The sequence below is a fragment of the Scyliorhinus canicula genome, chromosome 3 (genome assembly GCF_902713615.1).
Source record: "Scyliorhinus canicula chromosome 3, sScyCan1.1, whole genome shotgun sequence".
In the NCBI taxonomy this organism is placed as follows: Eukaryota; Metazoa; Chordata; class Chondrichthyes; order Carcharhiniformes; family Scyliorhinidae; genus Scyliorhinus; species Scyliorhinus canicula.
The window spans coordinates 262,732,450-262,804,538 of NC_052148.1; the positions used below are offsets into that span (position 1 = coordinate 262,732,450).

General features: G+C 45.1%; 1 protein-coding gene across 2 annotated transcripts; it reads right to left on the reverse strand.

Annotated features, from left to right (window-relative positions):
* Positions 1-16,511: 16,511 nt before the first annotated feature.
* On the reverse strand, positions 16,512-50,702 carry ppm1k (protein phosphatase, Mg2+/Mn2+ dependent, 1K). 2 transcript variants are annotated; one of them, XM_038792715.1, is made up of 7 exons: positions 50,529-50,702; positions 47,269-47,814; positions 41,836-41,936; positions 25,972-26,137; positions 25,681-25,825; positions 23,255-23,389; positions 16,512-21,020 (listed from the first exon to the last, which is right to left on the reverse strand). In XM_038792715.1, the coding sequence occupies exons 2-7, from the start codon at positions 47,706-47,708 to the stop codon at positions 20,889-20,891; spliced, it is 1,119 nt and encodes a 372-aa protein (XP_038648643.1). In that variant the 5' UTR covers positions 47,709-47,814; positions 50,529-50,702; the 3' UTR covers positions 16,512-20,888. The 2 variants fall into 2 exon arrangements, with proteins under 2 accessions (XP_038648643.1, XP_038648644.1); XM_038792716.1 differs by lacking the exon at positions 50,529-50,702 and adding an exon at positions 49,574-49,645.
* Between the last annotated feature and the right edge of the window lie 21,387 nt (positions 50,703-72,089).

A 72,089-nucleotide genomic window follows, 5' to 3' on the forward strand; every position in this document is an offset into this window, starting at 1 on the left:
CCCCGTCGAATGGGCAAGTCACCCTGGACCTGACACCCTGGCAGTACCCAAACTAGCATCTGGGCACCTTGGCGCTGCTAGCCTAGTGCCCTGGCTGTGCCCCTGACACCCTGTCAGCGCCACCCAGGTACCCAGGCAATGCCAGACTGGCACTGTCCCGAGTCCCAGCGTGAGTGCCAGGATAGCACCCTGACCTGTCCCCCACACACCTGGGCGTCCCTAATGGCCTGCGTGACCCCACCCAAGGTGTTGTCACACCTGGCCCACGTTTGTGGAAACCAGTGCTAAATGGCAGTCTGCCAGGGTCCCGCAGGCTCATCCGCTGATTCCCGGGGCGCTAGGTGGAAGCGGTGACCAGGTATTTAAATGAACCTAATGGTTCTCCGATTTTGTAAAATTGATCTTATAACCGGAGAAGGCACTAAATCTATCCGCCACGCTAATGAGAGCGGGAACCAAGACTTCCCGTTTTGACACTAAACAGCAGCACATTGTCCACATAAAGCGTGATCTTGTGCTGTTTATCCCCACATACCAGCCGTGATATTAGGGGGTCCTGCCTCATAGCGTCTGCCAATGGCTCTCTGGCCATGGCAAATATCAAAGGGTAGGGGGCAGCCCTGCCTGGTGCCTCTCTGCATCCCAAAATTCTCGGACCTAAAACCATTCGTGACCACTGCCACCACAGGCCTGTGGTGCAACGTCTGAATCCATTTAACATAGTCCTCACCCAGGCCGTACCAGCCTCCCCGAACAGGCGCCGGAATGTGGCGACTAGGGACTTTTCACAGTAACTTCATTTGAAGCCTACTTGTGACAATAAGCGATTTTCATTTCATTCAGGTTAAATCCCCACTGTTTTGTTGTGCTCTTGACGTAGCATAAGATGCTTCCTTGATGTGCACTCTGACAAAGGAAGGTTCAGACTTGGAGATAGCTTTAACACATTTATTAAACTGTTAACAATTCTCCTACTTGGATTCGACTCTCCTGTTAATCCTGCTATAGCTACTCAGACTGACGAACCAGTCTGCTAAAATCCACGTGGTGGGTGTGATGTGTTTCAAATCAACCCTGTGTACTCACTGAGTGTCTCCGCTGGAAAGAGGAAGATCATGTGTGCTGTGTCCTTTTATATGGGTTGGTGTAATGCCCTCCTGTGGTAGTGTTACCTCTGAGTGTATCGTGAATGCCCATTGGTCGTGTCCTATCTTACTGGCCTATTGGTTGAATGTCTGTGTGTCATGTCTCTGGTGCTCCCCCTAGTGTCTATCTAGTCTACGTGTATTTACATTAACCCCTTGTGTATTTACAGTGATGCATTTCACCACACCCACAGCATGTACACCATGCAATTTCTTGTCAGGGGCCCTCCTCAGCATCAGTCAAACAGACCTTCAATCGACGCTGGCTCTCCATCTCTAAGTAGGGAGACGTCAAACCGCCACGCCCGGGAAAGGGGGACCCTCAAGCAAACATTCCAGGAAAATAAAACATATTTGTTTAAAATTCGCTTACAGGCCTCTGTGTGGCCAGGCTAACATTAATTGCTTGTTTCTAGTTGCCCTTGAACCGTTGTAGCATGTGGTTTGATACAACTGAAAGACGTGCTAAGCTATTTTGGAATTACGAGTGAAGAGTCAACAACATTGCCCTGGGACTAGAGTCATGTATCGGCTTCAGCTAGGTAAGGACTGCCCATTCCGCCTACAAGCGGAATTCAGGGAGTTAGGAGTTAAACTAAAAAGTAGGACCTCAAAGGTAGTAATCTCAGGATTGCTACCAGTGCCACGAGCTAGTCAGAGTACGAATGTCAGGATAGATAGGATGAATGCGTGGCTCGAGAGATGGTGCAAGAGGGAGGGATTCAAATTCCTGGGGCATTGGGACCGGTTCTGGGGGAGGTGGGACCAGTACAAACCGGACGGTCTGCACCTGGGCAGGACTGGAACCGATGTCCTGGGGGGGTGTTTTCTAGAGCTGTTGGGGAGGGTTTAAACTAATGTGACAGGGGGATGGGAACCGATGCAGGAAGCTGGAAGGTAGTAAAACAGGGACAGAAGCAAAAGGAAGTAAGGGGAAAAGTGCAAGGCAGAGAAGACATAGTCAAAAATCTAAAAGGGCGACAGTACAAGGTACAGTGACTGAGGGGAGCTCGGTGAATAGGCCCAGTAATAACAAAAGGAATAAAACTGGAGATGTTAAGATTCAAAACAGAGGTAAAAAAACCAACATAAGTGTACTTTACCTGAATGCTCGTAGTATTCGGAATAAAGTAAATGAGTTGATGGCACAAATCATCGTAAATGACTATGATTTAGTGGCCATTACTGAAACATGGTTAAAGGATGGTCACGACTGGGAGTTAAATATCCGAGGGTATCAAACTACTCGGAAGGACAGAGTGGATGGTAAGGGAGGTGGTGTTGCTCTGTTATTTAAGGATGACATCCGGGCAATAGTAAGGGATGACATCGGTGCTATGGAGGATAAGGTTGAATCCATTTGGGTGGAAATCAGGAATAGTAAGGCGAAAAAGTCACTGATAGGAGTAGTCTATCGGCCACCAAATAGTAACGATATGGTGGGGCAGGCAATAAACAAAGAAATAACTGATGCATGTAGAAATGGTACAGCAGTTATCATGGGGGATTTTAATCTACATGTTGATTGGTTTAACCAGGTCGGTCAAGGCAACCTTGAGGAGGAGTTTATAGAATGTATCCGCGATAGTTTCCTAGAACAGTATGTAATGGAACCTACGAGGGAACAAGCGGTCCTAGATCTTGTCCTGTGTAATGAGACAGGATTGATTCATGATCTCATAGTTAGGGATCCTATCGGAAGGAGCGATCACAATATGGTGGAATTTAAAATACAGATGGAGGGTGAGAAAGTAAAATCAAATACTAGTGTTTTGTGTTTAAACAAAGGAGATTACAAGGGGATGAGAGAAGAACTAACTAAGGTAGACTGGGAGCTAAGACTTTATGGTGGAACAGTTGAGGAACAGTGGAGAACCTTCCAAGCGATTTTTCACAGTGCTCAGCAAAGGTTTATACCAACAAAAAGGAAGGACGGAAGAAAGAGGGAAAATCGACCGTGGATATCTAAGGAAATAAGGGAGAGTATCAAATTGAAGGAAAAAGCATATAAAGTGGCAAAGAGTGCTGGGAGATTAGAGGACTGGGAAATCTTTAGGGGGCAACAGAAAGCTACTAAAAAAGCTATAAAGAAGAGTAAGATAGAGTATGAGAGTAAATTTGCTCAGAATATAAAAACAGACAGTAAAAGTTTTTACAAATATATAAGACAAAAAAGAGTGGCTAAGGTAAATATTGGTCCTTTAGAGGATGAGAAGGGAGTTTTAATAATGGGAAATGAGGAAATGGCTGAGGAACTGAACAGGTTTTTTGGGTCGGTCTTCACAGTGGAAGACACAAATAACATGCCAGCGACTGATAGAAATGAGGCTATGACAGGTGAGGACCTTGAGAGGATTGTTATCACTAAGGAGGGAGTGATGGGCAAGCTAATGGGGCTAAAGGTAGACAAGTCTCCTGGCCCTGATGGAATGCATCCCAGAGTGCTAAAAGAGATGGCTAGGGAAATTGCAGATGCACTAGTGATAATTTACCGAAATTCACTAGACTCTGGGGTGGTCCCGGTGGATTGGAAATTAGCAAACGTGACGCCACTGTTTAAAAAAGGAGGTAGGCAGAAAGCAGGTAATTATAGGCCAGTGAGCTTAACTTCGGTAGTAGGGAAGATGCTGGAATCTATCATCAAGGAAGAAATTGCGAGGCATCTGGATAGAAATTGTCCCATTGGGCAGACGCAGCATGGGTTCATAAAGGGCAGGTCATGCCTAACTAATTTAGTGGAATTTTTTGAGGACATTACCAGTGCAGTAGATAACGGGGAGCCGATGGATGTGGTATATCTGGATTTCCAGAAAGCCTTTGACAAGGTGCCACACAAAAGGTTGCTGCATAAGATAAAGATGCATGGCATTAAGGGTAAAGTAGTAGCATGGATAGAGGATTGGTTAATTAATAGAAAGCAAAGAGTTGGGATAAATGGGTGTTTCTCTGGTTGGCAATCAGTAGCTAGTGGTGTCCCTCAGGGATCCGTGTTGGGCCCACAATTGTTCACAATTTACATAGATGATTTGGAGTTGGGGACCAAGGGCAATGTGTCCAAGTTTGCGGATGACACTAAGATGAGTGGTAAAGCGAAAAGTGCAGAGGATACTGGAAGTCTGCAGAGGGATTTGGATAGGTTAAGTGAATGGGCTAGGGTCTGGCAGATGGAATACAATGTTGACAAATGTGAGGTTATCCATTTTGGTAGGAATAATAGCAAACGGGATTATTATTTAAACGATAAAATATTAAAGCATGCCGCTGTTCAGAGAGACTTGGGTGTGCTACTGCATGAGTCACAAAAGGTTGGTTTACAAGTGCAACAGGTGATTAAGAAGGCAAATGGAATTTTGTCCTTCATTGCTAGAGGGATGGAGTTTAAGACTAGGGAGATTATGTTGCAATTGTATAAGGTGTTAGTGCGGCCACACCTGGAGTATTGTGTTCAGTTTTGGTCTCCTTACTTGAGAAAGGACGTACTGGAACTGGAGGGTGTGCAGAGGAGATTCACTAGGTTAATCCCAGAGCTGAAGGGGTTGGATTATGAGGAGAGGTTGAGTAGACTGGGACTGTACTCGTTGGAATTTAGAAGGATGAGGGGGGATCTTATAGAAACATTTAAAATTATGAAGGGAATAGATAGGATAGATGCGGGCAGGTTGTTTCCACTGGCGGGTGAAAGCAGAACTAGGGGGCATAACCTCAAAATAAGGGGAAGTAGATTTAGGACTGAGTTTAGGAGGAACTTCTTCACCCAAAGGGTTATGAATCTATGGAATTCCTTGCCCAGTGAAGCAGTTGAAGCTCCTTCATTACATGTTTTTAAGGTAAAGATAGATAGTTTTTTGAAGAATAAAGGGATTAAGGGTTATGGTGTTCGGGCCGAAAAGTGGAGCTGAGTCCACAAAAGATCAGCCATGATCTAATTGAATGGCGGAGCAGGCTCGAGGGGCCAGATGGCCTACTCCTGCTCCTAGTTCTTATGTTCTTATGTTCTTATTCACTAAAAGGTGTAAGATAACGCAGTTGGGTTTTTACAACAATCAAATTGTTTGGAGGCTCATAAAAAAACTAGTTTCTTTTCTTCATTCCAGATTTATTTAATGAAGTGAATTCATTTGAATCAAAGTGTCACAGATCTTTAGTCAAGGCCTCTGGATAATTAGTCCGGTAATGTCTCCAGTTGGTTATCATACTCCTTATCTGTTCACTTTGGCAGCAGAGGATAAATATTTGAATAAGGACAAGAGAACCTTTTAAACCATTCACAGATGGCTGCTCTTCTAACAAGTACTTCTCTATCTTACATTATTCCTCATTACTGCATTAGGGGTTGTACATGTATATTTAATTTGCCTCTACATAACATTTACAGGGGTGGCACGGTGGGGCAGTGGGTTAGCCCTGCTGCCTCACGGCGCCGAGGTCCCAGGTTCGATCCCAGCCCCGGGTCACTGTCCGTGTGGAGTTTACGCATTCTCCCTGTGTCTGCATGGGTCTCACGCCACCCAAAGACGTGCAGGGTAGGTGGACTGGCCATGCTAAGTTGTCCCTTAATCGGAAAAAAAAATCTATCTCACATTGAGGAACATGTGGCATTAACCTTTTGAAATTCCTTGTCAAATGGTCGATAAAATCGCTTTTGTTTATTCATCAGATTTTCTGTCATGCATAAGTCACTTACAAATTGCTCACAGTTATTTACCTCAATTAATCATTAGAAGGACAATGTGCTATTCAGCCCTAACATGGTGCAGCTAAGCTACGTGTTGTGTGCAGGAAAGAAAGAGTTGGATTATACAGCGGCCTTTTTGACTGCAGATTCATTCCAATTGCACTTCAGAACCAGTGAAGTACTTTTAAAGCGTATCTTAGAATCTCTGCAGTGCCGAAGGAGGCCATTTGGCCCATCTAGTCTGCACTGACACTCTAAAAGAGCACCCTCCCTAGGCCCACACAACCTGCCCTTTTCCCCGTAACCCCACCCAAACATTGGACACTAAGAGGCAATTTAGCACGGCCAAGTCACCTAACCCGCACATCTTTGGGCTGTGAGAGGAAACTGGAGCACCCGGAGGAAATCCACGCGGACACGGGGAGAACGTGCAAACTCCACACAGTCAGTCACCCGAGGCCGGAGTCCCTAGCAGTGTGAGGCAGCAGTGCTAACCACTGTGCCACCGTGTCAGAAACACGGCAGCCAAATTGTGCACAGTAAGCTCCCACAAACAGCAATATGAAAATGGCCTGTATTCTGCAACGACAGCGACACAGAGGTGTTCGCCATTATTGAGGGTTGTAACGCCCCCGCAACGTCCACTTGCGGGCTGCCCCAATGGGGTCTGGAGGAGGTGCAGGCTGATGGTCTCACCGAGCCGCCCTGTAAAGCGGCAGGGGGCGATAATTTAACCATTTGGACTGATTGACGATCAGTTACTCTGATTTTTACACCGATTTCTTTTGGGCTGGTGTCAGCAGATTCACAGAATTGTTACAGCACAGAAGGAGACCTTCCCCCCCCCCCCCCCCCCCCCCCCCCCGGCTGTGTCTGTGCCGGCTCTTCACAGAAGCAGATTACCTAGTGCTGTTCCCTGGCCTTCTCCCCGTAACCCTGCACATCCTTCCTTTACAGAAAACAATCCAATTCCCCTGTGAATGCCTCGATAGACCTTGCCTCCACCACACTCTCAGACAGTGCATTCCAGATCCTAACCACTCGCTGCGTGGAAATGTTTATCCTCATGTCTCCATTCTTCTTTTGCCTTTGCCTCAAATCTGTCCCCTCTTGTTCTCGATCCTTCTGCCAAAGGGAACAACTTTTCCCTATCTGTCTACTCAGGACCTGCTCGGGAGCGTTCCCAAATTTGTTAACACCATTGAATCGAATACAACACATTGGTTTGGTCCTTACCTGCCGTCTTCATTTGATTACCCCTTTTCAAAAAGTAAATGCAAGGTTTGAGCCATCCTTCCACACAAAATAGAAATGGCAAATGGTACGAGAGAAGGATCTTTTCAAATAAAACCAGAGGGAGGTTCAGCAATGGTTGGATGTGGAAGATAAGAAGAACATGAGGAGATATGAGGACACAAAGTGAGTGAGGCAGACTGCCTCGAGGACCCCAGGTGAGCAAGTTGACAATGGGCGAGTGCGAGGGGATGAGAGGTGGGGGAGACTGAGGGGAGGGGGGGGGGGAATGGAGGGGGAGAGTGTGCTTGGGAGGGGGGGGGGGAACAGTGCGTGATGGGGTTGTGGGAGGGAAATATTATGAGAAGGTTGTCGGGGGGAAGATATTGTGAGAGGGTTGTGGGGGAGTGAGAGTATGTGAGGGAGTTGGGGTGATGGAGAGTTTGAGAGGGGGTTGTGGAGAAGGGAGAGTATGTGAGGGGGGTTGTGAGGAGGAAGGGTTTGTGAGGGGAGAGTTTGTGAGGGGGTTGAGGGAAGGGGAGAGGGATTGTGGGGAGGGAGCGTTTGTGAGGGTAGAGATTGTGAGGGGAAGGTTTCTGAGGGGAGAGATTGTGCGGGGGTTGTCGGAGGGAGCTATTGTGAGGGGGCTGACAGAGTGGGAGAGATTGTGAGGGGTTGCGGGAAGGGGAGAGTTTATGAGGGAGTTGTGGGGAGGGGGAGTTTGCAAGTGGGTTGAGGGGGAGGGAGAGTTTGTGAGGGGTTTGCGGGTGGGAGGAGAGTTTGTAATAGGATTGCAGGCTGGGGAGAGTTTGTGAGGGGGTCGTGGGGAGGGAGTGAGGGAGTGTTTGTGAGGGGTTTACGGAGAGAGGGAGAGTTTGTGAGGGGGGAGTGGGCAGCGGGAGAGTTTGTGAGGGGGGAACAGGCAGGGGGAGAGTTTGTGAGGGGGGAATGTGCAGAGGGAGAGTTTGTGAGGTGGGAATGGGCAGGGGGAGAGTTTGTGAGGTGGGAATGGGCAGGGGGAGATTTTGTGAGGGGGGAATGTGCAGAGGGAGAGTTTGTGAGGGGGGAATGGGCAGCGAGAGAGTTTGTGAGGCAGGAATGGGCAGGGGGAGAGTTTGTGAGGGGGAATGGGCAAGGGGAGAGTTTGTGATGGAGGAATGGGCAGGGGGAGAGTTTATGAGGGGGGAATGGGCAGAGGGAGAGTTTGTGAGGGGGGAATGGGCAGCGAGAGAGTTTGTGAGGGGGAATGGGCAGGGGGAGAGTTTGTGAGGCGCGAATGGGCAGGGGGAGAGTTTGTGAGGGGGGAATGGGCAGGGGGAGAGTTTGTGAGGGGGGAATTGGCAGGGGGAGTGTACAGTGTGCATTGTTTGAAATCCATGATCAGAATCACATCTTCAGTTGAAAGATAAAACCCATTTTGTAGAGTTAGAACCTGATTAAAACATGGCATTGACTGTGCACTTCTGACACTTTATTAGCTGCCTAAAGCCAAGGGCAGTTTCTTTAACAACGTGAAGCTGCACTATCAATCTGTCAGCCCAAAATGCAGAATGAACGCGGGGCAAGAGGAGGAAGCAAAGCAAAAGGTCTGTTTGTCGTTTTGTTTTAAAAAGCTTTAACAGTTTTATAGTTTCCACATTAACGTCATGAGGGGCGAGTGAGGTTCTGCCTGGTCCCTGTTTATGGATGGCAGTACTGAACGATGCTCACCTGTGGCCTCCGAGGTGAGGGAGTTAGATGGGTCATGTCTTGGGTCAACCTCAGGAATGCATATTGGTGTGAGACTAGCTGCTCACTCTAATATGCTGATTTGCCAAAAAGTGATCCCGCCCAAATTGCCTGCCAATTTGAAAAGGACCCATTAATCCCTACTCTTTGTTTCCTCTCTGCCAACCAGTTTTCTATCCACCCCAATACATTTTCCCCAATCCCACTTGCTTTAATTTTGCACAATAATTTCTTATGTGAGACTTTGTCAAACGCTTTCTGAAAATCCAAATATATCACATCGACTGGCTCCCCCTTGTCGACTGTACTGGTTACCTCTTCAAAGAATTCCAACAGATTTGTCAAGCATGATTTTCCCTTCATAAATCCATGCTGACTCTGACTGATCCTGCTTTCTAAATGTTCCGCTATAAAGTCTTTGATAATGGATTATAGCATTTTCCCCACTACCGATGTTAGGCTTACTGGTCTATCATTCCCTGCTTTCTCTCTATCTCCCATTTTGAATATCAGAGTGACGTGAACTGCCCTCCAATCTGCAGGGACAGTTCCAGAGTCTATAGAATCCCGGAAGATGACCACCAATGCATCCACTATTTCCAGGACCACCTCCTTAAGCACTCTGGGACGCAGATTCTCAGGCCCTGGGGATTTATCCGCCTTCAATCCCATCAGTTTTCCCAGCACCATTTCTCTACTAAGGATCTCCCTCAGCTCTTCCCTCTCACTAAACCTTTCATTCTCCAACATTTCTGGGATCTGATTTGTGTCCTCATTTGTGAAGACAGAACCAAAGTATGTATTTATGTACATAATAAAAGGTTACATGTGTTAAAGTTACAAACCTGGTGACTGTAATTTATTGGGCTCCACCAAGGACCGTGGATATTTTAAGCCATATCTAAATTCCCTGTGCTGCAACTGTGAGTCCCTGAGCCTGACTCTGTGAGCCGAGTGATGCTCTGTATTAGGCTTGAGAAGGAAAGCTGAAGGGGTTTAGCTGATGCCAACGGTGACATGGTGTCACAGCAGTTAGCACTGCTGCCTCAGAGCGCAAGGGACCCGGGTTCAATTCTGGCCTTGGGTGACTGTCTGTGAGGAGTTTGCACGTTCTCCCCGTATCTGTGTGGGTTTCCTCCGGGTGCTCCAGTTTCCTCCCACAGTCCAAAGATGTGCAGGTTAGGTGGATTGGCCATGCTAAATTGCCCTTAGTGTCCAAAAGGTTAGGTGGGCTTACTGGATTACGGGGATAAGGTGGAGGCGTGGGCCTAAGAAGGGTGCTCTTTCCAAGGGTCGTGCAGACTCGATGGACTGAATGGCCACCTTCACGAGACAGCATGGTGGCGCAGTGGTGAGCACTGCTGCCTCACAGCGGCAGGGACCCGGGTTCAATCCCGGCCTTGGGTGACTGTCTGTGCGGAGTCTGCACGTTCTCCCTGTGTGTGCGTGGGTTTCCTCCGGGTGCTCCGGTTTCCTCCCACAGTCCAAAGATGTGCAGGTTAGGTGGAATGGCCATGATAAATTGCCCTTAGTGTCCATAAATGTTAGTTTGGGCTACGGGGATTGGGTTGGGGCATGGGACTAGGTATGGTACGCTTTCCATAGGTCGGTGCAGATTCGATGGGCCGAATGGCTTCCTTCTGCACTGTAGAAATTCTATTCTCTGATTACACTTACACCCAAACCTCAGGCACTCACCCACCCCGGTTAAATCTCCTCCCACCACTGTTACAACCTGTTAAAATCTGGTGGTTATGCATTGTGGAGAATTTCAGCCATATAACTGGAAAAAAGAACCTCAGCCTGAATTTCTCAGTCGGCTACAAGACAGACCATCAGATTACAGTGATTGGAGGCTTTATTAACCATTGCTCGAAAGGTCACCTTGTCTGACAGCGAAAGTGCTTTGAAGCTGCACTGCACACAACTTGTAACAGATTGAGAGCGAAGACATTCATCAGCCTAACACAATACAGATTGCCTTCATGGACGTAATGTGCAATGTAATTTTTCTACCGAACCATCAATTCAGTGGCAAAGTCCCAGGGCCCTCTCGCCTGTTACAGAACGGTGATCCATCACTTTAAATACTTTCTCAGTTACCATGGTGCTGTGAAGATGTGGGATTGCTGCCTTCCTTTTCCACACAGTCTGTGTGTGCCCAATCAGATCTGTGGAGTCAAAAAACCCAATCAAGACGGCATTCCAAATTCATTCCTCATCATTGAGTTATGCAAGATTTAATTGCCATGGGCAGCGGACCATGCATCTCCCTCACTCTCTCTGCTAGTCCAACACTCCCCTTTATAGAATCAGAATCATAGAATCCTGACAGTGCAAAAGGAGGCCATTTGGCCCTTCGAGAATGGACCAGCCCTTGTGAGGAGCACCCTACCTAGGCCCACGCCCCCACCCTATCCCTGTAACCCCACCTAACCTTTTGGACATTAAGGGGCAATTTAGCATGGCAAATCCACCTAATCTGTGTCATGATATGCAAACATGCAACCCGAGCCTCCATTCCCCAGTCTCCATCTTGTTCCAAACCTCCATTATCTAGTCTACACCTTCTCCCATGCCCCCATCCCTCAGTCTCTGTCTCCTCTGAGCCCCGAAAGCCCTGTCTCCATCTCTGCAAAGCCCTCACTCCCCTGACTCCTGGGGGCTGCAGGAGAAAGCGATTCCTGGGAGCTTTATGCCATTTGGACATATTCAATAATCTGTCAGACTGTTTTTCCAGCTGTTTCTTGTGCAACGCACTCCCTTGATCAAAAGATTGGCTGCTAATAATTTTCTGCTTGTGAACTAGTCGCTCGAGCAACATAAATTTCCCAGCACTGCACATTTAGATAAAAGTGAAAGAGAAATTTTGAAATGAATAAGTTTGTATTGTGTATCAGACAATTCCAATCCCACTGGAGATTTGAAAAAATTGTGCTACAAGTCTGGGTTTGCACCACGTCTGGTACTTATGGACTGTTGGATACACTGTTATTATCTTTATAACGATATCATATTGCTTTGGATAACTATAAAATTTATAATTTATGATAAAATGTTCAGAGATTGATATTTTGTTCTTGTTAGTCGATTTCCCATGGCGTTGTACACAAGGATTCAAGGCCGTTGTCAGGTCTCCCTTGATAATGAAACATTACATTTTCTGCCTTCATTTTAAAATTGTGCATCTTTCCTAAAATTTGTACATACTTCCATTCTGAAAAGAGATGAGGTTCTCCCAGCACCTGTCCATAAAAATAAAAATCACCAAATCACATCAACTCGTCAAACATTTGAGATTCTCTTTTTCAGATGAGATACCAAAAGCAAAGTCCAGTCTCTCCACTCAGGTGCTTGTAATAATCTTTATTAATAATAATCTTTATTATTGTCACAAGCAGGCTTACATTTTAACGCTCCAATGAAGTATGGGCTGGAGCAGGTTCGCGATTTTGCCAGGAAGGAGATACAGAGCTTCCCGGTGGAGCCGGCCTCCACATTGCTGGAGGAGGTGCTGACGACAAGGGGACTGGAGAAGGGGGTAGTATCGTCGGTTCATCGGCTATTTTGGAAGAGGAGAAGGCACCACTGGAAGGGATCAAAGCAAAGTGGGAGGAAGAGTTGGGAGAGGATATGGAGGAGGGGTTCTGGTGTGAGGTGCTCCAGAGAGTGAACGCCTCCACCTCGTGCACAAGGTTGGGGCTGATACAGCTGAAGGTGGTATACAGAGCACACCTCACGAGGGCGAGCATGAGCCAATTCTTTGAGGGAGTAGAAGATGTGTGTGAACGTTGTGTGTGTGTGTGTGTGGGGTGGGGGGAGGGGGGACACACAATTGTTTTGGTCCTGTCCAAAGCCAGAGGATTACTGGAAGGAGGTGTTTAGGGTAATCTCTAAAGTGGTGCACGTGAAACTGGACCCGGGCCCCCGGGAGGCCATATTCGGGGTGTCAGACCAGCCAGGGTTGGAAACGGGTGCGGAGGCAGATATTATAGCCTTCGCCTCGTTGATCACCCGAAGGCGGATCCTGCTGGGATGGAGATCAACCTCGCCACCCTGTGCCCTGGCGTGGTGGGGGACCTGTTGGAATTCTTGACGCTCGAGAAGGTTAAGTTTGAACTGAGGGGAAGTATGGAGGGGTTCTACAATTCATGGGCATTATTCATTCTGTACTTTCAAGAATTGGATAACATCGAACATTGGAGGGGGGTGGTTGGGAGGATTGGAGGGAGGGGGACTGTGTGTGTTAATGGTGACTATGGGTGATTCCTGATTCCTTTTTGTCATTTGTTTATGTAAATATGTGGGCTGGTGTTTGGGGGTTTGGTGGGAGGATGGGATCGTTGTTATTGATATGGGGATTGACATTACATTCGTTACTGATTATTGTTTTGTTGGTGGGTGTATATTTGGGAGAAAATGTGAAAAAGGAAAATAAAAATATTTAAATAAAACATTGCAATGAAGTTACTGTGAAAAGCCCCTGGTCGCCACGCTCCTGTGCATGTTTGGGTACACTGAGGGAGAATTCAGAATGTCCAATTCACCTAACAAGCACGTCTTTCGGGACATGTGGGAGGAAATCGGAGCACCCGGAGGAAACCTACGCTGACACAGGGAGAACATGCAGACTCCGCACAGTGACCCAAGCGGGAATTGAACCTGGGACCCTGAAGCAACAGTGCTAACCACTGTGCTTGTAATAATAATTATCTTTATTGTTACAAGTAGGCTAACATTAACACTGTATTGAAGTTACTGTGAAAATCCCCGAGTCGCCACATTCTAGCCTGTTCGGGTACATTATGTACATAGAGGGTGAATTCAGAATGTCCAATTCATCTAACAGCACATCTTTCGGGAGGAAACCCATACAAACACAGGGAGAACGTGCAGACTCCACACAGCGACCCAAGCTGGAATCGAACCTGAGACCCTGGAGCTGTGAAGCAACAGTGCTAACCACTGTACTACCATGCCACCCACAGGCAAGGTCTCATGGCTGAGCTGCAGAAGGATTTAGGTGTTCCCGTGAATTAGTCACAAAGAATTAGTATGCAGGTACAGCATGTAACCCAGAAGGCTAATAGAATGCTATCCTTTATTGGAAGGGGAATTGAACTTAAAAGCTAGGATGCATGCTCCAGTTACACAGGGTTTTGTTGAGACCACATCTTGAACACTGTGATGTTTTTGACAAGGTGCCTCATGGCAGACTGGTACGAAAGGTGAAGTCACACGGGATCAGAGGTGAGGTTGTAAGATGGACACAGAGCTGGCTCGGTCACAGAAGGCACAGGGTAACACTATAAGGGTGTTTTTCTGAATGCAAGGTTGCGACTAGTGGTGTTCTACAGGGATCGGTGTTTGTGGTGTACATAAACGATTTAGAGGAAAATGTAGCCGGTCTGATTAGTAAGTTCGCAGATGACACCAAGGTTGGACATAGGTAGGTTGGAGACTTGGGCAGAGAAATGACAAATGGAGTTTAATCCGGGCAAATATGAGGTAAAGCATTTTGGTAGGTCTAACATAGAGGGGAAATATACCGTAAATGGTAAAACTCTTAGGAATATAGAAAGTCAGAGAGATCTGGGCGTGCAGGTCCACAGATCTTTGAAGGTGGCAACACAAGGTAGTCAAGAAAGCATACGGAATGCTTGTCTTCATTGGACGGGGCATCGAGTATAAAAACTGGCTAGTTATGCTACAGTTGTATAGAACCATGGCAAGGCCGCAATTGGAATATTGCTCACAATTCTGGTCGCCACACCACCAGAAGGAAATGGAGGCTTTGGAGAGGGTGCAGAGGAGGTTTACCAGGATGTTGCCTGGTCTGGAGGGTGTTAGCTATGTGGAGAGGCTGAATAGACTCGGACTGTTTTCATTAGTAAGATGGAGGTTGAGGGGTGACCTGATAGAGGTCTAAAGATTATGAGGGGCATGGATAGAGTGGATGGGCAGGCACCCTTTCCCAGGGTGGAGGGGTCAGTGATCAGAGGGCATAGGTTTGAGGTCCATGGGACAAAGTTTAGAGGAGATGTGTGAGGCAGGTTTTTTTTTTTTTTTTTACACAGAGGGTGGTGAGTGCCTGGAATGCGTTGCCAGAGGAGTTTGTGAAAGCAGATACATTAACGGTGTTCAAAAGGCATCTTTACAAACACATGGATAGGATGGGTATAGAGGGATATGGCACAAGGAAGTGCCGAGGGTTTTGGCAAAGGTTGGGATCATGACCGGTACAGGCTTGGAGGGCCGAAGGGCCTGTTCTTTTGCTGTATTGTTCTTTGTTCTTGTATCCCAGGACGTAAATGTTGGAAGCAATTTTTAAATTAGGAAGCGCTGAGGAGAATTTTGTTCTCTGAGGGTTGGACTACTTTGGAACTTGCTGCCTTAGGAGGTGACGGATGCAGAGTTACTGAATATTTTATGGTGTCTTAAAACAGTAGGTAGATTCTGGTTAGGTAAGGGAATCAAATATTATTTAGGGGTAGATGGGAATGTGGAGCTCAACACAAACAGATCACCATGATCTTATTGAATAGTGGAGCAGGCTCAAGGGGCCGAATGGCCTACTTTAGCTCCTGTTTGTATGTTGATATTATTTTTGAAGAGAAGGCAAATTCTTTCTGGAATCCCTGGACAATATTTCTCTCTCAACTCCCATCCTGAAAAGAGGTTTGTCATTTTTGCATTGCTCTTTGAGGGAACTTGCTGCGAGCAAATTGAGTTGTGTTTCCTACATTATAATAGTGACCGCTTTGGGACAACGTGATGTCACAAAAGGCCCTACTGAATGCAAGTACATTTTCATCTTAAAGGCGTTTGTAGGACCTTTCTGGATGCAAAATGGTCGTCACATTCGACTACGTACAAACAGTGACACTTAGAAAAATAAGTCTTTACATTTGGGAGATCCCAAGGAGCCGTAGATCCTAATTAAAAATGCAAATTTATGAATAATTCAATCAAGGGAAGAATTAAAACTTTTAAAAATTAGTAGAGTTGTAGAACAGGTGGACTATTAAAATGCCATGGAAGGAGATGTCCATGATAGATACGAGGTACACGCAATTGTATTGTCTTCCTCCCCCTCTAAAGGCCCAAACTCTCATTTTAAGATTATGCCTGCTTTGTCTCGATTTGCCTCACCACGGGAGAGTTTCTCTGTATCTGCTCTACTGATTCCTTTTAACATTTTAAATACTTTCTGAAGGCCATGGGTTCACCAGCTGTTCTGCAACTTTGTACAAAGCTTAAAAAGAAAAACACACTGGTAAATAGGATTCCTGTTATCTAATATTTCCATTGTTCTGTTCATTAATGAGCACTGAACTGATTTTATTTTACCAATTTGGCGACCAGCTTTTAATTTGGTCAATGCTTTGAGAGATATTGTGCTAAGGTTTAATCAGGGGGAGGGTGAAGATGAGTGGGCAGCATGGTAGCATAGTGGTTAGCACTATGGCTGCATAGCGCAGGGGCCCAGGTTCGATTCCCGGCTTGGGTCACTGTCTGTGTGGAGTCTGCACATTCTCCTTGTGTCTGCGTGGGTTTCACAGTAACTTCATTGCACTGTTAATGTAAGCCTACTTTTGACAATAAAGATTATTATAAAAGTAGAAGGTTCCTCCCAAGCAGATATAAGGGCACTTAGTGAGCATTAAAACGCTGAACTTGCCATTGACTCTCATCCCATGAAATTAAAAAAAAACACTGATACAAGATTATATGTAAATAATTTTATTTCAGTATACTGAAAGGTTACATACAGCTTACATTTTTCAGTTACTGCACAACAGCAGTTCACACGCTGCTTTCATCATGCGTTACCCAAAACATTTACAATTCAAACTTGAAAAGGACGCAACGCAGCCAGCATCATACAAGTAACAGCTTCCAATCTGTAAATCCAAGAAAGGACATTAGAAAAGAGGGGAATTCTAATACAGTTTGATCGGGAAATCTTTCACAAAGCTCAGACTTTGAAAACAAATTAGAATAAAGCTGTATTACAAATATAGGCAATGCTATCACATATTATTGATTAATATACAGCCATTGCAATTACAAAGTAATTTGGCAAATTCTAGCAAAGTAACTGTAGTGTGCACTAGAATTAAACTGGGCAGGTGGGGGGGGGGGGGGGGGGGGGGAGATGGATTAAAAAAACACATCATACTTGAAAATGAAGACAACTACAAATGCAGCAATGCTCCACTTTTAATGACCATTAAAAGACGATTCTGATTTATTTTAAGCAAAAACAGCTCGAATCCTATATACAGTTGCTTTCACATTCCATTAAGCTTACTTGCTGCTCTACATGACACAAATTACTGACCAAATGATTCGATCCAAACCTGAAGGTATTCATGTCAATAAAAATGGGACAATTCACAGTAAGGGTGATCTTTCCCGCACTGAAGTAGCAGGAAAGTTTGAAAGGATTAAGCAGCTTGCTAGGTCACATCTGAGGATTGGTAAGAGTCAACAATGATGGTGTGGAGTCACATACAGGCAAATCGAGTAAAGTGAGCAGGTTTCCTTCCTTAACCAAAATGGCGTTAGTGAACCGACAGTGTCAAGGTTGGGAACGGACACACTGGGATTTGAACCGGAATTCTCTGGATTACCAGTCCAATACAAACAACATAGCTGCAAGGTTCATACTGCAACCACCACCTTCATGATATGCTGCTCTTAGTTTAGACAATACTAGGGTCACCCAACTAATCGCTCTAGATTTCCACGAAAGCCAACGGCAATCATTTTGTGCGCTGCATAATAGCTGATGAGAAATTTATCACCAGCGAACGGTGATTGAGGTGAATCATTCAAGTTACTGGTTTCATTAAATCCAGCACTACTTCACATTTGCACACCTCTACAATCAAGTAATATCACAGCACAGTTAGGTACTGACTGCAAAAAGCACATAAATTTACATCCACAAACACTGCAGACAGCCAGTCTGTTACTGCAACAGAACATTGTGCACATTATACTGAATATGGATGCAGTCTGTTTTATATTTCATATTTTTAGGTTTCATTGTCCAGACTGGCTAATTGCAGAGCTTCATGCATATAACATCGAATATTTAAATATTGAAAACATCCATGTGCTAAACAGTGCAGTGACTACCCAACAAAAGCAAATAATCTTCTCTTCACAAGAATAGGTTTCTTTGCAAGTAGATGTCCAAGTGAAAAGATTCACTATAAGTTGAATTCAAAGCTGTAGCTCACCATCTGTAGTCCTTTAGGTGACTACAATGCCTGCCTTCCAGTATTGCCTCCAAAATGTAACTGAACTCTGCTTTTAACTGCTGGGGTTATACTGGTTTATAAAAAGACATGGTTAAAATACAAGTGCAAACTCTGTATAAACAAAGCCAATTCAACCATAATATAGTACATATTTAATTAACAGGACAAATATAGATCTAATGTACATTTACTGATTTAATGCTATATACAACACTGAATTAATGCTATAATGCTATTTACAGCATTGAAATAATGCTATTTACAACACAAATATTTACATATTATACATATTATAATACAAGACCTGGGAGAAGCACCCACATGCAGAGTTAGGTCATAAAATCTCTGGACAATATCAACCTATTTTGAAAATGGTGTTCACAAAACTCAGGGTAAATTAGGTTTACAGCCTCATCTACAGTACCGAGCACTTCCGAAAATCTCTGTATTGTATGTAATGTTCGTTTCATCAACATCCATTCCAAGGATCCAATTTCTAATTATCTGCACATACTAAGTACAAATCAGTCTTTACACCAAAGAAATCAGGTAAATCCCGCTGGTTTAAAATCACAGTTAAAATAGCTACTGCACTGCATTGTGTGCTGGCGTATATAGAACTTGAGGTACTAAATCTTTCTTATAGTTCTGCAAATTTCTACCATTTGCTACTGTAACAGATACCATAGGTGAGCTCAATACAGGCATGTTTAAAAATACGTAGAATTATATATTTTTTTAAAAAACCACATTATTTTCTAATATTTAGTTTCTTGATAAATAGTGTATAAATGAAACAAAATGGATGAAACCAGCAGAAAATCCCTTCCTACCTCTGGCGTTTCAGCTTTCACACCGTGACTAACAGCATTTTAATTTAGCCTATTTACAAGTAAAAGCACCAAACATCATACCAGCTGAGGATATAAAGATGGCTGAAGGTTATCATGAGTGAAGAAATTAAACCCAATGGGGTAATCCACAAAGTTCTTGCTTTACATTTAATATAAGCCAGTGTGTACCATGCAGAGTTGCTTCAAAAACATAAGCAAATCCTGTCTATACGTTGTAAGGGATTTACAGGTTATAGAATGCCACTGTTAAAATATGGGTCTCAATTCAATCTTTTATACTTTGGGATGGTTTGCAAGATGAAGGAAGGAGAGACACATATTGCCATGACTTGCACTGCCAATTTACATTATCCTTTGGAATTACAGTAAATCTTCTAAGGGAGTTCCTTCCCATTCATACTGTATACAAATGCACAGAAAGTGGACTGCCAGTTTATTCCACAATGCCCACATGGTGCCATAAAGTTTGATCATTCATTTTCCTTCCCCCCCTCACCCATCCCTTGACCCCTAAAAGAATCTGCTTATCTAGTTCATAACTGATCTTAGCTGGAATTGTAATTTTTATAGCGTCAACAAAAAAGGGGAAAGGTTTTAACCCAAATCACATTGGACTCCAAAAGGTTCTGATCCTCCACTTATTGTTGGAAAGTTCCAACAATTAAGATCACACGTCTGTGCTTGTTCCTTACACCATAAAGACACTACGGCTTGATCATCTGGGTAAATTCAACAGCGCGAGACAATAACAAAGGAAAGATATTTATCCTATCATACACGTCCTATCATTTACAAAAACTTGCATTTAAATGGCACCCTTAACGTAGAAAAAGAAACCGACCCCAAGACATAAATGGTTTAGGGCCACATTCAGGAGAAAAACAGACTAATTTTGATGCCCTCCTGATCTGGGATCATTGGTATCCCATTACTTTTCATGGAAAGTCAAATCGTAGATCCAAATGTACTACACATTACACTCAAGGTGAGTGCTGAAAAAAGTAGGGCTAGAAAGGCACACCATTATATATATTCTAGCCAGATACCACTTCGCCATCTGTAAGTGACCTGGGGAGGCACAGAAATTGGTGGCAAAAGTTACAACTACTGTGACAGCCCTATGTCTGTTAAGTATTAGCAGTTAAACTTTCAGCTACAAACACCAAGTTTAGTTTACAATAGGGAACAAAAGAAAAAAATCTTAACTCAAGCTCTAGTGACAATGCATTAAAGCTCAAATTCCAAGACTGGATAGAAATATAGTTCTCCTTGTGCTTTGGCAGCCATGCTTGAAGCAAAGGAAATGAGAATAGTCAGGGAAAAGTGAGAAAGATTAAGTGCTTGCAAACCTTTTGCTTGGCTGAACACTAGCAATAAAGCAGCTCAAGACTGGATGGGGTAAAACTTTCCTTCAATGTATTTAAATTATTCAGAGCAGAGGAAAAGGTTCTTTCAAGGATATACTGGATACGCAGTATTAGTTTATCGGGATATGGCACAAATATACAATGGTTTAACTCCAATTCCCAGTATTGGGTATAACATCCAGTACTTGTACTCCAACAAATCTACTACTTGATGCAATGCCAGAACTAAAAACACATTAGTATGGACACAGATCGTCTTTTGCCCTGTTGGACTAAGCTGAATATAACCAGATACTGTGACTTACAACAGAAAAACATTTGATAGTTTCGACAAAATAACGGTTTTCATAAAGCTACACAGACATCTAAAGAGAATAATCAATACCTCTGCAAAGACTGATTATTTATGTCCAGTTATAAAATCCGTTGCTAAAATGACAGAGCAATGTTTTAATTCTATGTCTGGCTAGCTGCCTTTATTCACATTCCAGTCTTAACAGGTTGAGCATTCACCAAACGGAAATACTAAGTATGTGGTCACCGAAAGGGGCCTTAAAATGGATACTTTTTGAAAACTGGATAGGGTGCATCATACAGACGATAGTCTTTCCACTTCATGCCCATCTTCCACTTGAGACAAAGCTACGGCTGAATGAAAAGCTGGTGCCAGTGTGCTTGTGTTTTCCCCATGCACCAAATGGCACCACAATAATAGTACTGTTATCTTCTGCGCCATAATGCAGTACCTGCAACAAAGGAGATTAGTATCAGTACACTGCCAAAGTAAAATGCTTCTCTGGGTAAAACTACTTTATTTTTAAAAAGAGCTAACTTGGTAAGTCATCTGGCTACCGTTTAAAAAAAATTTTTTTTTTTTTTTTAAATTTATTTAAAGAGTACCCAATTCAATTTTTCCAATTAAAGGGGCAATTTAGCGTGGCCAATGCAGCTACTCTGCACATCTTTGGGTTGTCGGGCGAAACCCACGCAAACATGGGGAGACTCCACACGGACTGTGACCCAGAGCCGGGATCGAACCTGGGACCTCGGCGCTGTGAGGCAGCAGTGCTAACCACTGCACCACCGTGCTGCCCGGTCATTTGGCTATCATGACTTTCTTTTCAAGGTACCCATCCTTGTTTTTTTTTCCAACACAGAGGTAAAGTGAACAGGAGAAGGCCGTCCCGTCACTTGAGACTGTTTTTATTTCTGTGAGATCAGGGGCTGGTTTAGCATATTGGGCTAAATTGCTGGCTTTTAAAGCAGACCAGGGCAGGCCAGCAGCACGGCTCAATTCCCATACCAGCCTCCCCGAACAGGCGCCGGAATGTCGAGACTAGGGGCTTTTCACAGTAATTTAATTGAAGCCTACACGTAACAATAAGCGATTTTCATTTCATTATGCTGGATCTGCACCTCAACTCCATTGATTCCCATCTTCCCGAAGCTTTCAAATTTCCACAGAATCAAATCTCCACCATATCGCCTCCGACCCCATCCCTTTTGAATTTAGATTCCTCCTAACCACCCACCATATAAACTTTGCTTCTCTTATCTTTGGCACTCCCTCAACCTTGCCTGTTCTCAGCTTCGCTGCTCCTCCAGTCTTAATCTCTGGCAGGGTCATCTGTGGCCACTGTCTAATCTCTTTTACCATCCACACTGCTTTATCGTCCTATCTTTCACCAACTGTTGATGGGGAAAGAAAACTCCTCCAGCAACCTTACTCACAAATTCTTAATTCCCACATCTGGCCCTCCAACTCTACTTTCATTTCACTCAAGTCTGTTCTTTCTCCCGGCCTTCTAGATAAAACTATCAGCTCCGCTACTCTGTCTTGTTCAGCCTCCCTTTTCCCAACCTCAAATTTGGGGGGGGGGGGGGGGGGGTCGGGTCAAATCTTGAACAAAATAACAAAATAAAACAAAATAGGAACACAACAGATCAATTGCCAAATTTGGCTTGACCAAGTCAAGCATTATTACACCACTCTCCTTAGCTAAAATTATACGGTATGTGTCAATAATCCTTGAGCATCAGGCTAGCCCCAGCACATTTTTGCTGCAATAAACTGCCTCTGTATTTCTCAACTTTATCAAATACCAACTGCTTTTCCACCAAGGTAAAGGCCGTCTGCACAGCTGTCTCCACAGTGGTCCCACTTCCTCTTAACCTCAATTTTTCACATCCACAGCCCAGAAAGGTTGCAGCAACTCCCCCACCTGCAACACCGTGCCTAGAACAATGTCCTGCTCTCTCTCTTCTTTTCCCACCAAACTCCTAATTTCTTTTGGTGCATAATTAACTTAAATGCTTGGGTCCTTTAGATCAGCTTGTGCAGCCAAAAAAAGCAGGGCAACTTAAAGGGACCCGTGTGCTGCATGCATGGGAAGATTCACGTTGCTGCATGGTCTACAGGCACACCACTATTCCCTTCAAAACTACCATTATTACCACTGTTGAGCCAAGTTGCAGCCCCATGTTGAACAATGACTAGAGTTTGAATGAAAAGTGGTAGATTTTACTGCCACTCTGCTTCTTTCCTTGACCTGGTGACCCTTGAAGATGATTTTGTTTTTAAAATCAGCATTTTCTGACTGTTTTATGCTCAAGTTTATCTTCACGTGCTCAGGTACAAATTTTCAACTACAGATCTTCAAAGGGAAAAGATATACAGTATACTTAAAACCAGATGGTTCGAGGCAAAATGAATGGAGTATTTAATTTTAATTAATATTACAGTAATTAATTTAATTAAAATTTAGACTAATACTTCAAAGATTTTACAAAAAGCTGACTATGGACTCAGATACCATATATTATTGCCTTGAATGAAACTGAGGCGTTTACATTAGCACATGAAGTATAAAAGCAAACACATCAGTCATTAAAACAATTTTGCTTTCAAGACAAGCAGCTACACGAGTGAACATTCTAGTACATGGGTAAATGTACAGGATTGAATCAAGCTCCATTTTACCTGCTCAGCAATAACTTGTGCAGCCTCTACTGGATCATGGCATTGGCTGATGTGATCACAAATCTCTTGACTGTTCATGATAAAGTTAATCCCATCTGTTGTTAAAACTAAGAAAGCGTCATCTCCATGTTGCAGCTGCAAAAACAGAACTCAGGTATGAGCTGATATTACAGGTAAAAGGAAACAATTACAAAAAGAGAACCCCCATTGTACATTAATACAATGGAATTAATGAAATGCCCCCGCCACTCCCCAAAAATTTCAACCCTTTTTCTTGAACCCCTTCCTAGGGATACAATTAAATGGGCACCGGTAAACCTCTTGGGTGGGGTTCTCCATTGGCTGACGCAAAATGTGATTGGGCAGAGAATAGGTTATGTCGCCAAAATTGCGGCAGGTGCTGATTTGACGCCAAATCGCAATTCTCTGTCACCTTGGCAGCGGCGCCAATGCGTTCCGGAACGCATGTACAGTAAACACCGTTTCCATATCATCAGTGGGCCTGACCTGGTATTCTCCAGAGCCCTCGCAATTCTCCCCCTCCGATGGGCTGAGTTCCTGACAGCGCGGTTCACTTGTGCTTTCAAAAATCGTGAAGTCAGCGCTGTAGCTGCTGAGGGACATAAAGAGGAGGTAGGACATGGAGAGGAGCGAGTGCAGACTGCCTGGTTGGACACTGACCAGGCTGACTGGGGTGGTGGGGACCCTGCCAGGGCCGGGAGAACAGGCAGAGGCAACCCCCCAATGGGTCTGGGGCGGTGCCCAGGCACGGACCTCCATTATCACGGCCTGCAAGGCAGCAATATTGCTGCGCACCCCACTGACCAATAACCCTTGCCCCTGGTTCTGCAGAGTGACACCGACCGTATGGGCGCCCACCCCTGGCTGCCACCCGTCAGTGGCCCACCCACAGTAGCCCCAATGGGGGCCGTGGTGCATATCCCTGATGGGGGCAGTGCCAGCCAACGGTATCCCTGGCATCAAGGCCGGAGGCTCCCACGGTGCCAGCCACCGCCAGGGGGCAGGGACAGAGCCCGCAATGCCAACCGGGGCACCCATTTAGCCTGGTTGGGCACAGGGGTACGCAACATGCTAACATGTCGGCCTTTCATCCCCTGCAGACAATGGATATTGGATTTAAACCAGCAATGGCGGCCTTCCTGCTAGTCGCTGCAGCCCTGGGGATGCCCTGTGGCTCTGCAAGCAGGCAACTTAAGAAGAGGAGGAAGCTGCAGCAGCGGAGTGGGTAGCAGAGGGGCAGGTGGCAGCCGACTCAAGTTGGAGAGCCGGCTGCCCAACAGGCCGAGGAGGAGGTTCAAAGAAAGCGGCGACTGAGGCCTCGTGAGCACCGGCAGCGCTGGTCATTCGAGGACCTGCTGGACCGGGCATGCTGAAGACTGCGGCTGAGCAGAGAGACATAGCGACATATATCTGCCAGGTGATGACACACCTGGCACCCCGGGAGTATGGGGGAGGACACCTGCTCCCAGTGGCCATCAAGGTGACGGTTGCCCTCAACGTTTACGGGGTCCTACCAGGTGCCGAGTGGGGACCTGTCCGGGATCTCACAGACCTCTGTGCACAGGTGTATCCGCGCCGTCATGGAGGCCCTATATGCCCAAATGCCTCAATACATCCATTTCAATGTGGACCGAGCCCACCGGGATGCCTGGGCAGCGGGGTTCGCCGCCATCGACGGCATCCCCTGGGTCCAGGGAGTGATCGACGAGATGCATGTCCCCCTATGGGCACCTGCGGACAATAGGCCACTCTACACAAACCAAAATGGGTACCATTCAATGAACGTGCAGCTGATATGTGACCATCAGCTACGCATCATTCACACTTGTGCCCGATACCCAGGCAGTGTGCATGATGCCTTCATCCTGGCACAATCAACGATTCCTGACATGTTCGAGATGCCCCCGGGGCAGGTGGGGGTAGGATCTTTCGAGGGGGCGGACGGTCGGAGGGTAAGCCGATCTCAGGGACTAGCTGCCTTCCAGACGGGTCTCGAGTTTCTGATCAGGTGGGCAGCGGGTAGAACAGAGCAGCATCACGCCACTTATAGATTGGGGATCCAATCTGTATGTCCTCGTATAATACTCCTTAGTGCCTTTGTTCACTGAATAATCACAGCACCCAAAAAACATTTTTCAAAGTGCAGTCCAAATGCAGTCATCCAATTTTGATAACAGTATCCCAACAGTAAAACAGGTATTCTAGTTTATCTATAAGCAGGACTGGCTATACAATAGTTAGTGAAATACTTAAGAAAATTCAGATTGGTTTAGTATTCTGAAAAATACAGTATTTTAGATGATCAAATAATATGACAATTTTAAATCTTAAACTTGGATCTGAAAATAAGATCCGGAATTCCAAGAGTGATGTACAGAGTAGAACTCTGCAGCATGCAGGCTCACCTTAATCCGCCTGGTCTCTGGCTCAGCAATGACTCCCACAGACCTTAAAGCTAGATCTCCTATACTACGTGTCATAGCCAATCTCCCATTTACATGTGGTTGGCCCAGACTGTTCCAGGCAACAAATCCACCACATTTCTTAATCCTGTCAAATACAAACAAAGCAGAAGGTAATAAATTATCTAGATATGGATGCTATTTGCTTACATATAAATCACAATGATTTATAGTGACCAAATGGATTTACAGCATTAAGTGAGAAGACTATTTGTATCAAATTTTCAATGTTACCTTTCCCTCTCATCTTTCCTCTCTGGAGTGTGGTCCTCAGTCAGTCGCTTATGTTTTCCCTTGCGACAAAGAATTGCTCGGCTGTCACCCACACTTGCTACCACAAGCTCAATGCTATCACGCAATAGAGCCACAGTGGCAGTTGTCCCCGATGCAAGGAAGGAGACTAAAATTATCAGAAAACAGAACTTAATTACAGCCCTTGAAAGCATGCTGTAGAACTTTTTGAAAGCATCAACTTCAGTACTTTCAAATGTGCTTAAAGTTATTGTTAAAATATATCAGATCAGTTAATACGCAAGATATTACAGCATGCAGACATTAAAAGCAATTAGGCTAAACAATGAAGATTACACTTTGCTAACAGGGCTCAATGTTTAACTCACATTATACAAAGCAGAATGGCAACAACAGCAAATATGTTAGTCTTAGTTTAAAAACAAAGGAAACTTCAATAGACTATAGATTGTTGTTTGTGAACGGTGTTAAGTTTGAGAATACTAATAATATTTGGAGCAAGTACAGTTTCCCATTAGCATCAGGCCCTGCTGTAACAATTATGTAGAAACAATTACAAAGGAATTTGGTAACTAGAAAGCAAAGTTTAAGAACAAATACCATAAAGTGCTCAATTAAAATTAAGTATACTATATAGCAGGTATTTTAAAATTGCTGCTTTGAGATTTTAGAAGGCATTCGATTGCAAAAATTTGGTATCAAAATACACATTTTTGCGAGATTCAGATCAGAAAATGTTGAACTTGGACAAGTTCCCAATCATGGCGTGCTCGACTCCCAAAGCTCCACGTCAAGTACATAACTGAACATTAACAGCAGTGACAAGAGAGAATAATGCATGTTATAAACTAGAGGCCGAGGAAGGTTTTCTGTAAAGGCAAGATATTTCATTGCTATTTTCCGAAGATCTATAAAGGTGGGTTTATTGGCGGAGATTAAGGGTAGGGACAAGAAGAAAAGCTTGCTTATACAGAAAACTGTTCTTTATGCACTTTCCTTCACTTTAATTATTGAAAGGTATAAGAGCAATCCAACGAGAAAGAAAGACATGGGAGGTGAGAATTTCAATAACCATAATTCAGCTTCCAGTCTGGACTCGTATTTCATTTGACTTTAGTCACATATCTATTATTTGACATCTGTTCAGGGATTTTAAGATATTTAAACATTTATGCTTAAAGCTAGGACTGGGGAAAAAAGCCATCTGTATGAACAACTTGCATTTGTGTGGCGCCATAGCACCTTTAATATAGGAACCATCCTCTGGCCCCCAGTGCTTAAACAGCAAATTAATCTGGTGGAGCAGCTTCTCATGAAAAGATGTGAAACGATAATATTGGCATCTCGTGTCAGCAGCTAATTTTCTGTATGTTAGAAATTATTTTAACTTTAGCTGGCCAAATACATTTTCAGCAAGTTTAAATATTTCATCTGTTTACAAAATCTTTTTACAAAAACTTCTTCAGAAAAAACATGATATACATTAAAGATAAATCAACTGCAAAAGCTGGTGTAATTTTCGTTATATCAAAGTTACCCAGAACGCCACTGAGGTTAATGTGACTTTATCCTTCTAAGAACATTCAGCTTATATATTATTATATTATAACTTCAAGACTGGGTATAGAACAAAATAACACGCTAGGAAACATAAAATTTAATGGAGTGAAGGGCAGCAGAGAAACATTAGCAATTTCCATTTAAAGAAGCCTCTCAAAAGAAAGCTCAGCACAATTTTTTATATAAAATGATGGTTCCTCATACATGAGGTGTAGGTACATCCACAGCGTTGTTGGGGGGGGGGATTTGCAGGTGATGGTATTCCCATGCACTTGTTGCTCTTGTCCTTCTGGTACAGATCACGGGGTTTGAAGGTGCTGCCGAACGAGCCTTGGCGAGTTGCTCCACTGCATCTTGTAAATTGTACAAATTGCTGCCATTATGTGTCAGTGGTGGAAGGAGTGAATATTTTAAATGGCGGATGGGGTGCCAATTAGATGGGCTTCTGGATGGCGTCGAACTTAGAGCGTTGGGGAGTGTTGTGAAATATTCCACATAATTCAGAGAGCAAAAATCAGACATTATAAACAAGCAGGTAAGTTAGCGGGGAAAACTAAATGAGAAGAGGAAGGGATGTGCGTGAAAGAACAAGTGAGAAAAAACATAAAGGTGGCAGATAGAGGGCAATTTACAGCCTGCGTTTGCTACTAGAGAGAATTGGTAAACTTAATTCTTGCCGGCGTTTCCTGATTTTCAACTCACCTCACTGGTGACGTCACTAGGTTCACGCCCAATCATTTTAATATTGACGGATACATTTGAATGTAATTACCCTGTCCCCCCCCTCACTGAACCTTCCCAACATGGCATCACGTCTGGAGATTTACAACAGCTATTTGAAGACATGAATCGAAGGGACCCCCTCGGGGGTGCAAAAGTAAGTATAGCATTTGGGGAGAGGGGAAAAAGAGAGACATGCTCTGGCAGTGCTGGGGGGGGGGTCCCATTATGTGTGGTATTGGGGGGTGCAGGGAAGAGCGCCAAGGCCATTGAGGGGCAAATTTGCAGGCACGTAGGCGCGGGTGGGAGGAGAGCAGGCAATTTGGGGGGGGGGGGGGGGGGGAGAGAGAGAGAGAGAGAGAGAGAACTTCCGGCAATATGTCCATGCTCGGAGGGGGAGCCACTGATGATTGTGGGCATGGTGGAGAATGCTGGCAACACCTCCGTGTTGATGGGAATAAAGAGTTGATTTTCGGTCCCTTTAAAGATGACACCCTGACCTCTGTGGAGCCGGTCACACCAGTTCCATCAGACACCACCCCAGTGACAGCATTGTCCACACCCACTGAATGTTTCTCAGAGAGGCTCAGGATCTGGACTTAATTCTTGGTTGTGCAGCTGGAGAGCTACACGCCCCGCGTGTTTCAGTCAGAGCCTGACACTGAAAGAAATATGCGAAGGTTCCACCCATGTTGTCTTTTGAGGGAGTCTTTATTATGTTTGCTATTGTGATGCAGCATCCCACTGGATATGAAATTAAATGAAAAATCGCTTATTGTCACGAGTAGGCTTCAATTAAGTTACTGTGAAAAGCCCCTAGTCGCCACTTCCGGCGCCTGTCCGGGGAGGCTGGTACGGGAATGATGGTACGGGAACGGATATGATGACTGTTCTGCTGCACAATTCTGGTTGTTTCCATTTCTTATTTAACGTATTCAGTTTTTAACTAAAAATAATTTAGTTGTTTGAAAAGAAAAATACCTGCTCAATATAGTATACAAGAAAATACTTTAAAAAACATTCCATAACTAGTCATTGTTTTACCTCCTTTTAAATAATTCCTGCAGATTCTGATAGAAAACTAAATGATTTACTAGCTGCAAGGGTTAAAAAGCAATTCCTGTATCCTTCTAGCTATGCAGGCAAAAAATGTAAATTCTAAAACAAACTATTTGAAAAGAATAACATTAATAAACAAATTTTCCTCACATTACTAATTAATGTACACACTACATTACTAATTTCTTCAACAGGACTGAACACTCACTGGAGCAGATTTTATTGCATGTCATCGCTACTAATGGGGCAAAGAGGATGTGAGGGACCTTCCAATAGTCCAGGCTAGGAACCGCTGGACTCCTTCACCTGGGAGTAAAAGGGAGCAGTTCTCCTTCCACTGAAGCCCAACAAAGTGTCCAGGGCCTCCTGTTCTAGAGCTGCTGGTGCTGCGCAACAGACCAGGTACAAACTCTGCTATAGATAACACGTACACAGAGGCAAATAGGAAATTTATGCAGGGATGTCTAAACAATATCTGCAACACTGGAAATATAATAACTGGAGCTGCATGTAAATATCTTGGATGGTAGGTTGTAACATTTTATAAACTGCAAAATTCACTTATCCACACCTTGCATTGATGTATATCTGCACAATCCTCTTCTGCATGGCTTCAGAAATTACAACAAAAAATATTGTGCCAATTTCAAAATCTGATTTCCAACTCCCCAATCATTACATTGAGGCATAAAATGCCTTTATTTATATGAATTTACCTGCAGCTCTTAAGATATTACCCAGTGTTACAGGGCAACAATAGATCATGGTAGAAATAAAAGGCAATGTTCAAAAATAAATGCAAAGTGTTTTTGCAGCATTTGAAGACTTCCAAAATATGATTTATTTTTAAGATAATGTTTTTCAAAGAAAATATATACTACAATTAGTGTGGTCTAACATTAAGTACAGAGTGCCATAAAATATTTTGTATGATTTTAGTATGGATTTTGCATTAGCTTTTTAAAAATACACAGGCTATACCAGAAAATTGAAATGGGAAATGCACCACTGTCTCAATGATCATATTATTTTGAAACATATACAGCAAAAGGTAATAATCGCTTTCATTTTAGTGCATTTTTAGAGTTGAGCATAATGCTCAAGTATAAAAGGAGCCGGGACTAAATGTATTTACAAGGTTGAGATAGATAGTGAAATCAGGGAACTAAACACTTATGGAATAAAATGAAAAAGAATGCTTGTAGCACCAAAGGGAAAAGCACCAGTATTTAAGATTTTAATGATTTTATGCAACATTCTCATTCGACTCAAGTCAGTAAATTACATGAATGTAAGCCAATCGGAACCTTGATAGAAATCTGGGGCAATTGGATATAAAGTTAATGTGACCACCAATTTTTTCAACAGTATGCTGTGGCTTTTTTCACTGCAGGTGCATCACACAACCATATGCGAGAGTCAATAACTAGATCATTACCGTTCTTAGGGGGAAAATCTGTATCAAACACACTGGATCAAATCTTGCTGGATTGGAGCTTCTCAGCATGTACCATAGGACTTTGCCCTGCATCAACATCTCTATGCTGTGCTTTATTTTGCTTGAAGTACAAGTTTATAAAAGTGTGTCTGGGGCAATGGAGAATCTGGAACATTAGTGAGCATATAGCCAACAGTGTATCTTCTTAATCAATGAGATCGAAAGATTGAGAAAAAACAGAAACAATGAGGTGGGGGAATTAGAGTGAAATTAGGTGCAGAAAAAAAATAGAAAAAGAAATATCTGATTAAGGAAAAAAAAAAAAAGAGGAGAAAAGTAAGAAAAAACATTGATATAAAATTGAGATTTTTAAAGTCTCTGCAAAGAATTTACAAAAGACAGAAATCAAAAATAGGAGAAATATTAAAATTAAAAATATTTTATTACATGCAGGAATGAGATTGGAAAGCTGATGTTTGTTCCCTTTCTGGACCAGATAGGTCGATTGGCGTTGCATCAACAATTATCTAGCGGTTTAAAAAAAGTACTAAAATGCTCTTTATCACCAGCATCAACTTTCTACAGCAAGGTTAATGGCAAGTAATGCACAAATCCAACATGTTCTTCAAAAACAAGCAGGGAGACCAAGGACAACATGCTATTTATGCAAATCAAAGGGTAAACTGACTAGCAAGTTCTGAAGATTCCACTACTCATGTCATAGAAAGAGATCATTTTTTAGACTTTAATGGACTCAAGGGGTATGGGAAGAGAGCAGGAATATGGCATTGAGATGGCAGATGGTGGTGCATGCTTGAAGGGCCAAATGGCCTACTCCTGCTCCGAGCTTCGATCCCTTGAATTTATTGGCTGATTTTGTGCATAAATTATGGCCTGGGTCGTTAACAAGCTGTTATTTTTCCAGCAAAATTCAGCCCATAAAATCTTACCAAAAATGTTACTTAAATTATCTCTTTTTTAAAATAAAGGTTTGTCTGTTAACTGGTTTGGTTGGTAGCCAATCTCTTTTCCATTATTTGATGAAAACTTATCAGGACATGCAGATAGATCTCTCCTTGATAATTAGTAAAATTAAACATCCAACAAAATGAGGCTCAATTCTTCACATCAGGCTACAAATATACAAGTGATTCTTTTAATTCCACGTTTCAAAATCTATACGGGACCTCAATGCCCCAGCTGATGTTTGACATCCTTCTGGCCCACAAGATTCTCTATTGGTCAATTTGGGCCACAATAATACTTGGTATTTCTAGCTATGAAGTCATGTTAGAAGGTTCAAGCTACAAGAGGCAAACAGAAAAGGGGTATACAGAAGCCTCCACGACCAAGATACCAAAAGGTTGTCAAGGATCCCAACAGGGATTGATTGAGTGGACACGATGTCATGCAGTGAAATCCATTTCTTGTCAAGAGCATATTTAGCTTTGTCTGTTCCCTATAGTTTGCTGAGCTTATTGACTGGGGGAATTTGTTTTGCTGCATTTAAATATGACACTGCGTTTGGGCAAAAGGGTCAGCCATAAGTCCTGCTCCTTCTGTTCAAGCAACAGATCAATAATCAGGCAGGTCCTGTGGTTCAGTTGGTAGCACCCCTTCCTACGAGTCAGAAGGTTCCGGATTCAATCCAAGACTCAATGACCACGGAAGGGTCGATCATGACCACGGAAGGGTCGATCACGACACAGTTCAAACAGATTGATAATCTGTCTGCTAATCCTTCTAACACTTCCTCATTAGTTCCCTCAGAGGGAAACAAAGCGTGTGCAAAGATAACAAAGAAAACGGACCAGTAAAAACATTAATCTATATTCTCAAAGCTCTGTTCAGAAACGATCAAGATAATTCAGGGAAGCAATCATGCTTGAAGCAGAGATTTGTTAATGAAATTGTGCGATGAGAGAAAGCTAATTATTTAAAAGCTGGTTACTTACAGTGGCTGTAGGATATTAATGATAGTTTAATCTACAATAACCCTTCTGGAAGTGGTGAATATGGAAAAAGGTCCAGCTATAGCAGATCATATGCTTTGTAAATAGCAACAGAAAAATGTCAGGTGCATTCAAGCTGAGAAAACACATGCCAGACTTATATCCAGGATTTTACTTCGATCACACAGCCTTCCTTATGAATACCCCAATAAGATGTTATAAAGCATGTTAGCAGCACAGATGAAGCACACCGCATACTCTGGACTGATCAAAAAATAAGGAACAGCTTTTGATTTAAAAAAAGTCCAATGGGGTTTTATTCTTGATAAATGGTCAATTATGAATTCAGTGAAGTTGATCTGAAAAATGTTATCAATTGCAAGAAATGCTCATCTTCATGCAGCAGATCATTGGTTTTAAAATCCTAATTTTATCAAGATTTTCCCCTTACTATCACTGGAGTATAACATTTAAAAATGCACAACAACCAGTTCATTGCGTGTTTCATTAACTTGGATGTGCACAAATTGAATGTCAGAATTAATAAACCTTATCGGATAGTAAAAAATCTGGTCAGTATAGCAATGTCAACCAGATGTTTGCTGACTGAAGCAGATAACCAAGAATGGGTACACCCCTGCTGCTGTGCGACCTAAAATAGGCCTTTTGTTAAGAATTGTACGTACCAAGATCAAACCAGTTATATTCAGTTTTCTCTATTGCTCTTGATCCTCAAATAATTCCTTTATAGAAATATATAATAGGATCCCTACAGTGCAGAAAGGAGAAGGCCATTTGGCTCATCGGGTTTGCATCAGCCCTCTGAACGGCACCCCACATGGCCCAATCTCCCATCCTATCCTCATAACTTCACTAGGGCAATTCATCACAGCCAATCCACCTAACCTGCACATCTTTGGACTGTGAGAGGACACCCGAGCACCTGGAGGAAACTCACGCAGACATGTGGAGAATGTGCAAACTCCTCACAGACAGTCACCCGAGGTGGGAGTCAAATCCGGGTCTCTGGCACTGTGAGACAGCAATGCTAACACTGTGCCACCATGCCACATATATGCGATATGCACTGTGGAAACCCAGCCTCTGAGTGGGAACTGTTTGGGTGACTTTCAGTTGGAACTTTAAATCGAGACCCCAAATCAGAAAAATTCCCCATTTAGTATTACGAACCTGGATCAGACCCCAACAGTGGCCAGGATATTGAGCAGAAACCCTAATATTTTATTTAGATTTTAAAGACTTGAGGAAAGGCTCTGAGTAATTTCACAAAAAAAATAGGGATATGGTATATTAAAACAAACTTTATTACCAACACAGTATTCAGCACCTTCGAATCACACTCTTCTGAACTGTTTGGGAATAAACTCCTAATCTATCTACCGACACATCGCTTAACACGGAGATGCTGGTCACATCTCTCACTAACACTCAATTAACATTGCTTTTCTGCAAAAATTCTTACATCATTTTACCAAGCTAAAAATCTAATTAACTCCTAGGGAATCTCCTTAATCCAGACAACATTCAATTAGTCCAAGCTTTTTACGATGCTTTAATTGCTCCCCTGCCTCCTAAAATCTTTCAACCCAGGATTCTTTAAAAATACTAACACCCCTTACTGTACCAAATACCTATAATACAAATTCCTACATTTAACACGTTAGCAACAGAATAGAAAACTGACTTATAACTAAAGCATCTCTTTATAGCCCTAGAATGTTAATTGGAGATCACCAGTTTCCATCACTGTGAAAACCTCCTTTCCTGAACTATTAATAATATGTCCAATAAAAATGACTTACGATTCAAGAATTGAACAAAATAACGATTACAAAATCAAGTGTAAATCATATAATGAAGAAACTTCATTGCTGGTATCTAGGGCATGTTTCTTCTAGTATTATGCTGGACATTTGCTTTTCAGAAAACCTCCTCCAGAATGAAGCTTGAACACTCAACAACAGAGCTGCTCAGTTTATAAGCAACTTGGGTAATTTCTTGCTTAATCTAGAGACCATGCTTTCAGTAAATTTCTAAAGTGGAGCTTTTTTTCCCCAATATCATGCCAATGAAAAGAGTGTTTCTGCAATGAATCATACCTAGAATCAGAGAAGTTACAGTACAGAAGGAGGTCATTTGGCCCATCGAGTCTGCACCGGCTCTTGGAAAGAACACCCTACTCAGGCCCACATCTCCACCCAATCGCCGTAACCCCCACCCAAAACTAAGGGCAATTTGGACACTAAGGGCAATTTAGCATGGCCAATCCATCTAACCTGCACATCTTTGAACTGTGGGAGGAAACCGGAGCACCCGGAGGAAACCCATGCACACACAGGTAGAACGTGCAGACTCTGCACAGACAGTGACCCAAGCTGGGAATCGAACCTGGGTCCCTGGAGCTGTGAAGCAATTGTGCTAACCACTGTGCTACCGTGCTGCCCTAGGTACTTGCAGAAACTGGGATTTGACATCCTTATACTGTAGTTAGGTCAGCTTTTGTGACAATAAGTCATTTGGATTCTACACTGCTGAATTGAGATTAGGCTACAAACATTTTGGTGGCAGTGACAACATAAGAAAGTAGGCAATTCAACCTTGTGCCCATTCTGCTATTTAATAATTCAATTTACCTGCTTTCATGCTGTGCCCTACAACAGCCTCGTCGAACAGAAACCTCAGTTTGAACTTATCTACTGACCCAGCCTGAACAGTTTTTATTTATGGGAGAGTGGTTGGGCATGGGAACTCCAGATTTTTATTACCCTTTGTTAGAAGAAGTGCTTCCTGATATCACATCACAACTGCATGAAACAGTGGTTTTCACTCTAACTCTACAAGCATAGAAAATTAAACTGGTGAAGCCACTGGCTAAAGTGACTTGGAGGCATTCCATCATGTACTGGCTGGTGCCCTATCTGATAAAGGAAAAACTTGCTAAATTTACTACATTGATAACATTGAAGATGGGTAGAATCACAATATTTGCAACAATAAAGGATTCTAGAAATTGCAAAAATACACAGAATTGAGGAAATGCCCTATGTTTTATTTTTAAGCTACAGATCTGGCATATGGTTGTGTTTCACTAGATGCAGTTTCTAAAAGGTATCCGTCCTCCCATTTGGTTCTCTGGAATAGCCAGTTGTAAGCGTGTAACAACATATTTCATACCAACCATGAAAAGGCAGAATAAAATAAACTGCATATATTCAATAGAAAAATACAGTGAATGGAGCCACAATGTTTAAGATATTGTCTAATAAAAGCCTATATATTTATGAATGCAAACATTTTTATTCAATACAACAATACTTAATAGTGAAGTCAGATTTGGATATGAATGTCATAACTGACATGTATTACACACCAGACTTGAAATTAGTCATGCTGCAAGATTAAATGCCCATTCAGCTGTTAAATGTTACAGTTTTACTCAAAGCGGTGTTAACTACAATCAGTGTTTGTTTTGGGATTACTTCAAAAGGTTTTGCAACTCATTGCCTTCATTATCTAAGTTTATTTTGCGCTTACGTTTTTGTACTGCTGGGTGTTTCAAAAATTTGATAGCACACGGTCAACTTAAACTGTAATGTAGCTGAACGTTTAAACTCTAAACTTGCATTTATCACTCAAGGAAAATATTTAATAAAGTGGAGGTAGATAATGTACCATGCAGGCTGCTATGTATCACAGTTATTATTATGGCAAATTGGCTGGTCTGAGGCAGAAAATAAAGGAAAAAAGGATAAGCTTAAACTTGTTTTTCTTATAAAAAGCAGCCTCAAACTTGTCTAACATTGAAAAATATTCATCTAATTTTACATTGTAAATTCTATATCAGCATTTTGTGATCTGCCATGAGTTAAAATCACTGGGGAGAATAGATAGAATTGCAGATGTGGCAATTGCTACAGTATAATGCTCAGATACTTGAAAAGTTATAAAGAACTCACAATGAAGCTACATAGAATTGATAAATCCAAGTACAGTTCAAAGCATTATACTGATCAATGGGAATATTACTGTTTTAAATGATAGCTGGATTGATTAGAATATACAAACAGCCTTTTGAATAGAGGTACTGTGTACTGACAAGCATTTATTATACCCAACCAATGGACTGAACTGGTCAAGTTGTACTATTTAAATTATTTACGAGACTTTTGATGCTTGCACCTTTTTTGTTCTTGTAGCAAGCATATGCAAAGTTTCACCAATCTTTCGGTCCCATATCAAGTAGCTTTTTCTTTAATTGAGGCAGCAGAGCAAGTTTTGGCATGTACTTGATTACAAGGCTGTGATGTCTTGTCCATCATACAAATGCCTTGACAGACACAGACACACACTTCAGCCTCCCTAAGAATTGCCTCATCCACTCCAGCCTAGCTGGGGGGAATGTCTTATTGACCCCAGATGAATCTCCGACCAGGTTCCTATCCCTGTCCCTTACTTTCCCAATCTCCCTGGCCACCTCCCGCTTTCTAAGCTGCTGCGCAAGCATTCTACTGGCCTTCTCCCCATATTCATAGATCACACCCCTCACCTTCCTCAGCTGCTCCACCCCTTTAGTTAACAAGCCGAACTCCGCCTGTAGCCGCCATCGTTCCCTCAGAACATTGAACATACATTGCAGAAGGAGGCCATTTGGCCCATCGAGTCTGCACCAATCCACATTAAGCCCTCACTTCCACCCTATCCCCGTAACCCAATAACCCCTCCTAATATTTTTGGACACTAAGGGCAATTTAGCATGCCAATGCACCTAACCTGCACGTCTTTGGACTGTGGGAGGAAACCGGAACACCCGGAGGAAACCCACGCAGACACGGGGAGAACGTGCAGACTCCTCACAGACAGTGACCCAGTGGGGAATTGAACCTGGGACCCTGGCGCTGTGAAGCCACAGTGCTATCCACTTATGCTACCGTGCTGCCCAGAAGCCCTGCCTCTGGGGTCTTTGCATACCTCCTGTCAACCTGTAGTATTTCCTTTATCAGACGGTCTGTCTCTGCTCTGTCTGCCTTCTCCCTGTGGGCCCATATCGAGATCAGCTCCCCTCTAACCACCACCTTCAGCGCCTCCCAGACCACTGCAGCTGAAACTTCCCCCATGTTGTTGACTTCCAGATAACTCTGGATACATTTCATCAGCCGCCCACATACCTCCTCAATCGGCTAAAAGTCCCACGTCCAGCCTCCAGTGCGGGCGCTGGCTACCCGCCTTGTTCACCTGTAGGCCAACCCAATGCGGGGCATGATCCTAGCCCTGGGTTAATGACTGTGTTGAAGTGTCGTTCCCCCCCCCCCCCCCCCCCCCCCCCATGACCAGCTTAGTCGTGACCCCCTCTAGTCTTAGAGTCCAGCCCCGAGTGGAAAACCTGTCCGACCCATCCCTTCCTTAGTCTGACCTGGTCAGTTACTCTAAGGTGCATCTCCTGCAACATTGCCACGTCCACCTTCAGTCCCCTCAAATGCGCAAACACGCTTGCCCTCTTAACCGGCCCATTTGCATGGTCTGATCTCAACTAGTGAATGGACCACATTTAATCAAACTACTTTTTTGCCTCACTATTTGTAAAATCCCTGAACAATACCCGCACCCCCCAACACGCTCCCAAAGTCTGCCAAAAGGTGATGTTAGTGATGTAGAAATACATATTGACATTGAGGTATGACTTGCAGCAGCCTGGTCACACAAGGGTCGCTGACTGAAAACTGATACCTCGAGCTCTTTCACAATATTCTGCAAGGCTTCCCTGCATTCGCCAGATCAACCACAAAATATTCAATTCATTATTTTTTTTAAGAATGAAGAATTATCACAGAACCATTCTGAACTCAATGCTCAATATGCATGCCTGACTTCCTTCCTTCTGAATACTGAGCTCACTGAATGAAAAATTGGAATAAGAGTAGGCCATTCAACACTTTGAGCCTGTTCTACCATTCAATACAGTCGTGGCAGATCCAAATCTTCACTACATCAATGCACTTAGTTCCAAACCCTCACTGGCCAAACAAAAATTGATTAACTTCCAAGTTCTGAACGTTTTCAATTGACTGAGTCTCAAACATATTAGCCCAGCTCTAACTCTCAGGTTATGTCCCTTGTTCTGGATTGCCCCCAGAGGAAATGGTTAGTCTCTAACTACGTGACAAGCCTCCTTTCATCATAAGCTTTGCAAATGCATCACCCTTTAATCTTCTATGCTCAGTGGAGATTTGGAAGGTGAAAGTATAGATCATCTTGGACTCTTTTTTGCTAAATTTAGAGTACCCAATTCATGTTTTCCAATTAAAGGGGCAATTTAGCAAGGCCAATCAACCTACCTTGCGGATCTTTGGGTTGTGGGGGCGAAACCCACGCAAACACGGGGAGAATGTGCAAACTCCACACGGACAGTGACCCAGAGCTGGGATCGAACCTGGGACCTCGGCGCCATGAGGCAGCAGTGCTAACCACTGAGTCACCGTGCTGCCACCCTTCATCTTGGACTCTTGATAAACCCGACCCTATAGCCTCAAACATTCACACTATGATGTTAAAAGATGTTGTCTTTCATACATAATTCGGCTTCCAACTCTATTCCTCCACCACACTCCTAAACATTTATACTTGACGATAAACTCCTAAAACTATGGTTCTAATTTTGGCAAGATAAAATTTTGGAAAAATAATATGTTAAAGAAAGTAGCAAAATGTCATTAAGCGAGAAATGTTTCAAAGTAGTTTTCCTTCAACTTCACTCATTTTCTCTCCCCAAACCTTTATTCCTTTTCTCCTGAATTTCTCCCTGCTCCAATACTTCTTTTTTTTTAAATGAAAAAAGTTATTTCCACTTCCCATTTTTTCTGCACCTCTCCCATTTGTTTAAGAAAACTAAATGGGGAGAGAGAGAGACAACAACAAAGTCAATTGCTTTGATTTGGGCTTAAAACCCAGACAGAAATCTCCCCCCCACTCTCAACTCGAAGCTGCATACGAGTAAGGAGATCTTTGTTAATGAAACATGTCCACAACTAAAATATTTGCTGGCAAGAAAAGCTGACTCTCTATGGGATATTAAAGAAATATGAACTCCTTGACTTCGTGAAATTAAAGAAATATCGTCTGGTTGACATCCAGAAACCTCCGACATTCCATTTACAGTCGCATAATCGACATTCTTTCTAACTCAGCAACCCACAAATGATTTCCATGGAAGTAAATGACACCATTAATGTAAAGTGCTCGACTCCTGAAAGATTTGCCAGCAACTCAAAACACATGGAATCTTAAAAAGTGTTCCTCTTTTAGCTGAATCACACATGGCTGCCAAATGCCTTTCACTGCTGACAATTCTGTCCTCCTCTTCCAGTCAGACTCTGCAATATTATTCATACCGGAGATAATTTCGAACTAGAGTGGAAGGGCGGTCCTGCTGAAAGAATGAGAGGTTGTTCTAGATGGCGTAGAATGATTTTGATGCAAAGGGTCTCTCTGTGCTGCCTCAATAAAGTACTTTACATCCAGTACTCAAATGCTCCAATTTTGCTAGTGTAACATTTTCTTCCCTATGTTGGTCCACTCATTGCTTCGAAGGAGTCTCGAAAGACATGCTGGTTAGGTGAATTGGACATTCTGAATTTTCCCTCAGTGCATTCGAACAAGCGCCGGAGTGTGGTGACTAGGAGATTTTCACAGTAACTTTATTGCAGTGTTAATGTAAGCCTACTTGTGACAATAATAAAGATTATTATTATTATAGACGGCCAATTTCATCCCAGGTTAAGCAGTTCGTATAGTCATTCCCGTGAAAATTGAACTGAGGGTGACATGAGATTTTGGTCTGAGCTGTCAAACCTTGCTGTCAGTGGTAGAATGAGTGTTTAGTGAATTTTACCACCCAGCCCCACTAATTAACTCACACTGCATTTTAAACCAATGTTAAATCCATGACATGATAAATGTAACTTCACTGCAGAATGTAAACGGTTTATTTGGCCTTTTTGGTTTTAATATTTCTCATGATCACTGGGATCCATTTTCCTTCTTCAAAGATTTTACAACATACCAGAAAATCCTAAATTAGTATTTCGACAAGAGGATTTATTTTCAACTACATGGAGCAAGGAGTGATTGATGAATTGTGTAAACACTACATTTGTAATTTTCCAAGTTATATTAAAGTGCAGTGCTGAGCAGCAATTCACAATTTTAGAGTGTGTACTGAAGAAGTTAAAAATGTATGATGTCCTTTGGTCATCAGTACATCCAAGAAAAATCAAGTGTAATGCAGCATGAGCTCATAAGCTCTCAAGTAATCTAACAAGTTTAGGAGAATCCATCCATTAGTGATCAAAAAAAAAGTTTTTGAATAAAGTGATTATTATGATCTATCATTAATGTGATTTAAACATATCAGCACGTTTCATCAAATAAACTGATACGAATGTATTTTATTATTTGTTTAAAACTGATCTTACAATTTACAAAGAATAAAAGCACATCCTGTTACTCTGAATGTGAACAGGAGATATGGTCTCATTCATTTTTTCCAAATGAAACCTACTATAATTTTCCTCGAGGCTGCAGGGCTTTGCATTAACATTAAATAAACACAGATTTGAAGGAAAAAAGTGTCATGCATTTCACTAGTTCAACTTTAAATGTGCATTATTCTAAATTTATGGAAGTAACTTAGCGTGTAGCAATAAAAAGGCTGCATTTAATTACGGCAGGAACTGGCATTTAAGGACTTTCTGCTACTGCAGGAAACCAAAACATTAACATCCGAAAATGTGCTGAGTTGAAAGCAATGAAGTTTGAATAAAACATTTAATGACATTTAAATCCAGCAGCATAACTATTCAGTTTTGTTGGAAAGAATATATTAAAGCTATTCACAATTCAGTTACAGAATCATTTTTCCATACCAACATTAATTTGGCAATCATCTATAAAATCAATGTACAATATTAACCCTGAAGTTTAAAGTTTAACCCGATCAACTGCATAATTTTAATTACCTGGCAGCGCATACATGTTTACTAACATCCACACTCGAACTGGTTACTTTAATACTACAGGCAGGTTTTAAATAGAGGTACCTACCATTTTCACTTAAATGAACATTTCTTGCAAATTCCTTATCTGTTTCATAAAAGGCTTTCGTCAATACCACTTCCAGATCCTCTTCATGGGAAAGGCATTGTCTAGATGGGAAGTAAAAATGAAATTACATGTAAATGATACTTCCACATATGGGGAGGCGGTGGCAGAGTGGTATGGTCACTGGACTAGGGGCTTTTCACAGTAACTTCATACTTGTGACAATAAAAGGTTATTATTATTAGTAATCCAGAGAACTCTGGAGTCTCAGGTTCAAATCCTGCCACTGCAAATGGTGAAATTTGAATTCAATAAAAGTCTGGAATTAAAAGTCCAGTGATGACCATGAAACCATTGTCGATTGTCCTTTTAAGGAAATAAATCTGCCATCCTCCCTGGTCAGGCCGAAATGTGACTCCAGACCCACAGCAATGTGGTTGACTCTTCACTGCCCCTCAAAGGCAATTAGGGCTGGGCAATAAATACTGGCACAGCCTGCGACGCTAACATCCCATGAATGAATTTAAAAAAAACTATCAATCTGAATACTAATTATTAATCAAAGATTATAATCATTACTTCAATGAGACAATTAAATACTATTAAAGTATGACATTTGTGGTTCGTGAAATAAAGTTGAATAATAACAATTAAATCAAAATATAGCAAATGTGGCATTTATTATAATTTTGTTCTTCATTAAGTAGAGACTTTTACAGCTCAGAACATCCAAAAGCACTTATAACCAAAGAAGTTTAAAACTAGTGTAACATTGGGCATGACAGCAACCAGTTTGTGACATAGTGGTTAGCACTGCTGCCTCACAGCATTCAGGACCAGAGTTCAATTCCGGCCTTGGGTAACTGTGTGGAGTTTGTAGGTTCTCCCAGTGTCTGTATGGGTTTCCTCCGGGTGCTCCGGTTTCCTCCCACAGTCCAAAGATGTGCAGGTTAGGTGGATTGGCCATGCTAAATTGCCCCTTAATGTCCAAGGATGTGCAGTATAGGTGGGCTTGTGGGGTTACAGGGCTAGGGCAGGGGAGTGGGCCTGCGTAGGGTGCTCTTTTGGAGGGTCAGTGCAGGCTTAATTGTGTGCTCAGGATGCTGGTGCTGGAGTGATACTCGAGCACAGACCTGGCCCAGAGACAAGCCGGACAATTCTATTTCGAATCACTGCTGGTGGATATCGAGTGGGACAGATTTGGTACATAACACACAATTACATGCATCTATCAATTTGGTTCATTACACACTCTTGCCTTGAAGTCAGACTGTTGTGGGTTCAAGCCCTACTCCAAGACTAGTGCACATAAACTAGACTGATCCAGTATGTTACATCGTTAGTCATCAGTCTAGAATTTGCGTAGGTTCTTTGGGGGTGAAGACAGGTGTGTCAGGTGCTCGGGGAGTCCAGCGAACCATGCCCATATGTTCTGGGCATGCCCGGCACTGGAGGAGTTCTGGAAGGGGGTGGCGAGGACGGTGTCGAGGGTGGTGGGATCCAGGGTCAAGCCAGGATGGGGACTCGCGATTTTTGGGGTTGGGGTGGAGCCGGGAGTGCAGGAGGCGAAAGAGGCCGGTGTGCTGGCCTTTGCGTCCCTAGTAGCCCGGCGAAGGATCTTGCTATAATGGAAGGATGCGAGGCCCCCAAGCGTGGAGACCTGGATCAATGACATGGCGGGTTTCATTAAGCTAGAGAAGGTCAAATTCGCCCAGAGAGGGTCGGTACAAGGGTTCTTTAGGCGGTGGCAACCTTTTCTCGACTTTCTGGCTCAACGATAGGGTACAGGGACAGTAGCAGCAGCAGCCCGGGGGGGGGGGGGGGGGGGGGGGGGGGGGGGGGGGGGGGGGGGGGGCGGGGGCGGGGGACAATGACTATGTTTGTTTATTTAATTTTAATATATTTTTAAGTTCTTTTGTTGTTCATTGGGGTTGGGGGGGGGGGTGGGGGGATGTGATACATGCGTCGATACGGTCTGGGGGTGTCACAGTTATTATGGGTTATTTTGTTGCATTTCATTGTTTGTCGTTATGTTTTATATTTTCTGTAAAAAATTCCAATAAAAATTATATTAAAAAAAAAGTCTAGAGTTTGCAACTGTAATGATGCTGAAATTGAGTGTTTGGTGTCATTACTCTGAAACCAATAGCAACTTCTGGTGCTTGCAGATAGGCAGCTAAATGCAAATTTGCTCTCATATCCATAATATGTGTTGTTAAAATTCTCACAAATGGAAAACACCTCGAAATCGCTGACTTGCCGTAAACTGCCACTTTTAACACTTGGTCTCGCTGCACACAACCTTGAGGAAGCTACAACCTGCAGGCTGAGATGTAACTGAATTTTTAATCAGCATACTAAGCTATAATTACGGCTGAACAAACATCTGTTGGTTCCCAAATAATATATTTTAAGCCGTGTAGGATGTCAAATTGTTCTCCTGGCAACAAATTCCAAAGATTTTGAATTAAAAAAATTTTTTTTAATGATATTTCTGCCAGTTTTACATGCATGCCCCATTCTTTATTTTTACTCTCTTACAGACTGATTAAAGTGTGAAGGATAATCGGTGGATTTTAATTTGATCCCCTATTTGGATTACAGAAGAGGTGGCCACACGATATTCTTTTCATTACTTATACTTCAATAAATACTCGCAGAGAGCAGCACGGTGGGTTAGCACTGCTGCATCATGGCGCCGAGGTCCCAGGTTTGATCCCGGCCCCGAGTCACTGTCCGTGTGGAGTTTGCACATTCTCCCCGTGTTTGCGCAGGTTTCACCCCCACAACCCAAAGATGTGCAGGGTACGTGGATTGGCCATGCTAAATTGCCCCACAATTGCAAACATTAATTGGGTACTCTAACTTTATTTTAAAAAACACTTGCAGGTTAAACTGGTAATTTCTTCCCCATTGCTATGTGAGGGATCTTGCAATAGGCATAGCAGCTGCTGTGCTTGCTAACATAACACTAGTAACTACAATTAAAAAGTAATTCATTGGCCGAGATGTGCTATGGGGTTTTTAAAAATGTGTTCACAGAATGTGGGTATCACTAGCGAGGCAAGTATTTATTGCCCAGCTGTAACTGCCCTCAAGGAGGTGGATGCCAATGAGAACATGAAAGTCAAGAACAAGTTTAACTTTAGAAGAAATATATTGGTTAAAACTACAGTAGCAACATGCAAGAAAGAAAATTTCCATTTTAAGTTCTAAACGGATTGAATTAGGCCGCCTTCTGAAATAAGGATAATAAAACAGAAATGATCTATTTCACTATGAAGGAACAGCATTGTGGTTGAATCTTAAATGGCCTCTAAACAAGGGCAATTAGGGATGTGCAATAAATAATGGCCCAGCCAGCGACACACACATACATCACCTGAACAATTAATAAAAAAAGTTAAAATATATTAATTGACCATTCTTCATCAGAGATATATTTTAACTTTTTTTTAAATTCTTTCATGAGGTGTGGGCATCAGTGGCAAGGCCAGCATATGTTGCTACGAGGTTTGCCATGAGGCCATTTTAGAGGACAGTTAAAAGTCACCACATTACTGTGTATCTGGGGGTCACATGTAGGCCAGGCAAGGATTCCCTTCCTTAAAAGGCACAAGACAGGTTTGTCCAACAATTGATGAAAGTTTCATGGCCACTGTTACTCAGGTTAGCTTTTAATTCCAGATACCCCCGTGCCCAGAGCATCAACCGGGCCTCTGGATTACTAGTCAATGGTGACATTATCACCACGCCACCGTCTCCCTCTATTATGGTGGTGTCAATGCATTCGATACCCTGAATATCGGGTTGGAGCCTTCCTAATTAATAGTGACAGAAGTTACAATCCTATTCTGAACGTCACAACTGATCACAACTCAGCACATCCACCATATCCTGTGCTGCATTACTTCTGACCGAAACATTACCTTCAAATAATCCCAATAATAAATATATGGTAAAGTAACACAAGAATGTAGAACGAGGACAAAATAAATATTTAAAATAGACACTATATAAAGCAAAACCAACCCCCCATCATTTGAATGATTCTATATCAGCCACATAATTCAACTGGCTATCACTGAACTGCTACATGTCAGTGGAGCTCAAAGCTGCAGAACAGCATGAAGCAGCACAGTTCTGCCAAGAAAAATCAAGCCAGGGTTGAAGGAAAGCAAGGAAATGTGAATGCTTGATTAATTAAGTTGGAGGGAAAAGGTAGCAGGAAAGGCTGTAAAGACATTTATATTGCACCTTTCACAACCTAAGAGTCTAAGCCAATTAAGTACTTTCAAGTGGTCACTGTTGTAATGTAAGAAATGTGGCAGCCAATTTGAGCACAGCAAGCTTTCAATAACAGCAATGGAGAAAGGACCAGATAATCTGTGGAGGCTTGTTAAACGATTTATATCAGCTACAACACCAGGGAGAGCATACCCGTTTCACAACAGTGCCATGGGATCTTTCATATTCATCCGAGGGGCAGATAGAACATCCATTTAACATGGGTTCCGAGAGGTGGCACCTCTTAAAGGTTCAGCACTCCCTAAGTACTTACTGCTCTAGTGTCAGCCTCTGGAGTGGAACCTGAACCCGTAACATTCTGACTCAAAGGCAACAGTGTCCAACCAAGTTAAATGATTTTGAGGCTCTGAAGAAGTCACACTGACTTGAAACGGTAACTCTTGTTTTGCTCTCCACAGATGCTCCCAGCATTTTGTTTTTATTTACTGCAGACAAGGTCTGACTAAAGTTCTAGATTACTGAAGTGTAATTTATTCCTCGTTGTACTGCAGCTACTTTTACTGCAACACAAAAAGTTTTCAGTGAAAGCGCTGGAAGAGGAGGCCATTGTATCTGTAGGAAATGGTGATGCATTATGAATATCAGAAACAGTGTCTACCCCATAGAATGGTAATGATGAAAACATGATCATCAGTTTGGAAAATAGTTGGACAAGCGAAAGATTTCAAAGATTACAGTGCAGCAGTACAGAGAAGGAAAGTCTACCACTAAGATTGGAAAAGGCAAAGCCAGTGTGGACTTTGCAAGACTAGCAAAGGTTGAACAGACCCAGACTAGGTAGAGAATGTCATACTCATTCCTAACATATTAGACAAACTAAATTAGTGCAGATATAAGTGGCTTATACTATATAGATAAGGGGAATTGGGGAAGAGCTGCCACACAAACACCTTCCTCTTTTAACCAAGGTGTTTCTGAAATCAAGCCCCAGTGTGTGGCCATGACATTTGTACTGCTATGATATTCAACAATTTCAAAAGGTTTGTGTGTCACTGAGATGGCAGGTTTGAATTATATTGGACAGACCTTTGACAGGAATATATTGGACGGTAAAGATACTTCCCATTATGTTTTAGGATAACTCCAAGTTAATTGTTTATAAGCTAAAAATTGACACTAGGTACGTACGCAATATGCTTTGCCATGTACTTATGACAAAAGTCAGCGGCTGCTATTCCACCATGTCCATCAAACACTGCAAAATACAGCACGTTGTCGGTCAGCATGCCAATACTGAAACGGTCCTCATTCTCTTTGCGTTGGCCTATTTGAGTGACACATCCGACTTTACTCAGGCTGACATTAGGAATGGGTTTGCCATATTTTATGCTGGGTGGAAGAAGAATGGGTTCATCAATGCGGTTGTCCCAGATTCCAAAAGAATCCCAGGATGGCAGGCGGCTACCACCGTCTACGTCAAATTGCGAAGACCTCCGATCGCTGGTACTGCTCTGGCAAAGGAGAACCACACGCTTTTCGTCCTGCAGCAGCTTGAAGGTCAACAGTGCTCTTCTTCTCACGTGAAAGCCACCAGATCTACACAAGGTGAATAGTGCAGCTGTTGACATAACTCAATGCAGAGATCACCCAGGAACGAAGCTTTGAGTTGGAAAAAAATAAATAATTCTTTTTGCAGATGGCAAATTTCATATAGTTGAAGAATCCAGCAGTTTGCTGCAAGAATAATGAGTAAAAGTTAAAACCAAAACTATCAAAAGTCTTGCTGATGTAAAGAGACAGAAAGAGCTAATCACCCAGCCATTGGAAATCACGATGGGCAACATAAAAAAACATTAGCATACAGTCCTTCATTTTAAGTAGGTCCGTGAGGCCAAAATACAAACCCAGAAACTGTGCTATTCCAAGTACTGCCATGACTCAACTGAATGAGTATAAAGGTCCCCCCACAATATAATCTACATGAAAAGCAAGTACACAATAATAATTTCCCACGTGAACCAGATTAAGATGGAAAGTGAGCGACTGTGCATGAGTGGCAAGCACAAGATCCTAGTTAGTAAATTCCCAGCAGGAGTGCTGCCTTAGTGAGATTTGGCATGTGAGAGCTTGGGCAGGAGGATTGTACAAACCACTGGGGGGGGGGGGGGGGGCAGAACAGGTGAGGGGTACAAACAAGACCTGGGACTAGGCCCCAGGTAATGGGGTGGCAGAGGGTAGTGCACCCAAGTGAGGGGGGGGGGGGGGGGGGGAGGAGTTCAAGAGGATGGATGTTGGGGGGGGGGGGGGGGAATAATCCCAAGAAAGGGGGGGGGGGGTCAGCCCAAGAGGAGGGGATCATCCCAAGAAGGGGGAGGGGATGGATCAGGCCAAGAGTGGAGGGGAGGGGGAAGGTGCTCAGCCCAAGAGGAAGGGATGGGAGTGATCAGCCCAAGAGGAGGGGATGGCGGGGGGGGGGGGGGGGGGGGGGGGGGGAAATCAGCCAAGAGGAGGGGTTGGGGGGGGATCAGCCAAGAGGAGGGGTGGGGGGGGGGATCAGCCAAGAGGAGGGGATGGCAGGGGGGAATCAGCCTAAGAGGAGTGGATGTGGGGGGGGGGGGGGGGATCAGCCCAAGAGGAGGGGAGGGGATCAGCCCAAGAGGAGGGGATGGAGGTGGGATCAGCCCAAGAGAAGGGGACGGCGGGGGAGAGGGGGACCAGCCAAGAGGATGGGATGACGGGGGAATCAGCCCAAGAGGAGAGGAGGGGAGGGGGAGGGAGGAAATCAGCCCAAGAGGAGGAGAGGGGGGAATCAGCCCAAGAGGAGGGGAGGGGGGAATCAGCCCAAGAGGAGGGGAGGGGGGAATCAGCCCAAGAGGAGGGGAGGGGAGAATCAGCCCAAGAGGAGGGGAGGGGGGAATCAGCCCAAGAGGAGGGGAGGGGGGAATCAGCCCAAGAGGAGGGCAGGGGGGAATCAGCCCAAGAGGAGGGCAGGGGGGAATCAGCCCAAGAGGAGGGCAGGGGGGAATCAGCCCAAGAGGAGGGCAGGGGGGAATCAGCCCAAGAGGATGGGAGGGGGGGGTTCAGCCCAAGAGGAGGGGAGGGGGGGGGTTCAGCCCAAGAGGAGGGGAGGGGGGGGGGGGGTTCAGCCCAAGAGGAGGGGAGGGGGGGGGGGTCAGCCCAAGAGGAGGGGGGGGGGGGGGTCAGCCCAAGAGGAGGGGGGGGGGGGGGGCAGCCCAAGAGGAGGGGAGGGGGGGGGGGGGGCAGCCCAAGAGGAGGGGGGGGGGGGGGGGGGGATCAGTCCAAGAGGGGGGGTATCAGCCCAAGAGAAAGGGGGGAGGGTCAGCCCACAGAACGGTTTGGGGATGAATTTAGTTTGGAATCTCTCTCTCTCTGTCCTTTGCATTCCCTCCATCACCATCACATCTTCTCGCGTCCCCCGGCCCGCACCCCCTCAGTGACTCCCCGCTCCGGGCTCCCAGCCTCGCGTCCTCACCCAGTCTCAGCCGCCGACCGTTTGCCGACCGTGCCCGCGCACCTCCGCGCACGCGCACGCGCCCCCTCGCCGCAGACCCGCAGTGCGGGGAGAGGTGGGCGGGGCCGGCTCGGTTGATCGACACCGGCTCCCGACCAATCGCGCCGCAGACTCTCTGCCCACCCGGCAGGCGGCCAGCCAAAAAAAGGCCGCGGGAGGCGGGATAAATACAAGAGCACAAAAATAATATAAATAGAAAAAATATATGTAAGAGCCTGAGTAAACGAAGGGAAATAAACAAAAAAGTGGAACGGAAAGCTATGTACCGGTTTTTTTGATCGACTTTGAAGAGAGAAAGAAATGAGGGCGGCCTTTGATTGGCAGCGAGCGGAGCCAATGGGCTGGAGCCGGGCCCGGCAGGCGGTTTTATCAATGGAAGTGGCGCGCACGCAGTGGCGGTCGCCCCGGGAGACGGGCAGGCGCGAGGCAGGGTCTTTGTAGCAAAGCAGGGGTAGACACAGGGAGAGGCAGCACCCTGCACAGGGGGGCTGCTCGGAGTCACCCTGCTGTAAAGCAAATAATATCCCCACCGCAGACCTATCACTACCCCCCCCCCACCGACAATTTAACACCAACCTCTAGTAAATTGCACGGCCTGGTCCCCAAATGAAGGACACACAGAGAGAGAATGCAGAGATACATGAACAGCCTGATGTATATAAATAAACCGCACGCCCTTCAAAATGATGCAAAACACACACACCCAGGGTGACAGGGACAGCCGAGAGAAACCGAACCTATAATGAACACTATTATATTCATGCAGATTCGAAGAAGTCATCATCTTCCACTCGAAACGTTAACTCTCCCCCCCCCCCCCCCCCCCAAAGATCTGCTGAGTGAGGTCTTCCAAACGCTTTATTTTTTGTTGTAATTTCCAGTCCCTTCTGATTCCTTTTAAATGGCTTCCACTCACCTTTTGGCTTGCAAATAGTATTTCCCTCCCGCACCCAGGGGGTGCACACTCTATTCGACAGAGGACAACTGGTGCTGAAGTATAAGGAGGAACGTCATGCCCCAGCTGCGATAGTGTTACTGTGTTGTGAACCCATGAGTCATGCAAAGCTCTCCTCTCCCTCTCTCTCTGTCAATGGGGCGTTGTCGCCACACTCTCAATCCAATTCGTTGACATTCCAACCAATAACATACCCATGCGTTTGCCTGCACTGCATCGGGGCTCGACAGACGAGGATAACCTTCAGATAAGGTCTTGTAGGTCACAACATGCAAAATGCATTGACATAAAGTGCTTGAAAGGTTTAGGCAGGCTCTCGTGTGGAGAGAGAGATAAGATAGCTCTGGGAATCCAGCGTGATTCCCACCCCCCTCTGGGGATTGGGGAATACCTACTGAGGTTTTTGTTTCCTGGTTTGTTTATTTCAGAACTCCAGCACCCGCAGTCTTTCGCTTTCAAAACGAAGGTCGACTGACATAATGAACCGGTGCCTACAGTATTTTTTAAAAACTAGTAGGGTAACAGCAGACTTCAGATCTTGATGTAAAGACTAGGAGCCCCTCAGTGTTTTAAGTGGCAGAGCACAAATGATTTCTGAAACATAACTGCCGGGTTAAGCACGCGTTGGCTCACCAGAAAGTTTCCTAAACGGAGCATCGCAACATAGCAGCTGACAGAGAACATAGCTGGCACTGCCTTCAGAACACATGGGATCAAATGACAGTATTGTCATATAAGAACATACTGCAAACTCTCAGCAGGCAATAGTGCCACAGAGTCCCAGGAACATAGGAAGTAGAAGCAGAAGTAGGCAATTCAGCCCTTCAAGCCTGCTTTGCCATTCATTCAGATCATGACTGATCTCTTCCCTGACCTCAAGTTCACCTATTCCCCATTTCCTTTAACCCTCTTTTCAAATCAGAAATATATCTACCTCCTTGAAACCATTTAGTGACTCAGTTTCCACCGCTCTGTGGGGCAGCGAGTTCCACAAATTCACCACCCTCTGTGAGAAGTAGTTCCTCCTCATCTCAGTTCTAAATTTACCGCCTCACAACCTATATCCATGACCTTACAGCACAAAAAGAAGCACTTCGGCCCATCATGTTTGTGCTGGCTGTCAAGCACCTATCTATTCTTGTTTATTCATGAAGGCCCCACCTTCTCATCCTTGCCCCTCGCCTGAGGTGTGGTGATCCTCAGGTTAAATCACCACCAGTCAGCTCTCTCTCAAAGGGGAGAGCCGTCTATGGTCATCTGGGACTATGGCGACTTTACACTTTTACATCTATTCTGATCCCATTTTCCAGCACATGGTCCGGAGCAAAGGAAGACAAATATCATGATCCAAAATGTTGCCTAACCGCTATCTATCAGCATTGACAATGTGACAGTGGGGCTGTTGATAATTTCACATATCTGAGGTCTAGAGTCACCGGTAATCTGTCACTTGATGCTGACATCAACCCATGCATCATAGAAGCTGTTCTGTCCAAGCTGAGCCAGAGAATGTGGAAGGGCAGTAACCTGACTGAGAATATCTCCCAAGCCTGTGTCCTCAACGCACTCCTCTGTAGTGATGAGACCCGGACAACATATGCTAGGCAGGAGAAAAGGCTGAACAGTTTCAACCATTGCTGCCTCAGGCATATCCAGACCATCTCTTGGCAAGGCAAGGGCACCGACTCAGAGATATTGGAACGTGCTCATTCCGTCAGCATACACTCCCTGCTAATTAAACAACATTTTCGCTGACTCTGCCATTTCATTGGATGGATGATGGACTTTCTGTGCGGTGAATTGACCATTGGGCCGTGAGCTCCTGGGCCTCCATTTCTCCGTTACAATGCCACCTACAAGCGAGATATGAAGATGGCGGACGTTGTTACTGAAAACTGGAGGATAGTCACTGCTGGCCGACCTCTGGAGGCTGACTATTTAAAAGGACATTGGAAAAGGCGAGCAGAAAGAAGCTTAGCTGGCCAAGAAAAGGATCCACAGAAAAGAGGCCCGTGAACCGCGGAGCTTCTGGCTAACTGTCTTCCTCGGTATCAAATGCAGCAGGGACCACCATGCTAGAGTGAGATTCCAGGCGATGCTTAACCTAGAGTTGACCACCATGGTGCAAAGCATCACCTTACTCAATTGAATGGCTACCGTCACTGCACATCCAACAGGGTGCAGGAAAAAGAATGGCCCATGTTAGTTTGGAAGGCCTTGTGTTAAAGCGCAGGTGCCAAATATATAGATGGATCAGGGCAGCATGGTAGCATTGTGGATAGCACAATTGCTTCACAGCTCCAGGGTCCCAGGTTCGATTCCAGCTTGGGTCACTGTCTGTGCGGAGTCTGCACATCCTCCCCGTGTGTGCTTGGGTTTCCTCCGGGTGCTCCGGTTTCCTCCCACAGTCCAAAGATGTGCAGGTTAGGTGGATTGGCCATGCTAAATTTCCCCTTAGTGTCCAAAATTGCCCTTAGTGTTGGGTGGAGTTACTGGGTTCTGGGGATAGGGTCGAGGTGTTGACCTTGGGTAGGGTGCTCTTTTCAAGAGCCGATGCAGACTCGATGGGCCGAATGGCCTCCTTCTGCACTGTAAATTCTATGATAATCTATGATAAACAAAGTAAAATAATGGAAATTCCACGTCGCACATACCTAGAAGCAAATACCACTTGATTTGAATAAGAAACAAACATGATTCCTGTGGTGCCTTTCAGAATCTCAGGATATCCTTATGTGGTTTACAGCAAATAAAATACTTTTGAAAAGTAGTAACTGTTGTAATGTAGGAAGACAACATTGTGGCAGCTTGCCCACAAACAGCAATGGCATAATGACAAGCAATCTATTTTACTGGGATTGGTTGTGCTGTGTTCTTTGTTTTGCTTATTTCAGGATGGTTGGCGTAGTGTTCCACAAAGACCACAGTATAGCTTTTACTGAAACAAAGCTATGATTTTATTTACACGATTAAAACTGGGTTTCAACACTTAGTCCTTTAGAATACAGAATTGATCAATAACATCTAAACTACACCCATCTACTGCTAATCTCACTACTGGTATAAATTATAATCTAACCTCACATTAACTGCTCTTATGACCTTCACTAGCTGTCTCCTGCATAAACACCTCCCCTAAGGTCTAGCATCACTGCTTTATATAGTTGTACCTGCAGCTCTCTCTAGTGGCTATTCATGATGCGACATTAACCCATGCAATATTGATAGTTATGATAATATCACAGGTTGAAAGAAAAATATTGGTCAGAATGACAGGGTGGACTCCTCTGCTTGTCTTCAAATAATGCCATGGGATGTTTTTACATTCACCAGAGACGGCCAACTCAGTTTAACAAATACTACACCCCTGACATTTCAGTACTTCCTTTTTTTAAAACTGTACTTTATTCCTGATGCGACCATCAATTCACTTGAACGTGAGTGGAAGTAAACCGTGGCTTTAATCAACTTAGAACAGTGCCTGCCTGTGACTGAACCAATGCTGAGAACTGCCTGTGTTGTTCCTCGTGTCTTAATAAAGCTCGCAGTCTCAAGTGTGGAGAAGATGCTTTATTGTGGGTTCGTTCAGTTTCCAGAGCTCGACCTAGAACTACCTTCCAGTGCTAACTACCAGCTTTGCTTGCTGTGTGTCCTGCTTACCAGCCCCCCTGCTGTGAAGTGTTTTCCACTTCCTGTCCTGATCTATTTATATGGCTCTCCCGTGCTCCCTCTAGTGGTCGCTCAGTTGTGTTGCATCTGGTTAACTTGTGATCACCACATCCCCCTTTTTCTCTTAACATATTTTCTGAACATCGTTAAAGAAAATTGTACATCCTGTCCCAGTGTATTTATAGCTCTCCCCCTCGTGTTTGCTCTGTTGTTTTGTATCTGGTCAATCTACGATCACCACATCCCCCTTTTTCTCATTACATAGTTTCTGTACATCATTAAAGAAATTTTATACAAAACAGTAACTTATGATATGCGTATCTATACAAGTGATGATGCTATTGCCTTAGTTAACAAAGCCAATGTATTTATATGTCCAATCTTAATAAAAACATTTATGAGTCCAAACTTGATGAATTTGTTCAGAGCTTTTTTTTCTTTTTGTTGTTGATGACGTGGTGATATTGATATTGCAAGTCCGCTGTGAATGTTGTTGGTGTTCCTTGTTATCTTAAGTACCCAATGCGTCATCCCGAGGTGTCTGCATGGTCACATCACTGATGTTGACTGGCATGGACTTTTTTTTTTTTTTTATTTTCTGTGCTTGTGGTGTTGATTTATTGTCTCATCCGCCTTGGATGCTGGTGTGCTTGCTCGTTCTGGAGCAGACGTGTGTTTATGCGATTCGTCGTCATCCCATGACATGTTTGTAGTCTTGTCATCGTTTTGCCATGCGCTGTGGCATTGTCCGTCATGTGCCAAGTAGTTCCATTGTGTACAAGTCGTTGTTTCATTGCTGTTGTTTCTGTCGTTCTTGTTTTTGTTGTTTTCGTTGCCGTACTTGTCGCTGTTTTTGTCGTTTCCGTCTTTGGTGTTGGCACTGTCGTTGTTCCTGACTTTGTTGTTCTCGTTGCCGTTCTTGTTGTTTCTGTCCCTGTCGTTGTCGCTATCTTTGTGCCTGACGTAGTTGTTTGTCTTGTTGCGCTTCATGTTGCTTTTCTTCTTGCTGTTGTCGTTCTCGTTTCTGCTGTGCTTCTTGCTATCATTGTTTGTCTTGTCGCGCTTCATGTTGCTTTTCTTCTTGCTGTTGTCGTTCTCGTTTCTGCTGTGCTTCTTGCTATTGTTGTTGGTCTTGTCGCGCTTCATGTTGTTTTTGTTCTTGCTGTGTTTCTTTTGACTTTTGTTTTTCTTGTTATACTCTGTGAGTGTCCCGAGTGGATAATTTGAGTCATTGAGCATTCCGTCTCGCGAGTGGTGCGAATGATCTGATGTTGCATCGGTGCAGGTGACATCAATCAGTTGTGGAGAATTGGATTCCGCATCTTTGCTTTCTTGGTGCTCGTCTTCCGGAGTCAAGTCTTCTTGATTACATTTGACGCGGTGTCTGTGGACTCTCGGCGCTCCTCTTCTGGAGTCCAAATCTGCATGATTTCAGTTGACGTGGTTTCTCTAGACTCTTGGTGCTCCGCTTCTGGAGTTAAAATCTTCATGATTTCTGTTGATGTTATCTCACTGGACTCCAGGTGCTCCTCTTCTGGAGTCAAAATCTGCATGGTTTCTTTTTGTTTGATGTCTCTGGACTCCAGGTGCTCCTCTTCTGGAGTCAGAATCTGCATGGTTTCTTTCGGCATTGTCTCTGTGGACTCCAGGTGCTCCTCTTCTGGAGTCAAAATCTGCATGTTTTCTTTTGGCGTTGTCTCTCTGGGCTCCAGGTGCTCCTCTTCTGGAGTCAAAATCTGCATGTTTTCTTTCGGCATCGTCTCTCTGGACTGTTGGGTGGCCCGACTCTGTGCTTCTGTACAGACAAGCTGAGAACTGTCAGTCTCACTGTGATCCTGTACGTCGAGTGCGAGCACCTTGTCACTGTTTTCGCTCTGTGCTTCGGTACAGACAAGCTGAGAACTGTCAGTCTCACTGTGATCCTGTACGTTGAGTGTGATCACCTTGTCACTGTCTTCGCATGCAGTGGGCAGAGGTGCATTGTCTTCTTCTTGTTCCTGTGAGCGTGTTGGACTTTCATAGTCTGCTCTTGCTTCTTGTTCCTGTGAGCGTGGTAGACTTTCATAGTCTGCTTGCGGTTGCTCAGGTACAGCGGGTTTACCTTCATGGTCTTGTTCATGCTTGGTGTCCGCCCGGGAGTGTTTGCTTGCATCCCTGTTGGCGTCTTTCATCACTCGCACTGTGGAGCCTGTCATCGCTCGCTCCGTGGAGTCTTCCTGTGCTCTCTGTGTGGCGTCGTCTTCGTCTTGGGTATTGCTGTCATCCAATGTATTGACGAGCTGCCATGGCACCATGGTGTTGGATTCATCCACCATGAGTAGAGTCGTGTTGAGCTTTGCAACGGTGTCGCTGATGCTGTGATCAGCATGTCCAAATAACTCCTCCATGTCTGAGTAGTATTCTTTGAAACCCATTTCATCTTCGTTGGCTTCTTCTACCACGAGTTGATTCGTGTTGAACTTTGCGACCGTGTCGCTGATGCTGTGATAAGCATATCCGACTGACTCAGCTGTGTCTGAGTAGTATTCTCCGAAAACCAAATCATCCTGGTTGGATTCTTCTACCACGAGTTGATTCGTGTTGAACTTTGCGACCGTGTCGCTGATGCTGTGATAAGCATAGCCGACTGACTCAGCCATGTCTGAGTAGTATTCTTTGAAAACCAAATCATCTTGGTTGGATTCATCTACCACGAGTTGGTTCGTGTTGTGCTTTGCTACCGTGTCGCTGATGCTGTGATAAGCATATCCGACTGACCCAGTCAGGTCTGAGAGGTAATCGTCGAAAAACAAATCATCTTTTGTTGTTTCGGAATTCTTTTTGTTCGCTTCACTGTGTGTGGTGAAGGCAGCTTTTTCCAAGGTTTTGCGCAAGTTGTTTTTCACTGTTGGTTTAAGTTCAGGCGTTTTTCTGTGTTCTGAGGCAAGAAAATTTGGTTTTACCACTTTAAGTGTCTTGTTTTCAATTTTCGGGCATTTCCCTTTTAAGTGGGCGTGGTCAGGATTCTCAGACGTCATGACGTCACGCGTAGGAACGACTTGCACATGCGCAAATCGGCTTTCTTTCCTTGTGCGGTTCGGTGTCCATTGCGCATGCGCGGCTTGCGCATGCGCATGACGGTCCGCGACGAAGACTTTTTTTGACTGCGCATGCGCGGCTTGCGCATGCGCATAACGATCGGCGCCGCGATCTTTTGTAAACTGCGCATGCGCGACTTCCGGTTCCGGCGCATGCGCGACTTCCGGTTCCGGCGCATGCGCAGACGCGATTTGTAGTTCTTTGCTTACCAGAGACTGCAAAATGTGCTCCGACGCCATTTTATCGCGGATTTCAGCGTTTTTTCTTTCTAAAAGTTGTAAGTTACCTTTTCTTTCCGATCTGGACTGGATTTCAGCGTTTTGGCTTTGTGAAAAATTCATGTTATTTCTTCTTTTTGATCTGTACTGTGCATTCGCGATTTCCTGATCTTTTTGTGATTTTTTAAGTCTTGCATCACTCAGTCTCTGTGCAGGTTGGACTGTGAGCATGCCTTGCTGTTCAAATTTCTCACAGTACTCTTCAAATTTGTTTAGTAACGTTTGTAAGCTGTTCCTGTCTTCACCTTTTGAGTGTTTAAATCCATTATACACTTTCCTATTGACGGGCCCTTCGATGAGAATTGCTATTTTAATTTTGTCTGAGGCCTCTGCTACATCATTAGCTATGAGATAAAAATCGAACATTTGTTTAAACCTTTTCCAGACATTTCTTACATTACCAGTCGTGTCCAGCTGAGGTGGGTATCCATGCCACATCCTCGAATTAGCGATGTCTTCCCCAGTCAAATGTCCAGTATGAGATTTCCATGCCATTTTGTGCTTTCTGTATCTGCAGCTGAGTTGTCCTGTCATAAGCGTCTGAAATCACTCCTGGGTACCATGTGTTGTTCCTCGTGTCTTAATAAAGCTCGCAGTCTCAAGTGTGGAGAAGATGCTTTATTGTGGGTTCGTTCAGTTTCCAGAGCTCGACCTAGAACTACCTTCCAGTGCTAACTACCAGCTTTGCTTGCTGTGTGTCCTGCTTACCAGCCCCCCTGCTGTGAAGTGTTTTCCACTTCCTGTCCTGATCTATTTATATGGCTCTCCCGTGCTCCCTCTAGTGGTCGCTCAGTTGTGTTGCATCTGGTTAACTTGTGATCACCACACTGCCTGCAGGTCGACTGTTCTTTGTACCTCCCTTCAAGGGGGAGGAGCCATGGGCAGAGCGTATACATGCCCCAACATGTTCCCCTATGGATAATGCCATACAATGGCCCATAGGAGAAGCCCACGATGGCAACAGTATGGCACAGATACAAATACAAGTGCAACAGCACAGATATAAATGCACTGGTGGATTATTAGTATAATGCATTCACCACAATTTCAGACATGTGTAAAAACAGCAACATATAAAATACAGACTCCATACAATCACAGTCCACAGTTTGTACAGTTTTTGCCATTTATCCCCTCCCCTCCCTCGCTGTCCCCTCCTCCAGCCTCCTGCGAAGAACAATTTCTTGAACAGCGCCATGAACAACCCCCACCGCATCTCAAAGCCCACCGCTGACCCCCTCAACTCAAACTTAATCTTCTCCAATCAGAGAAAGGCGTACAAGTCCCCCAGCCAGGCCACCACCCCACAGTGGGGTACCCGACCTCTAACTTCACAGGATCCTTCGCTGAGCAATTAGAGAGGCGAAGGCCTCTATAATAATAATAATCTTTATTGTTACAAGTAGGCTTACATTAACACTGCAACGAAGTTACTGTGAAAATCCCCTATTCACCACACTCCGGCGCCTGTTCGGGTACACAGAGGGAGAATTCAGAATGTCCAATTCATCTAACAGCACGTCTTTCGGGACTTGTGGGAGGGAAACGGAGCGTCCGGAGGAAACCCACGCAGACACGGGGAGTACGTGCAGACTCCGCGCAGTCAGTGACCCAAGTGGGAGTCAAACCTGGGATCCTGGCGCTGTGAAGCCATAGTGCTAGCCACTGTGCTACCGTGCAACTGTGCGACATCGGCCCCCTTCTCCCCCAGCACCTCCAGCACTTCCGATATCCCAAACATCTCCACCATTCTGTCCGGCCTGACCTCCACCCCACTATCGTGGATAACTTCCCAAACACTGCCTCCTGGTATTTCCCCAGCTTCTCGCAACTCCAAACATATTCACATGATTTACCGGCCCCCCCACCCATACTTCTCACACTCGTCGGCCACCCCCACCCGGGAAGAACCCATTCATCCTTGCCTGGTCCATGTGTACCTTGTGCACCACCTTGAACTGAATTAAGCTCATCCTCGTGCAGGAGGAGGTTGAATTCACCCTCCACGTCGCTTCGCACCACAGTACCCCAACTATTCCCCCCCCCAACTCCTCCTCCCATTTGTTCTTGATCCTCACCACTTGCGCCTCTCCCTGCTCCCCCCAAACATCCGTATATCTCCAATTCTACCCTCCCCCAACTCGCCTGTGGGCAGCAATTGCTCCAACAGAGTGCACTCCAAAAACCTGCAAAACGCCCTGCACTCTTTTCGCACCAAGTCCTTCACTGCATATATCTAAGCTCACTCCCCCTCGGTAACTTAAACCTCTCCCACAGCTCGTTCAGATCTGCAAACTTCCCTTCCGAGTACAAACCCCGAGTAAAAGGGGCAGCATGGTAGCACAGCGGTTAGCACTGTTGCTTCACAACTCCAGGGTCCCAGGTTCGACTCCCTGCTGGGTCACTGTCTATGCGGAGTCTGCACGTTCTCCCCGTGTCTGCGTGGGGTTCCTCCGGCAGCTCCGGTTTCCTCCCACAGCCCAACGATGTGCAGGTTAGGTGGATCGGCCATGATAAATTCCCCTTAGTGTCCAAAAGGGTTGGGTGGTGTTGCTGGGCTGCGGGGATGGGGTGGAGGTGTGGGCTTAAGTAGGGTGTTCTTTCCAAGGGCCAGTGCAGATTCAATGGGCCGAATGGCCTTCTTCTGCATTATAGATTCTATGGTAACCCAGTGCAGCACTTCCTTAACACTGCAGCGCGATGGTCAGCCCAGACTCTCTAAGAATTAAAGGTTAATCTCCACAACACGTGAGCAATGCTTGGGGTGTTTAGAAAAATGGTTCAATGTATTTTCAAAAATGAAAGCCAAAAGTGTTGGAAATGCTGAGCCGGTCAGTCAGCACCTGTGGAGCGAGATAGTTTTTTTTTTATAAATGTTTTTTATTGAGTTTTCATATTTTATATCCAACAAATTACAAATTATTAGAGAGAGAAAAAGAAAAAAAAAGAAAAAATACGCAAAAATTAACATGTATATTTACAGGTAAGCATCTTCATAATAACAACTGTGGCCGCCCCCGTTCTGTGGAAGCCGTCGTCTGACCCTCGGATGGCGAATTTGATCTTCTCCATTTGGAGAGATTCCGAGAGGTCGGACAGCCAGTCTGCAGCTCTGGGCGGTGCTGCTGACCGCCAGCCAAACAGGATTCTACAGCGGGCGATCAGGGAGGCAAAGGCAAGGGCGTCCGCCCTCCTCCCCAGGAATAGATCTGGCTGGTCTGAAACCCCGAAGACCGCCACTATCGGGCATGGCTCCACCCTCACCCCCACCACTTTGGACATAGCCTCGAAGAAGGCTGTCCAGTACTCCACAAGTCTGGGGCAAGACCAGAACATGTGGGCGTGGTTGGCCAGGCCTCTTTGGCACCGTTCACATCTGTCCTCCACCTCCGTCCAGGAAGAACCTACTCATACGGTTTCTTGTTAAGTGGGCTCTATGTACCACTTTTAGTTGTGTCAGGCTGAGCCTTGCGCACGTGGAGGTGGAGTTGACCCTATGCAGTGCTTCGCTCCAGAGTCCCCACCCTACCTCAATCCCCAGGTCGTCCTCCCATTTCATTCTTGTTGCGTCCAGTACGGTGTCGTCCCTTTCTACCAGTCGGTCATACATGTCGCTACAGTTCCCCTTCTCTAGGATACTTGCGTCCAGTAGGTCTTCCAGTAGTGTCTGTCATGGCGGTTGTGGGTACGTCCTTGTCTCCTTTCGTAAGAAGTTTTTGAGCTGCAGGTACCGTAGCTCGTTCCCCCCGGCTAGCCGAAATTTCTCTGTCAGTTCGTCCAGTGTTGCGATCCTGTCGTCCGTGTATAGGTCCCTGACTGTCAGTGTCCCCCCGTCCTGCCTCCACCTTTTGAGGGTGGCGTCAGTCAGTGCTGGTGTGAACCTATGGTTGTTGCAGATGGGAGCCTTGTCCGACATTTTGGTCAGGCCAAATTGCTGCCGCAGTTGGTTCCAGGATTGGAGGGTGGCTGTCACCACTGGGCTGCTGGAGTGTTTTTTGGGTGGGGATGGGAGTGCTGCCGTGGCGAGGGCCTGGAGGGAGGTCCCCATGCAGGAGGCCTCCTCCGCACGCACCCACTTGGCTTCTGGCTCCTGGATCCATCCCCTTACTCGCTCGGCTGTTGCCGCCCAGTGGTAGAATTGTAGATTCGGGAGGGCTAGCCCCCCGCTGGATTTTGTTTTTTGTAGGACCTTCTTTGGGATCCTAGAATTTTTACCCCCCCCATACGAACGCCATGATAAGTTTGTCCAGAACTTTGAAAAAGGCCTTGGGGATGTAGATCGGAATGGATCTAAACAGGAAGAGGAACCTGGGCAGTACGTTCATTTTGATCGTCTGAGCTCTCCCCGCGAGGGAGAGTGGGGGAGTGAGATAGTTAACGCTTCAGGTCCTGATGACTCTTCAGGCCTGAACACCTGACTTTCACTATTTCCCGCATCTTCCGTTTTTACCTCAGATTCCCTGCATCCGCAGTATTCTTTTGTATTCGCGTTTTATTCTCACTTGCTTTGATCACATTTGTTTATTGGTTCAGTAAATACTGGAGATGGGAGCTGAAGGTAGTTTGACTCACAGACTGGTTGGAAGTGAGAGAATTTGTAATACGAGAACCAGGGAGCAGGGCAGAATTGGCAACCTTTCAAATCACATGGGTGGAGGCTGCAGAATGAACTGATGGGGCCTTCTAAATGCAACAGGATCTGGAAGGAAATGCCAATAAAGTTTTAACTGTACCTGGAGAGAAACGCACTCTGCTCTGCATGCATTCTGGAAGGTATGATCCAAATATAAATCATGAACTTGTGTTCCCTCAAGGAGTGCAAAGCCCAGAGATTTATTTTCCTCTACACACTATTAATGTGTAAATGCCGTGGGGTGTACCCATGCCTTGCACATCACAATGGCAAAACTGTACCCTGGCAAGCAGCACACTATGTTTGCAGAGGTGGAGGTCCAATGTTGGCAGGAGAGTGTTGAGGTGCTGAGTTAATTTAATATGCCTGCTTCCAGTCTACCGCCAGGCCGTGACTACAGAGCGAGGGGTGGGCAGAGGTGGTAAACACTCAGCTTGGTGTCTTAAAGCAACCATTAAGCTAAAAGTTTCAGCAATTAGGTCTGTATTTCTTGTCTGATGGCGCCTTAGTTTTATTTAAGTCCATAGAACCTCTACAGTCCAGAAGGAGGCCATTCGGCCCATCGAGTCTGCGCCAAAAGAGCACCCTACCTATGCCCACTGCCCTAATCCTGTAACCCCGCAACCCCACCTAACCTGACCATCTTTGGACACTAAGGGGCAATTTAGCACGGTCTATCCACTTAACCTGCACATCTTTGGGCTGTGGGGGGAAACCGGAGCACCCGGAAGAAACCCACGCGGAAACCCACGCAGACACGGGGAGAAAGTGCAAACTCCACACAGACAGTGACCTGAGGCCAGAATCGAGCCCGGGTCCCTGGTACTGTGAGGCAGAAGTGCTAACCACTGTGCCACCGTGCCGCCCTTAGATGATGGGTTTTTAGAGGTTTGGAAGCTTCAACTGATTATTCCTTCTTTCCTTGAATTTTATTGACATGGGCTCGTGGCTAACGGAAATGTATATCAATCTTGCAGTAGTGAATTCATGGAAAAAGTCCTGCTTTGTGTAATATAGTTGCCAGTGAGTTTGTTCATACCTGTGGGTTGATTTGTAATTGAGGATTGGATCTAATGAGCTGTATGACAAACTGAATGCTTCTGGGTATTGTGTCAAAATGATGAACCTTCCAATTCTGCAATAGTTGCCCAACGTTGGTATTCAAATTGGCACACCCCTTACTTCCAATAAATGAGTCAATATTGTTGCTCGTTCTACTGTTAGTGTGACTAACACGCCTCCAATAAAGGACATGTGCTTAACACTGGTGTGGCTCTGTATATGTATCTATGCTCTGGAGTCGCCAGGTGCTGTAAGAGACACCGTCACAAATTATCAAGGTCAAGTTCAAAGCAATAAATCTAAACACCGATCAGTAAGTCCAAACAATTAGTGTTTATTATAACAAATATAATAAATACTCATGCACACGCTAAAAGACTAATACTTATTCCTACTATTAAACGACTAAATACTTATCTAGAAAGGAACAGGCAAGGTCAGGGGGGCAAGGCCTTCGTCCCGTTCTTGGTCTGCAACTTCTGGTTATTAAAGTCAGCAAGAGTATAAGCAATGCCTGGGTCACGTAGCGATCATTGTTTTGGCACTTACTGATAGATGGCTGATGCTCAACGGCCGGTGATGAAAGACAGGTTCTGGAGGCTGGAGTCGGAGGCCGGAGTCAGGAAGCAACAGACCGAATCATGTGTGGGACCTTCTTTTTATAGGCCCCAGGAGGTCCAGGCCCCCTTGGGGCGGTTCCCTCATCGATTGGGTCTTTCCCGATCGATACGTTTTGAACTCCCCTATCCTGGGGTCGTTTCTCGATGGCTGGGGCGGTTCCTAGGGGTCATTGTTCTGGTTTCTCTGGCGCCATCCTGGCTGGGTAGCTATAGAAAAGAATCGATTGATACTTAAAATGTTTCTATTGTATCTGGGACTGGGCCGGTATCACCTCATTAGTATGCAGATCGTTTTCCTATTTGCACCTTTGGCTGAGTTTCTGCAGCTGCCTTGAAACCGGTTTTGTACGTGCAAAATGCTAAATGCTTCTGCAAGCTGTGTGTCCTTACTATGGCTGTTTTTCCCTGTATTCTTTGCGGTTCTCCATTTTGTAGACTGGTGTCCATCTTAGAGGGCTACAATATGCAAGGGGCTGATTTAGTTCACTCGGCTAAATTGCTGGCTTTTAAAGCAGACCAAGGCAGGCCAGCAGCACGGTTCGATTCCCATACCAGCCTCCCCGGACAGGCGACGGAATGTGGCGACTAGGGGCTTTTCACAGTAACTTCATTGAAGCCTACTTGTGACAATAAGCAATGATTATTATTTCATTTCAATATGCTTAGCGCCATTATGTTAAATACAGACCTTGGGAGCCATGGGTTATGCTATAAAATATCCTCCAAGAATTCAAACTATGAATATACTCAGTTGGCAAGCTGCCCACAGAAAACTTCCATAAGTCTCTGCTCACTTAAACACCGTAAAAATACTTCCCTTAATTATTTTTTGTAGATTGGTGGCTTTTAGTGGGAGCAGGTGAGCACACAAACCCTTTCTACAGAGCTTTATAGTTATCTTATCAGAAGAGCAGCTCAGGCGGATTTCCTCGAGTATTTATTTGCTTTTTTCCTGGGAGCATCCTGCACACAAGATGTCTGTTGTTTGCTCAAATAAAACTTACCACCTTTACCCTGAAAGGACTTTGTGACATTCTGAAGCAGTTACACAAATAAAGACTCTTGGCCCTCTCTCTCTCTTTCATTCATTTCATTGCAAAAGAATAAATGTGCTAATGGCAGAGCAAACAATGTACCTGATCACATCTCAAATACCTGCGGCCTAGTGTAAATGATTTGCTTTTAAGTGTTGATTGATGGAGACAGGTTTTGTTTGCATTCACTGGAACTGGGAATTACTGGCCAAACCAGCATTTATTGCCCAAGCCTAATTATCCTTGGTGGTGGTGAGCTTTCTTGACAATTCAGGAGCTTGCTAAATATTAATAACAATCTTTATTAGTGTCACAAGTAGACTTACATTAACACCGCAATGAATTTACTGTGAAAATCCCCTGATTGAATGATATTTATTGCCACATGTACCGAAGTACAGTGTGATGCACGATCAATTGCACAAAGACTTGAGTTGGGTACAACTGAGGCTTTATTGCTCTGAGATGTGTGGCCTCCCACAGCAGCTGGCAAAATGGCTGCAACATGGAGGACACACATATTTACACTCGCGGGGGTAGTGGAGAACAACATACAACAAATGGTTATTGCTTTTTTTTCCAAATTACATTTCCATTTTTTTTGGTGGAGAGAAAAAAATGTATTTTGAAGTCCAGTGGACCAGTTAGAGGTTTAATTGGTCCGGGGCCTTGATGTTCCGCTGGGAGCGACGCAGTGGTGGCGGCGATGCCGATGCCGGTCTTCAGTGACTCTGGAAGCGTGCCGAAATCCTCTTCAACCTCGGGCGTGGGCAGGGGGAAGACGGAAGGTCCTGGGGGGTTGCTGCTGCGAGCGCCGGGGGAGGGGAGGGTGGTGCTGGGCCGGGTGTGTGTGTGTGTGTGGAACCTGCTGGTGCCGGGTCCCTGAGGGTCACAGTATCCTGGCGGCCGTCGGGGTACGCCACGTAGGCATACTGGGGGTTGGCGTGGAACAACTGCATCCTCTCCACCAACGGGTCCGCCTTGTGGAGTTGGACGTGCTGACAGAGCAGGACGGGTCCTGGAGCTGCAAGCCAAGTCGGAGCGACACCCCGGATGTGGACTTCCTGGGGAAGGCAAAGAGAAGTTCATGGGGTGTGTTGTTAGTGGCACTGCACAGTAGTGACCGAATGGAGTGTAGTGCAACAGGGAGGACCTCCTGCCAGCGGGAGGCCGGGAGGTTCCTGGACCGTAGGGCCAGTTGGACGGCCCTCCATACCATCCCGTTCTCCCTCTTCCGTTTCCCCGGGGGTTGTAGTTTGTCGTTCTGCTGGAGGCGATACCCCTGCTGAGCAGGAACTGACGCAGCTCATCACTCATGAAGGAGGATCCCCGTCACTGTGGATGTAGGCGGGGAAACCGAACAGAGCAAAGATCGTGTTGAGGGCTTTGATGACGGTGGCAGACGTCATATCGGGGCATGGGATGGCGAAGGGGAAACTGGAGCACTCATCGACCACACTGACAAAATACGTGTTACGGTCGGTGGAGGGGAGGGGCCCTTTGAAATCCACGCTGAGGCGTTCAAAGGGGCGGGAGGCCTTCACCAGGCGTGCACGGTTCGGCCGGTAGAAATGTGGCTTGCCCTCCGCACAGACCTGGCAGTTCCCGGTGATTGTCCGTACTTCCTCGACGGAGTAGGGCAGATTGCGGGCCTTTATGAAATGGTACACCGTGTGACTCCTGGGTGACAAAGGCTGTCGTGCAGGGCCCGGAGTTGGTCTACTTGTGTCCTGACACATGTACCTCGGGATAGGGCATCTGGGGACTCGTTGAGCTTACCGGGGCGATACAAAATCTCGTAATTGTAGGTGGAGAGCTCGATCCTCCATCTCAAGATCTTATCATTCTTGTTCTTGCCCCGCTGTGTGTTATTGAACATGAAGGTAACTGACCGTTGGTCAGTGAGGAGAGTGAATCTCCTGCCGGCCAGGTAATGCCTCCAATGCCGCACAGCTTCAACGATAGCTTGGGCCTCTTTTTCGATGGATGAGTGCCGAATTTCTGAGGCATGAAGGGTGCGGGAAAAGAATGCCACGGGTCTGCCTGCCTGATTGAGGGTGGCGGCTAGGGTGACGTCTGATGCGTCGCTTTCTACTTGAAAGGGCAGCATCTCGTCTACAGCGTGCACCCCGGCCTTGGTTATATCAGCTCTGATATGGGCGATGGCCTGTTGTGCCTCGGCCGTCAGGGGAAAATGGGTTGACTGTATGAGTGGGCGGGTCTTGTCCGCATAGTTTGGGACCCACTGAGCGTAGTACGAAATGAACCCCAGGCAGCGTTTGAGGGCCTTGGGTCAGTGGGGGAGGGGGAGCTCCATGAGGGCGGCGCATTTCGTCGAGATCGGGCCCCAGAACTCTGTTCTGGACCACATAGCCGAGGATGGCTAAGCGGGTCGTGCTAAACACGCGCTTTTCCTTGTTGTAGGTGAGGTTTAGGAGAGCGGCGGTGTGGAGAAATTTGGCAAGGTTGGCGTCGTGGTCCTGCTGGATTATGGTCGCAGATGGTGACATTGTCTAGGTACGGAAAGGTGGCCTGCAAACCGTACCAGTCGACCATTCGGTCCATCTCCCTTTGGAAGACTGAAACCCCGTTGGTGATGCCGAAGGGAACCCTGAGGAAGTGATGGAGGCGGCCGTCTGCCTCAAAGGCAGTGTATGGACGGTCCGCTTTACGGATGGGGAGCTGGTGGTAGCTGGTGGTAGGATTTGAGGTCTACCGTTGAGAAGACCGGTACTGCGCAATCTGATTGGCCATATCAGATATGCGTGGGAGGGGGTAGGCGTCGAGCTGCGTGTACCGATTGATGGTCTGGCTGTAGTCCACGACCATTCTGTGTTTCTTCCTAGTTTTAACTACTATCACTTGGGCTCTCCAGGGGCTGTTGCTGGCCTCGATGATGCCTTCCCGAAGCAGCCGCTGGACCTCGGACCTGATGAAGGTCCTGTCCTGGGTGCTGTACCGTCTGCTCCTGGTGGCGACGGGTTTGCAATCCGAGGTTAGATTTGCGAAGAGGGAAGGCGGATCGACCTTTAGGGTCGTGAGGCTGCACACAGTGAGGGGTGGTAGGGGCCCGCCGTATTTCAGGGTTAGGCTCTGGAGGTTGCACTGGAAGTCCAGGCCGAGTAGTAGGGCAGCGCAGAGGTTAGGGAGGATGTAGAGGCGGAAGCCGCTGAATTCTATGCCCTGGACCGTGAGTGTGACCATACAGTACCCCCGGATCACCATGGAATGGGATCAGGAGGCCAGGGAGATTCTTTGGTTGGCGGGGTGCACCGCGAGGGAACAGCGCCTTACCGTATCCGGGTAGATGAAGCTTTCCGTGCTCCCGGAGTCCAGCAGGCAAGAGGTCACATGCCCGTTGATTTTAACGCTGGTCAATGCGGTGGCCAGGTTGTGCGGACGAGACTGGTCGATTGTCACTGAGGCGAGTCGTGGTCGGTCGTCGCTGGTGTTGGATGATGGGGAGCCCGGGGGGCACAGGTTCTTGAACACTGACGGTGCCCATGTGCCGTGGGGGAGACAAGATGGCGGCGCCTGAAGATCTTGAGGAGGACAAAATGGCGGCGCCCATGGGCCGCACTTGGCGGGCGTTGAACAAGATGGTGGTGCCCATGGGCCGCACGTGTTGCTTGGAGGTGAAGATGGCAGTGCCCACTGGCTGCGTTTGGTCTGAGGGGGAGAAGATGGCGGCACCCACTTGCCGCGCGTGGTCTGAGGGGAAGAAGATGGCGGCGCCCACTGGCCACGCGTAGTCCGGGGAGGTGAAGATGGCGGCGCCCATTGTCCGTAAACGAGGGGGGTGGGGGCGCTAGCGGCGACTGCGCGGGCCTAGGACACCGTGGCGAAGGGCCCCTTCTTGCCACAAGCCTTACAAAGGGAAGCGCGGGTCGGGCAGCGTTGGCGGGGGTGTTTCTGCTGTCCACAAAAGTAACATCGGGGACCCCCAGGATTCGCTGGCTGGCGCGTGGCGCAGGCATAGTGGCTGGGTAAGGTCCCCGCTGGGGCGGCCGTCTGTGGGGTCCACGATGCCTAGGAGGGGTGGGGCTGGGGGTGTCGGCCTGAATGTTGCGCGAGTTGACCGTCAAAGAGAGCGCTAGTTTCTTTGTCTCTGCTAGGCCGAGCGTGGCTCCTTCTAACAGTCGCTGGCGTATTTTTTTTTGCCAGCTGCTGTGGGAGGCCACACATCTTAGAGCAATAAATTGATGCACGATCAATTGCACAAAGACTTGAGTTGAGTACAACTGAGGCTTTATTGCTCTAAGATGTGTGGCCTCCCACAGCAGCTGGCAAAATGGCTGCAGCATGGAGGACACACATATTTATACTCCGCTTACTGGGTCCTACCAGTACATCACCTAATAGAGGTGCAACAGTGGTTTACCACACAGTGAAAAGTATTTTTCTGTGGCCAGGGGAACGTGCACAGTACGTACATAGTGGACAAAAGAATAATCGACAGAGGGCATTGACAAATGTTACATCAACAAACAGTGATTGGTTACAGTGCGGAACAAGATGCCAAACAAAGCAGTACATGAGCAAGAGCAGCATAGGGAGTCGTAAATAGTGTTCTTACAGGGAACAGATCAGTCCGAGGGAGAGTCATTGAGGAGTCTAGTAGCTGTGGGGAAGAATCCAGTCACCACACTCCGGTGCCTGTTCGGGTACACTGAGGGAGAATTCAGAATGTCCAAATTACCTAACAAGCACGTCCTTCGGGACTTGTGGGAGCAAATCGGAGGAATACCACGCAGACACGGGGAGAATGTGCAGACTCCGCACAGACAGTGACCCAAGCCGGGAATCGAACCTGGGACCCTGGCGCTGTGAAGCCACAGTGCGAACCATTGTTTCCCGGGTGTTTAGTGAAAGGCCCACTGGAATTGATACATGTGTAAGTATTATTGCTGTACCACCAATGCCCACATAAAGGCAGCTGTGCTTGAACGCACAGTGGCATTGCAACATTCCAATTACAACATCCATGCTGAAACCTGATTAGAAAGTTCATTGCTTCCAAGTTAAGCGCAATGTACACATATTGCATGTCTGATTAATTTGGCACTTGTAGTTCAAATCAACACGGGTGAGTAAGTTCATTTGGCACATCGCCAATAGAAACTGACTGAACTCACTCACAGTATCTAAACTATCTATCGAGTGATTGCAGATAATGCCCCAGACACCACCATCACCATTCCTCTCTCACCGGCAGGACAGACACAGCAGAGGTGACGGCACAGTGGTGCACAGTCAGGAGGTAGTTGCCATGGGAGTCCTCAACATCCAATCTGGATTCCGTGAAGTCTCATGGCTTCAGATCAAACATGGGCAAGTAAACTTCCTGTTGATTACCACATATCATCCACCATCAGTTGGTGAATCAGCACTCCTCCACGTTGAACACTGCTTTGTTTTTGAAAATTCACCATTATCTTAGAATTCCCCCTATACCAAAATGGGCCGACATTCTAAATGGTGAACAGGGATTCTCACTCCCTGACTCCGATGTGGGCTTCGGTGGGTCAAACTATATTTTCAAGTTATCCCCTGGTATAACCCATACCTTCACTGAAGATTTTATCTACTTACCACTTAGTAGCATCAATGTCCTGGGTCCTGCATTGCTAAGTAAGTAAAGTAGACTTTAGGAATAACCACTATTTCATGTTAAATTAAGTTATTTTATTATTATATTTTTTCTTTTAAAAGCTGCAATCACTTTCTTTACAGAAAGGTAAAAAGATCTTGCTCCTGGATCCTTCTGGTTGGTTGAAGGGACCTTCAGGCCCACCTTGAAAATCAATCTTCTTTAAAGTCTGGTCTTCTTTAGATGTATTCGCTGGTTAGCTCCATTGCTGTGTCTTGTCGATCCCATGTACTGAGCTATAAGAGCTAGCTCTGCTAGCTATCTCTCAGCTGACTCTGATTCCTGTTTAAATTCTCGTTTTCCTTTGATGTATAGCTCTTTAAGCTCGGCTGCTTGTCTCATCTTTCCCATGACCGAGCTGTGAAAGCTGAATATGCTTCTCTCCTCTCTACTCTCTCTGAGTTCTCCTCTGCTTCTGCTTCTGCTCTGGGTTTATATTCTCTTTCTAGTAGTTATTCAGTTTTTATGACTTTATTGTAAATTAACTTATTTCACTTTGATTGTGAAAAGTATCTTTGACCTAAACATTCTAATACAACTAAATATTCATTTTGGGCATAACCTCACCTCTCAGATCTCTGATTACATTGTTCTTTGTGATGTTCAAAGTTACTGTGGTTTCAAGAGGTGTTACTTTTAATTCCTGTCATTTCAATAGTTTAATTTTCCAATTGTCCCCAGCTCATAACTTTGCCTTTGATTTTGACTTTAAATTATGTTTCTCGTCGACTGATAGTCTCCAATTTTCTTTAATTTACTTGGTGTTAGTAGAATTTCACACCTAGAATTGTTACCAAATTCAACTGAACCTCATCCTTTCCTTTCCAGCTGTTTACTAAAATAGTTAATTTCAATGAAGGTGTGAAACATTGCTTTTAGCTGTATGCTAAAACCCATTTGGTTATAACTCGGAAGACATGTTTTAAACATTCATCACTTAATTCAACTGAAACCTTCATCCATGCTTTTCCAGATGCTTACTAAGATAGGTATTTTCAATGAAGGTGTGAGCCATTGTTTTTAGTTTAATACAAGAATCCTGTATGTTTGATAAGCCTGCTTGAGAGAAAGAATCTGCATTTTGTAATCCTGCTCTTTGCAGCTGCTATTAATCATGAGATCTTTTCCTGTATCCTCTCATGTTTCTCTCAGACCAGATATTGCCAGACTTCCATGTTTCAAATGGCACATTTTTCCGTATTTTCAACAACAACTTGAAATGAAATGAAAATCGCTTATTGTCACGAGTAGGCTTCAAAGAAGTTACTGTGAAAAGCCCCTAGTCGCCACATTCCGGCGCCTACCCGGGGAGGCTGGTACGGGAATCGAACCGTGCTGCTGGCCTGCTTGGTCTGCTTTAAAAGCCAGCGATTTAGCCTTGTGAGCTAAACCAGCCCCTACTTGGAGGAAACACTGAGGCTGGCAAGGGCGCAGAATGCACTCTGGGTGGAGGACTTCAATGTCAAAAAAGTGGCTCAGTAGCACCACTACTGACTGA

Bases quoted from the DNA above. Each gene is read 5' to 3' on its own strand.
- ppm1k (XM_038792715.1), bottom strand. From the start codon at position 47,708: ATGTCAACAGCTGCACTATTCACCTTGTGTAGATCTGGTGGCTTTCAC. The intron at 25,826-25,971 runs GTAACATTGAAA...TGTATTTGACAG, and splicing joins AGGAAAGATGAGAGGGAAAG to GATTAAGAAATGTGGTGGAT. The intron at 21,021-23,254 runs GTAAAATGGAGC...CCTTTGTTGCAG, and splicing joins CACAAGTTATTGCTGAGCAG to GTACTGCATTATGGCGCAGA.